Raw genomic sequence first — 72,089 nt, 5'->3', positions numbered from 1 at the left:
CACACCATGAAGACAAACGATCCGAGACATATACAACTCTGCCAATACTGCACTGCTGTAGTTGGTCTTGACAGGTATGAAGTGGGCTGACTTGGTCAAGCGGTCCACTACTACCCAAATGGAATCGTAGCCGGCTCGAGTGCGAGGCAATCCGACTATGAAATCCATACCGATTTCATCCCATTTCTACTGAGGAATTTACAACGGTTGCAACATTCCAGCTGGTCTCTGATGCTCTGCCTTGATCCGCCAACAACTATCACACATAGCCACATGTTCTGCGATTTCCCTCTTCATTCCGTACCACCAGAATTTCTTCTTCAGATCTTGATACATCTTCTCACTGCCAGGGTGAATCGAATAAGTTGTCTCATGAGCTTCCTTAAGGATCAACTCCCGAATAGACTGGACATTAGGAACGCACAAGCGGTCTTTGAACCATATCACACCTTCTGCATCTTCCCGAAAATCTTTGCCTCTACCATCTAGAATCAGTCGCCGGATCTCACTGATCTTCTCATCGTTCTTCTGCGCTTCTTTGATTTCTCGCTCCAAGGTAGGTTCCAACTCAACTGTGACTCCTCACGAATTGTTCAGAAATCCGAGGCTCAACCTGTCAAACTCCTTGGCCAACTCATAAGGCATCGGACGAGCGACCATCAGATTGATCTGACTCTTCCTGCTCAAAGCATCTACCACTATGTTCGCTTTGCCTGGATGGTAGTGAATCTCCAACTCATAGTCTTTGATCAACTCTAACCATCTTCGCTGCCTCATATTCAACTCTGACTGAGTGAATATGTACTTCAGACTCTTGTGGTCTGTGTAAACATCACATTTCTGTCCATACAGATAATGCCTCCATGTCTTCAGTGCGTGAACCACTGCTGCCAACTCTAGATCATGGATTGGGTAATTCTTCTCATGAACCTTCAACTGTCGGGACGCGTAAGCCACAACTCTTCCCTCTTGCATCAACACACATCCCAAACCTGTGTAGCAAGCATCACAATACACCGAGAAGGGCTTGTGCACATCAGGCAAGACTAGGACATGCGCTGTTGTCAACTTCTCTTTCAGCGCTTCAAAGGCCTCTTGACATTTCTGGGTCCACTTGAACTCAACCTTGTTGCCTAGCAACGCTGTCATTGGTTTTGCAATCCTCGAAAACCCTTCAATGAATCGTCGATAATATCCGGCCATTCCAATGAAGCTCTTGATTCCTCGAGCATCTGTTGGCGCTTTCTAGTTCAGAATGTCCGCCACTTTCTTCGGATCCACAGCCAATCCTTCTTTGTTGATTATGTGACCCAAGAACAGGACTTCACTGATACAAAATTCACACTTGCTCAATTTGGCATACAACTGGTGCTCTCGCAATCTCTGCAATACCATCCTCAAATGATCTGCATGCTCTTCTTCGCTTTGAGAATAAACTAGAATGTCATCGATGAATACCACCACAAACTTATCGAGATAGTCCATGAATACACTGTTCATCAGATTCATGAAGAAGGCTGGCGCATTGGTCAAACCGAAAGACATCACAGTGAACTCATACAAACCATACTTGGTAAAGAATGCCGTCTTCGGAATGTCCGAAGGTCGGATCCTGAGCTGATGATAACCTGACCTCAGATCTATCTTGGAGAACACACTGGCTCCTCTCAACTGATCGAACAGATCTTCTATTCTGGGCAAAGGGTACTCGTTCTTGATCGTGACTTCATTCAGAGCTCGATAATCGATGCACATCCTTTTGGTGCCATCTTTCTTCTCCACAAATAGGACAGGGGCGGCCCAAGGCGAGGTGCTTGGCCGAATGTAACCTTTCTCTGACAGCTCATCAATCTGCTCCTTAAGTTCAACCAACTCTGGTCCAAATATTCTGTAAGCTCTCTTAAAGATGAGAGCGGTTCCAGGAAGAAGCTCTATGGCAAACTCAACTTTCCGCTCTGGTGGCATACCTGGTAAGTCCTTTGGAAACACATCTGGGAATTCAGACACAACCTTGATACTCTCAATTGGGTCTGCTTCACTGCTATCAACGGCCATCTGATAACAACTTCCTTTCTTTAGCTCAGGCGGGACTAACTCGGTCACCACTTCCTCTCCTAGTGGGGACACCAACTTAATTGTCCTCTTATCACAACTGATAACTACCTGATACTTATCTAGCCAATTCATCCCCAGGATGACATCTATTCCCTGAGTACCCATTACTATGAGGTTGGCAGGAAACGCTATCCCCCTTATTTCCACACATACATTCAAACAAATGATATCGGCTTGAATTCTACCACCGGCTGAATCAATTTGAATGGGGGTTGACATGGTAGTAATTGGAAGATTATGTGCTTCTACCCATGATGCAGTAATGAAAGAATGTGTTGCTCCAGTATCAAATAACACTTCTGCAATATGGGAGTCGACTGGGAACATACCTACTATCATGCTAGGGGTCTCCTGAACTGCTTCAGCCTCCAAGTGATTCAGCCTTCCATGATTGTAACGCGGCTGAGAGCGGTTGCCTGCTCCAGGCTGAGACACGTTCTGCTTTGCTGGGGCATTGGGGCCTGACTGCTGCTGGGCTGCCTTCTTTGGACATTGCATCACCCAGTGGCCTTGCTCTCCACAGTGGAAACATGCTCTATTTCCAACCTGAGCTGGTGCTGCCTGATTGCTCTGCTAGTTTGCTGGGGCAGGAACACGAGGTGCTTGCTGATTCTGCCTCTGGAACTGACCTCCTGACTGATTGCTCTGACGATTCTGATACTGGTGCTTAGGATACTGCCTTTGGAACTGCTGATGTTGCTGAGGTGGACGCTGGTTCTGCCTGAACTGCTGAGGTTGATTGCCTAAGAAACGAGGACGGTTGCTGCTTCAAGGCTGGGGTCCACTGATCTTGCGCTTACGATCCTCCATCTCCTTACGATTCCTCTCTGTCATGATTGCTTTGTCAATCAAGTGCTAGAACGTCGGGAAGGCATGATTCATCAGTTGGTACTGAAGAGGGTCAACCAAGCCTCTCAGGAAACGGTACTGCCGCTTGGCGTTGGTGTTGACATCTTCAGGAGCATAGCAAGACAATTGCAGAAACCTGTCTCGATACTCACTCACTTACATCGACCCTTGCTTAAGGGCTAGGAACTCCTCCTTCTTCACTGTCATCAGACCTGCAGGCACATGGTACTGACGAAAGCTTCCTCTGAACTCTTCCCAAGTGATGGCGTCGGGGTTGGCATGGGTGGCGAGGTAAGACTCCCACCATGACTGAGCTGCTCCTCTCAACAGACGGGGACCATACAGGACTTTCTCCCTGTCATCGCATTGAGCGGTATGCAACTCCTGCTCCACAGTGCACAGCCAGTCTTCAGCATCCATGGGGTCAGAAGAATGAGCAAACATTGGTGGATGACCTCTCATGAATTCAGCACGCTTGTCCCTGGGCATCTGAGGCATCTGAGGCTGAGGGGGTGCTTGCTGCTGCTGCTGCTGAACGGCGGCTAGAGTCTGACCGATGGCTTGGACTGCCTGAGTCTGCATCAGGAACATCTGCTCGATGGACATCAGGGGCGGGGGTGGCAGCTGTTGTTGCTGGGGTACCTCTTCCTGTTGAGCGGCTTGCTCCTGCTGAGCACGCCTTCCTCCTCTGCGCCTGTTCTCTGACATCTGCAGAATGCAATCACACATCATAACTGATCTTGCAAATCTTGCAGCATAAGAAAAGAGTATAGAATTCTTCAGCAACACTGAGCAGACGAGCATCTTCACTGATCTCCAATACAGACCACACAACTTCTTAGATAAAGAGGAAAGTGGAATAAAAGGCTTCCCAACTAGATAACTAACTCCATTAACATAACCGGTAAACCAAAATGCAGGGAATACCCGCACTCTGGTGATAGTCATTACAAAGATCCAAACCAACCATAGTTCATCATGACAAACATAAATGCACAGGATATAGCAAACTACCCTGTCTAACTAAGACTAACTAAGAGCGAGACTGACGCTAAGACTGTAGTTTCTACGCATATATTTTGTATTAATTACAAGATCCGATTCTAACGATCTATGGTTCTAGATTTATCTTGGTCTTGCAGTCGGGATTGCCATAAGACTGGCGTCCACGCCGAGGTGAGCGGTATGGGTGCTGAGTCCCGACGGGAGCGAGGGAACCATCATCCAGGTGACGACGTTCCGCGCGCTCAGCCCGCAGCAGGGCGATCTCAGCATGAGCCCTACTCAGCTTGTCTAGCGTATGGTCCAGCTCTGTGTTTAGCACGGCGGCTAGGTTGACTGTGCTGCTCAACCTAGGATTGTCCTCACCGACAGGTGAAACAATCACGCCTCCTATGCTGCCAGATGGACGGCGAGGGTAATACTTCAGGTTGAGACCGTCAGCTACCCCACCGAGAATCGAGCAGTAGTGTGAAAGCGAACGCCGTGCAGCATCTTGCATGGCTGCCACAGCCGAGTCCCGCTCAGAGATAGAATAGTGCTCTGAGCAGGCCTCCGCACCTTGGAGACTATTCTCCGGACGGTGCACCAAGCAGGTCGCCTCCTAGCGGTCCGGGTAGACACCACGACTATGCTGGTAGACCACACAACGATACTCGATGGACCAGGTACGCCGGTTAAGTGCCCGACGTAGCAGGGTATCGAGCGCATCGTGGAAGTGGCACTCGCGAGCAGCGTCGCAAGTGATCGGTCGAGCAACCCATCCTTCCGGCTCCTGGTCAGCAGAGAAGTCGGTGTCGTGGCTCGAGCTGTCGTCGCCACCTCCGTCGTCTGGGTCTCCTCCAGCAGCTACCCCAGAAGCTGGGGCGCCCAGTGGTGGTGCAGGGGGCGCCTCCAGGGGAAGCGCAGGGGAGCAGCTCCTCACGGACTCTATCTCCTACTGGAGCGAGAAAGAAGAGCCCTGCTACTCCTGTCGTCGACGTTCCTGCTCCTCATACAGGCGGTGGTGCAGTCTCTCCAAGTGGCTGGACTGTCCGGCCACGGGACGGCGAAGCGGACGCTCAGCAAGGCGGGAGGGTAAGAAGGGGATGACGGACTTTCGTGCAGTGTGTCTAAGACGAGCCATCTACAAAAGACACCGCAAGCAAAAGAGTGAGAACAGAATTAATATGACCAGCAAGTAATGAACCATAAATAAATGAAGGATTAGAAATAAACATAATTTTCAGCAAGGTATAACATATAGTAGAACATAGGTTTGGTCGGTATGACCAACTTTTGAAGGGATATCAAAGTCAAGGCAGGGACAGAGGTCTATAGTCCTTAGAACGACCATTCTACTCTAGGTTAGCGGTCCTACAGTCAGCACGGCTTTGATACCACTTATGTCACACCCGGTTTTAGAAGGCAAACCGAATGTGAACCATGTACGTGCCAGGATCAGCAATTCACGTACACAACAGTTACATAACATGGACATCATCACACAGTGCTCAAATAGTATTAAAAAAGGAAATAATAGTCGATTACATCATATGTCTGAGACATCCACATAGTCTTTACAATAAATCAAAGTGCGGAAAAGAAACGTAGATAAACGCGGCCTTCACAGGCAGCCGACTAGGGGTTGCCGCTAACCCACGCCTAGAACTCGTCGTAGTCTTGGAACTCCTGGAAGTCTCCTTCCACAGCTTCATCTTCGCCTGAGCAGTGGTTGCAATGCTGACAACCTGGGGATGGGGGGGTTTGTTGTGTAGAGCAAGGGTGAGTACACATCAACATACTCAGCAAGTATCCTGTTTGGCTGTAGTGGACTAGCTTTATGTGGGGATAAGTCAAGCAGTTGCTTTTAGTTGGTCAGATTATTATTTACTAATAGAAAGCCAGGTTTTAGCATTAACCCAAGTTATTAGCCCGATGTACCCTTTCCAAACGGAAAGAATACCACTTACCAGCACCATAGCCATAACCAGAACCATCAATCTCATTGCCACCTGTAAACCAAAATGTCTCTAATCAAGTACCACTAATCACTGGAGCTCCCTTGGCCGCTCATAACCGCAAGCACGGCTGATATATCAGTTTTCAAACACTCTGCAGAGGTTGTGCACTTTACCCATAAGCCGTGATTCCCTTTCTGCCCGGAGAGAGCTACTCCCCATTGACCACTACCTAGGTGGCCTAGCAAGGCATCACTACGTAGCCTTTACAAAGATTCCCCGGGGCTGTAGCCGCCCGTTAGGTTTCCTAAATGCACCGCACTCCTTCCCAAGGGGCGAACCCAAACTTGGCAGAGCGAGCCGCATACACCGAGCCCCATTGACGGCACGACGGCTAAGTGAACTACACCCCAGATCCTCTAATTATTCAGCTAAGGGCACCCCATTCCACCCTCATGGTTGCACTGTTTTCCCGGGCGGTCATCCAAAGAATAGGTCCTTACGGAGAGGCACTCGAGAAACCGCTCGAGCCCCCTTAAAGGCCACAAGTATAACATCATAATAAGAAGAGGGAAAACATCGTATCATAGATAATCTCATCATGTTCATTTATAGTTGAGCAATAGCATAAAGCTAAACAATAATAATCCAACCCAAATAGGTAAACAAGGACATGGATAACAAAAGTTAGTCAATCCTTAGGTATACATGTGTAAAGCGGGAGGTGAATTAAAGAATGAATAGGACAGAGATAGGTCAAGGGACACTTGCCTCCACCAACCGACTACTGCTCAGGGGCTTCTCCTGCGAGTTCTTTGGGCTCCTCGACCGAATCGTTATCTATGCGATTGCAAGCATACATACATCCATCCATTCAAATTAGGAAACAAACAGTACACCATACAAAAGAACAAATAAAGTAAATATTCATAGAATATCACATACGATAATGAATTTACCATGGTTAGAAAGAGGTGGGGAAAGGTCTCGCGAGGGTTAAAGCTTATGCTCGAGGCGCGTTACGGGTAGGCGAATAACTAGACGTTACGTGCTCTAGTTCCAATTGGTTCCAACAAAAGCAATAGCTACATGCACTAATGTAAACGTGACCACTTTTAGTAGATTAACATTGAATGAGATAGACGATGAGCTATACAAATTAACTAACGTAACCAATTTCCAAATCGAGACTCCTATCCTATTAATATAAACAACGTGATTAGCGCGCATAGGATACGGGGGGCAGGGGGGTAGACGAAGGCACGATGGCCCTGCCAAGGCACTGCGCATTACGCGGGCACGCGCGCGAGGCCGCACGCACGCGCCGCGAACTAGCTGTGCGCACGTCGGGGTTGCGCGCTAGCCGAGCTCAAGGCCGCGCCCCATAGGCACGCTGGGCCGAGCTCGAGGCCGCACCGGGGCCGTCACGACGCGAGCAAGGCATGGCGGGGCGAGCGGGCAAGCACGCCGGGGCAAGCGAGCACGGGCGAGCGAGGACGCCGCGGACCACGGCGGGCGAGGCACGGGCAGGGCGAGGGCACGACCGGCCACCACGCCGGGGCGGGGGCGGCCGAGCCGGGGCGGGGCTCGCCGGGGACGGGCGTGGCGGGGGAGGCCGAGCCGGGCACGGGGGCGGGCGGGTCGCCGGGGGGCGGCCGAGCCGGGCACAGGATGGGGAGGGGCGGCTCGCTGGAGGGGCGGCCGAGCCGGGCATGGGACGGGGCGGGGAAGGGGCGGGGTGGCTCGCCGGAGGGGCGGCCGAGCACGGGGGCGGCCGGGGCGGGGCGGCTCGCGGAGGGCGGCCGAGCACGGGGCGGCCGGGGCGGGGCGGCTCGCCGGAGGGGCGGTCGAGCCGAGCACGGGGGCGGGCTCGCCGGAGGGCGGCCGAGGTCGGGGACGGGGGCGGGCTCGCCAGGGGCGGCCGAGCCGGGTCGCCGCAGCGGGGCCGAGCGCGGGGAGGGGCGGGGCGGCCGAGCCGGGGCGCGGCGAGGCGGGGCCGGCCGAGGTCGGGGCGCGGCAGGGCGGGGCCGGCGCGGGACGGCCGAACCGGGGTCGGGCGCGGGGAGGGGCGGGGCGGCCGAGCCGGGGCACGGCGAGGCGGGGCCGACCGAGGACGGCGCGGGGGCGGCCGGGGCGAGGCCGGACGCGGGACACCGGGGCGGCCGAGCCGGGCGGCTCGCTGAGCGGCCGGGCGGGCGAGGAAGGAGGAGGGAGAAGGGGGAAGGAGAGGGGAGGAGAGGGGGGTCTCACCGCGGTGGGGGAGGGCGGCGCGGCGGCGGCGCTGGGGAGGGAGCGGCGGCGGCGCTAGGGCAGGGAGAGGGCGGCGGCGGCGCTAGGGTTAGGGAGAGGGAGAGAGAGAGGGAGAATGACGGGCGGGGCCCGCGGGGAGGGAAATTTTGGGGGAAAAAAGGGGAAGGGGGTGGCTGGGCCGCCCAGCTGGGCCGGCGCGAAGGGGGAGGGGGCGGCTGGGCCAAAAGGAAAGAAGGGGGGAGAGAGAAAAAGAAAAGGTTTTGCTTTTTTTATATCTATTTTTCTATATGAATGCTTTCACCCTTTCAAACAACCAAAAAATGCATGGTTCGGCATGATGCAGCAAATCAAAGAAATTAACTCTAGGGTTTACTATTATCACAAAACTTAAAGTTTTGAAGACGGGTGAGGTTTTAGCGAAAAGAAATGGGAAAGAGAGGTAACAGCCAAATTTGGAGAGTGAAGAAAAGAAAAAATTCAACTCCGAAAATTCGGGGTGTTACAGGGCCTCTCAAGCTTACATAGTAACACGGGTGCCAATCTTTCCAAGTCTGCAACCACGGTCCGAGATAACTCTTTTGCACAAAGCTGACGGAAGAAATAGCTCAACTCTGAAAGCGCTAGCCAGACATGCTCAGGGACATAGCCTCAAACCATCACAGGAAGAATCCGTTCAATCCATATGTGGAAGTCATGACTCTTCATCCCTAAGACTCGCATAGTAGATAAGTTCACCCCCCTACTCAGGTTAGCTGCATACCCATCAGGGAACATCAACATCTTGATCCACTGAAGTACTTCCTTCCTCTAGGCCCTACTTAGGACGAAATCGGCCTTAGGCCTTCTCCACGTCTTTCCGCCACTTGGCGGCTTCATCTCTAGGTTTGGTCTATCACATAACGCTGCCAGATCCACTCTTGCCTTCACGTTATCCTTTGACTTATCAAGAATGTCCATAATTGTTGCCCACGGTGCCTCGGCAACATTCTTTTCAGTGTGCATCACGTCAATGTTGTGTGGAAGGAGCAGGTCGTCAAAATAGGGGAGCCGAGTCAAGCCAGACTTATGTGTCCACATATGCTGCTCACCATATCCCACAAAACCACCTTCTGTATTGGCCACGAGCCCATCTATCTGTTGAAGAATTTCGGCACCAGTCATCGTTGCAGGTGGGCGGTCTGTCACTACGACACCTTTCGTAAAGTTCTTGATGTCTAGGCGGAATGAATGGTCAGTAGGGAGAAATTGTCGATGTTTATCCAAGGACGAATATTTTCCACCCTTTTTCAACCAAATGAACCTGAGAGCTTCCTTGCAAACTGGGCATGGGAACTTACCATGAACACACCATGCGCAGAATAGCCCATACACCGGTAAGTCATGCATGGAGTACTGGTACCAAACATGCATTCTGAAGTTTGTCTTCGTAGCTCGATCATATGTCCATACCCCTTCCTCCCAGCCACGTACCAATTCATCGATCAAAGGCTCCATGTACACGCCCATTTTATTCCCCGAATGTCCGGGAATTATCAACGATACGAATATATTCTTTCTTTGAAAGCACACACCAGGGGGAGATTGATTGGGATAACAAACACGGGCCAACATGTGTACGGGGCAGCGCTCATTCCATAGGGATTGAACCCATCTGTGGCCAACGCAACACGTACATTACGAGCCTCTTCAGCTTTCTCACGGTGAATGGCATCAAAGTGTTTCCATGCTTCACCATCGGATGCATGCACCATCTTGTCAGGATTGTATCGTTTTCCATTTTTGTGCCATGTCATCTGTTTCGTGGATTCCTCTGTCATGTACAGACACTAGATCCTCGGTATGAATGGAAGGTGCCGTAGAATTGTCAAGGGGATGTCGAGCTGCCTCTTCTGTCCATCACCAGAGTCTACCTCCATGAATCTAGACGATTTACACTTGGGACAGTACTTTGCCTCCGCGTATTCTTTCCTAAATAGCATGCAGCCCTTCGGACAAGCATGAATCTGCTCATATGTCATCTTGAGTGCACGAAGGAGTTTCTGTGCCTCATACATGCCCTTTGGCAGAACGTGATCATCCGGAAGCAGGCTCCCAATAACCGTCAACAAGCCATCTAATGCGTCTCTACTCATGCTGTACTGCGACTTGAACGCCATTACACGCCCAATGGCATCCAGTTGAGAAACCTTTGTCTGGCCGTGAAGGGGCTTCTGTGCCGCGTCGAACATGCCGTAGAACGCCTTTGCAGTCAGCTCTGGCTCGTCATCCATACATCCTCTCATGTACTGTGCCTCCTGATAGTCGTTCAACATATCCGCTACCCCCGCATCGGCATCATAATCCTTGACACGTTGTCTCAGCACCTCCTCTCTCGTACGATGCGCTTCACCATGAAATATCCACCGAGTATAGCCCGGCGTAAATCCATTCTTCCAAATATGTTCTACCATGGCTTTCTTTGGTTTTCTTTTCTGGTTGGCACATTTGCTGCACGGGCATAGCACTAGACTCGCTCCTTTAGCAGCTTCGCCAAATGCCCGTTCCATGAAATCATCGGTCTTTCTAATCCATTCAGTGGTGACATCGTTCCTTCTTCTATGGCCCGTGTACATCCACTCATGGTCCTCCATCCTCTAACAGAAGCCTAGCAACAGGAAATTTCGGCAGCACCTCCCCTGCACGGGGAGGTTTCGAAATCCTGCAAATAAAAGTATCAGCACGATGGCTGACATCCACGTATAATTCAACGGCACGATGGCCGACAATCACATATAATCATAGCGACATGCAAACTACATTTAATTCCTATAAACCAATCATATACATATATTAGAAATGTAATTTCCAATCCCATGCAAACTATGTTTAATCACATATAATCAATCGCATTATATTTCCTATATACCAACCATATGTATATATTACAAATGTATACCTTAGCCGGGGAGGATGGCGGAGATGGCGCGACGGGGAGGATCGCCGGTGAATTGCCGCGCGTAGGGGTGGCGGCTTGCGCAAGCGGCGGCGGCGGCGCGCGCGGGCGGCGGGGTGCCGGGTTAATTTGCCGGTGGCGTGCGGGGGGGGGGGGGGGGATGGGGCACGTAGGGGTGGCGGCACGTGGGTTACGGCGGCAGCGCTCCGGGGTGGCAGGGCACGGGCGGCGGTGCGCGCGGCGAGCGCGGGCGCGGGGACGGGGGAGCGCGCGGGGGCCGGCGGCGAGGGCAAGCGCGGGGTCAGCGGCGAGCGCGGTGCGGCGGCGTCGGCGTGTGAATTAGTGAGCGTGAGTGAGAGAGAAGAAGGAGAAGCCGATGGTTGGTTAAGTTCCACTTCTTTGCCGAGTGCCCGCGATGTGGCACTCGGCAAAGATTTTTTAAAAATTAAAATATTTACTTTGCCGAGTGCCCCATATCTGGCACTTGGCAAAGACTTCTTTGCCGAGTGCTAGCAGACAGGCACTCGGCAAAGTCTTTATTTAGGGTTTTTTAGAAAACCTATACCGAGTGCCACACGGCTAGCACTCGGCAAAAACTTCTTTACCGAGTGTCTTATGTTGACACTCGACAAAGCAAATTTTAATTGTTTTTATTTTTCCAACCAAACTTTTTGTGACATGTTCCTACACTATGTAGACCTACGTACCATTTTGGGACAATTATAACAGTGTTTTCAATAGCTATTAGATTTAGTTCGTTTATTTGAATTTCTTCGAAAAATTCAGATTTGAACTGCAGGTCACTCGAAACTTGAAAAACCGTGCATGCAAAAATGATATCCATGCTACTTAGCACAAGTTACGGCCGATTTCAGGAGCGGACCGGAAACTTCGAGCAACATGCTCACTAAACATGGCCGTGAACTTGCCATCCACATGTTTAAAAATTGTATAAAATACAAACGAAGTCAGAAAATCATGAAACTTGTCCACGTGTCATTATATCATATATAGATGTTGTGATAAAAATTTGAGAAAGTTTCGAGAAAAGTGAGATGTACTATGTGTAGAAACCTAAGAGAACTACACATGAAATCATAAAGTTTTAATGTGGATCTCTTAGGTTTCTACACATAGTGCGTCACATTTTTATCGAAACTTTTTCAAATTTTTATCACAGCCTCTACATATGATATCATGACACGTGGACAAGTTTCATATTTTTCTGACTTTGTTTGTGTTTTATACAATTTTTAAACATGTGGATGACAAGTTCACGGCCATGTTTAGTGAGCATGTTGCTCAAAGTTTCCGGCCAGCTCCTGAAATCAGCCGTAACTTATGCTAAGTAGCATGGATATCATTTTTGCATGCACGGTTTTTCAAGTTTCGAGTGACCTGCAGTTCAAATCTGAATTTTCCGAAGAAATTCAAATAAACAAACTAAATCTACTAACATTGAAAACTCTGTTATAATTGTCCACAAATGATACATGTAGGTCTACATAGTTTAGGAATATACCACAAAACGTTTGGTGGACAAAATGTAAAAAATAAAAATATGGTTTGCCGAGTGTCTAGAGAAGACACTCGGTAAAGAGTTCTTTGCCGAGTGCCAAATACGTGGCACTCGGCAAAGAAGCCTCTTTGCCGAGTGCCAATCCTCGGCTCTCGACAAAGGCTAACAGCCGTCAGCTTTAGGACGGCCGCTGACGGCCTTTTGCCGAGAGCCACCTTTGCCGAGTGTTTGATACTCGGCAAACATGTCTTTGCCGAGTGTGTTCTTGTGCCGAGTGTCCTGCACTCGGTAAACCAGCTCATTACCGAGAGCCGGACTTTGCCGAGTGTGGCTCTCGACAAAGCCTTCTTTGCCGAGTGCCCGACAAAAGGCACTCGGCAAAGGCTCAGATTCCGGTAGTGACTGCTTTGTTGGTTTCTGCAGTATGTGTAGCTGTGATCGATTAAAGATAGCTTAGAGCCTTAGACCATGCTGGGCAGACCCAAGGGGGGTCAGGGTGGGCCCTAGCACACCCTAAGCCAGGCCCACCGGAGACCCCACCCGGCCATCCGGCGTCAGCCGTTCCAACTTCTCCCGATGATCCGATCGTTCGGCTTTCTGGCAGCTGGTCACATGCCTCTGTTTATGAATGCTTCTGTTTGTTCGTCTCCCTACCCGCCTCCTAGAGATTTCTATTTCGTCGTGAAGTCAAAACAAAGCGAGCTTGTCGGCGTTTCGAGACCGGGGGTCCCTAAGCCGACGAGTGAGTGTGCCGCGTGCCCTAGCCCTGCTTCCGTAAGAGAGCTGAGAGCTGCCGTCGTCACGGGGCTAGCGGGGCGCCATCATTGCCTATCTGGCGGAGCTAGCCAGATGGGACACCGGTCTTGTTCTCTGCGGCCCGAGTCGGCTCGGGGTAGGGTGATGATGGCGCTTCCTGTCGACGTGGCTGGCCTGTGCCCTAGGTTGGGCGACGTGGAGGCTCCTTCGAAGCCGGGGTCGAGTCTGTCTTCCATGGCCGAGGCCGAGTCCGAGCCCTTGGGTCGGGCGAGGCGGAGGTCGTCAGCAGAGGCCGAGTCCGAGCCCCTGGGTCGGGCGAGGCGGAGGTCGTCAGCAGAGGCCGAGTCCGAGCCCCTGGGTCGGGCGAGGCGGAGGTCGTCCGCAGAGGCCGAGTCCGAGCCCCTGGGGTCGGGCGAAGCGGAGTTCGTCGTCTTCCGGGGCCTTAGCCCGAGTCCGAGCCCTGAGTCGGGCGAAGCGCAGTTTGTCGTCTTTCGGGGCTTAGCTCGAGTCCGAGCCCTGGGTCGGGCGGAGCGGAGTTCGTCGTCTTCCGGGGCCTTAGCCCGAGTCCGAGCCCTAGGTCGGGCGAAGCGGAGTTCGTCGTCTTCCGGGGCTTAGCCCGAGTCCGAGCCCTGGGTCAAGCGGAGCGGAGTTCGCCGTCTTCCGAGGCTTAGCCCGAGTCCGAGCCCTGGGTCGGGCGGAGCGGAATTCGCCGTCTTCCGGGGCTTAGCCCGAGTCCGAGCCCTAGGTCGGGCGGAGCGGAGTTCGCCGTCTTCCGAGGCTTAGCCCGAGTCCGAGCCCTGGGTCGGGCGGAGCGGAGTTCGCCGTCTTCCGGGGCTTAGCCCGAGTCCGAGCCCTGGGTCGGGCGGAGCTTCCTATGGTACCTTTGGCAGGGCCTGGCTTCCTTTGCGTTAAATGCTCCTGCGACTTGGCCGGTCGGTGCGGCGATTCAGTCAGGGTTGCTTCTTAGCGAAGGCAAGGCCTCGGGCAAGCCGGAGATGTGTCCGCCGTTGAAGGGGGGCCTCAGGCGAGACGGAAACCCCTTCGGGGTCGGCTACCCTTGCCCGAGGCTAGGCTCGGGCGAGGCGTGATCGAGTCGCTCGTATGGACTGATCCCTGACTTAATCGCACCCATCAGGCCTCTGCAGCTTTATGCTGATGGGGGTTACCAGCTGAGAATTAGGCGTCTTGAGGGTACCCCTAATTATGGTCCCCGACAGTAGCCCCCGAGCCTCGAAGGGAGTGTTAGCACTCGCTTGGAGGCTTTCGTCGCACTTTTTTGCAAGGGGACCAGCCTTTCTCGGTTGCATTTGGTTCCGGTGGGTGCGCGCGAGCGCACCCGCCGGGTGTAGCCCCCGAGGCCTCGGAGGAGTGGTTTCACTCCTTCGAGGTCTTAATGCCTTGCGTAATGCTTCGGCTGGTCTGGTTGTTCCCTCATGCGAGCTGGCCGTAGCCCGGGTGTACGGTCGGGGCCCAAGTTCTCGGGCTGGTATGTTGACGCTGTCAACGGTTCGGCCGGAGCCGGGTTTGCGAGAGCAGCCCCCGAGCCTCTGCACAGGGCGAGAGGGCGATCAGGGACAGACTCGGCTTTTTTACATACGCCCCTACGTCGCCTTTCCGCAAGGAGGAGGGGGGAGAGCGCCATGTTACCCTCGATGGGCACCGAACATGGTGTCTCCGGTGAGCTGCAAGCGGGTAATCCGAGTGGACGTCCGTGCCCCGTTCGTTAGGGGTCGGCTAGGGGCCCAAAGGCACGCCCAAAAGTACCTGCGGGTGATCTGTCGGACCCGGTCCCCTGGCGACGGGGTCCGAGGGCTCGATACCTCCCTCCGATGGGATTTCGTTACAAGATCGCTCCCGCTGGTCTCGGAAATGTCCTAGGGTACCTCGGGAGCGCAGCCCGAGCCTCGGTTATGTATCGAACGTACCCCTGGTCATCCCTCGCTCGGCGTCTGAGGCGACTGTGAACCCTTCGGGGGCCAGCCTTCGAACCCCTGATCAGTAATGGGTACGGAGCCCGAGTAGCCTGAGGCGGCCGTGGGACCCTTCGGGGGGGCAGCCTTCGAACCTCTGACCAGTAGTGGGTGTAGGGCCCACGCGATCTGAAGCGGCTGTTGAACCCTTCGGGGGGCTAGCCTTCGAACCCCTGATCAGTAAGGAGGCTCGGAGCCTGGTTCCTTCACGGGGAAGGATCCCTTTCGGGGTATCCCCCTTTCCCGGTCCCTGTTGCAAGAGATAGAGAAAGAGGAAAAAAGGGAAAAAGGATACGAAACCGAACGACGCGGCGTACCTTTTTTGGTGCGGTTGTTTCGGCGAAGGCGAAGCGTCGCCCGTTGCTCCTGCCAGGAGCGCCACCTGTCCAGCCGCAGAGTTAATGCGACGGGGCGAGTAGTTGGCGGGGCAGCCGTTGGGCGTGCGCGAGCCGTTCGAGGAACGGATCACGGGCGCGTTGTCTTCACACCGTGAGAGGGGGCTCTCTCGCTGCCCCCGGATGGGACGTGAGCTTGGCTGTCGACGTGCCCGCTGCTCCCGCGCGTCTGCCACCGTCATTACTGCCGGCCCTCCTTTGGCCGCGTTGGCCGCCGTGTCAGGCTGGCGCCGCTGGGTCGCGCGCTGGGTCGCCTCGAGTCGCGGTATTGGTTCCGCAATCGACGAGGCACGGTGGTGGCGCAGGCGATGCAGTTGCTTGCATGCAGCATCCGGCGCGCCGGTTGCGCGACGCGTGGGCCTGGGCTTCCATGCGGGCGTGTCGGGAGTCGGAGAAGTGCGTCCACTTGGCGCGGTTGCATGCCGCCTGCATGGCTGCCCGCCTCTCTCGCCCGTTGGTCTGGGCAAAGGTGGAGGATCACTTGTAACCGCTGGGCGGTTGCGTGCACCACGCGCGGCAGTTTGGCTTCTTCTGCTCGGAGCCGGTCTGCATGACATGCGAGACCCAGCCCCCGCGCCGCAGGGGAGGGCTTTGAAGCGTGTTGGAGAAGACTCAGCCCGTGACGGTTGGGAGCGCAAGCAGGGAGAGTTGCCTTTAAAAGGAGGGCGACCCCTTTCGTAAGGCGACCATGTCTTCTTCCTCCCTCATGCGCCGCATCTTTCCACCTTCCAAGCCCCCGGATGGGGGATGCCCGCCGTCTTTTCGCCTCATCGTTGGTGGAACGCAACTCCGTGGGAGTTGGTACCTTTCAGCCATCGTCTGGCTTCAAGGATTTTCATCAGCCAGCCCGGCTGCACCCCCCCCCCCGCCGGCGGTCACCCGAGATGGTGACCACCAGTTCCTGGGTGGGGAGGAGCAAGCCGGGCTGCGATCTTGGTCCCACCCTCAGCTTCAAGGATGTTCATCATCCTCGCTGGGGTGGGGGCCGGGCTGAGCCGGCGCTCTGCCTCCCGCGCGGGTCCGTGGGCCATCCTGTCCCGCGGCATTCGAGGGAGAGGGCGCTCACTGGCCCTGCGGGCGGCCCGGACTTCGACAACGCGGGGCTGGTCGACGGCAGGCGTCGTCACCTCCAGCGTGTCGGGTTCGTTGGCTTGGCTCCCGACGGCCCCTTCTGTCGGAGGGCGGCTGCCGCGCCGTGTACACGGGAGGACCACCCTAGATGCCGCGCGCTGCTAGAGCGGCGTTCGTGTTCTGGGGTGGTCCTGCCATTGCACTAGGATGGCGCCTTCACGTGGAGGCCGGTGCCCCACTCGCCCGGGAGGACTTGAGTGGGGATCTGCCGGAGGGCTGGTGGGCCCTGCCGTCGGCGCCGAGGCAGAGGCGGCTCGAGAAGTCCCCATTGCCGATGGGATCACCGCCACCATTCGCGCTTCGGGCCTCCGGTTCTTTGTACTTGTCCTCGCCCCTCGAGCGTCGGCGTGGGCGAGGGCAAGATTGCAGCAGCGCCTACCCTGAGGCCTGCACTGCCGCAGTTCGGCCACCCGGAGTGGGGGCCGTTGTCGTCGTAGTCAGAGCGGGTGGCGGCGAGCCGCTCGTCAGTCTTCTGTTGCTCCGTAGGCCTACCCCCATGGAGTGGGGTTGTTCGTACCTGCGGAGGAGGGAACCAGAGTTCCGTTTTGTAATGGCACTTCGAATGCCAGTATTTTCGTTCATTGTGGCTTTCGGGGCCTGAACATGTATGTAATTTCGGCACGGAGCCGTGTTTTTTCTTCATCTTTAAGCGCTAAGACTCGTCTGTTGATTATCTGAGCCGCTTCACCAAGCATGAGTCGCCCCGTGTCAAGGTGACGAGTAAGGTATCCGTATCCCGGAGGCGTAGGAGTTCCTCGGCTCGATCGGCCTTGCTGTCCGAGGCTCCTCTAGCTCAGTTAAAGGGACCCCTCGGCCGCTCTTCGATGAGCCGAGGCCAGGGGTAGCGATATCAGTATGAACAGAGGCGGAGTCGGCTCAAGAATGAAACCTGGTTGGCCGGAGACTAGTCGGGTTGTCCGTTAGCGGGACCGATGTCGGAGTTGATCGGCCGAGGCCTCGGACCGGGCTGGCGCCCTTGGGAGATGGATTGGCCGAGGCCCCGGGGGTAACCGGCCGAGCCGCCTGCTCGGGCCAGATTCCCGAAGAAGTCCCGGGCAGCGATTGCCCGAGCGTGGTGATGACGTCGTCCTTCGGAGCGGAGAACCTCGGACTGCGTCGCCGTCCGAGGCTAAGTTGGGCCTTGCCGGAGGTGTCGTCGATGTCGAGGGTGTTGCTGCCTCCTTCCAGCGTCAAGACCCGAGCCTGCAGGGTCAAAGTGTCTTGTAGCGTGTGCCTTGTGCGGCCGCCGAGGCCGGAACACACACCCTCGCTGCGTCGTAAAGCTGCGTCTCTTTTCCTCTTGTTTCAAGTATCTGGACTTTTTGTCGGTAACAGGGATGTTTGTGCGAGCGAAAGTTGCTTCTCGCGGAAGGTGATGAGTGAGGTATCCGTATCCCGGAGGCGTGGGAGTCCCTCGGCTCGGTCGGCCTTGCCGCTTATGCGTACTTTCACCCGTCCGTGAGGCCCTGTCACCAACTCGGTCGAGAAGGCTCGAAGGATCGCTTCGGCAGAAGGGCTTCCGAACGTAAAGACTTGTCCGATCCGCGGAGCCACTTTATCCGAACGCGAGTTACTTATCGCAGAAGGTGATGAGTGAGGTATCCGTATCCCGGAGGTGTAGGAGTCCCTCGGCTCGGTCAGCCTTGGCTGCTTACGTGTACTCCGTCGTTTCTAGGACCCACTTTTCGAAGTAGTCAAAAAGCACGGAAGATATTCTGGTGAAAGAGATCTTTTTTCGAGGAAAATTTCGACGCAGAGGGGGTTTCCCCCCTTTTAGCCCCCGAGGGAGGGTCGGGCTTTGCCGAGGCGAGGCCGACCCTTCCTTGTTGACTAAACTTTGCATGGGTGCGAGGTATATGCACAACTTGAAAACATCTTAAGGGTAAAAGCGACGTAGCTGTTGGATGTTCCAAGCGTTGCCGTAGACCTCGCCTTGGCTGTTGGCCAGCTTGTACGTTTCGGGCTTCAGAACTTTGGCGATGGCGAATGGCCCCTCCCAGGGGGGCGTGAGCTTGTGTCTCCCTCGGGCGTCTTGCCGCAGCCGAAGCACCAGGTCGCCCACCTGGAGGTCCCGGGGTCGGACCCCTCGGGCGTGGTAGCGTCGCAGGGATTGCTGATACCGCGCCGAGTGTAGTAAGGCCCTGTCCCGAGCCTCTTCCAGCTGGTCCAGCGAGTCTTCTCGCCTAGCTTGGTTGTTTTGATCGTCGTAGGCCCTCGTCCTCGGGGAGCCGTATTCCAGGTCAGTGGGCAAGACGGCCTCGGCCCCGTAGACCAGGAAGAACGGCGTGAAACCCGTGGCCCGGCTCGGCGTTGTCCTCAGGCTCCAGACCACCGAGGGGAGTTCCTTCATCCATCGCTTGCCGAACTTGTTGAGGTCGTTGTAAATCCGAGGCTTGAGCCCCTGTAGAATCATGCCGTTGGCACGCTCTACTTGCCCATTCGACATGGGATGAGCTACGGCAGCCCAGTCCACCCGGATGTGGTGATCCTCGCAAAAATCCAAGAATTTTTTGCCGGTGAACTGGGTGCCGTTGTCGGTGATGATGGAGTTCGGGACCCCGAAGCGATGGATGATGTTGGTGAAGAACGCCACCGCCTGCTCGGACCTGATGCTGTTCAGGGGTCGGACCTCGATCCACTTGGAGAATTTGTCGACGGCGACCAGCAGGTGCGTGTAGCCCCCGGGCGCCTTCTGCAAGGGACCGACGAGGTCCAGTCCCCACACAGCAAAGGGCCAGGTGATGGGTATCGTCTGCAGAGCCTGAGCGGGCAGGTGGGTCTGCTTCGCATAGAATTGACATCCTCCGCAGGTGCGGACAATTCTAGTGGCGTTGGCCACCGCCGTTGGCCAGTAGAAGCCTTGCCGGAAAGCGTTCCCGACGAGGGCTCGAGGCGCTGCATGATGGCCGCAAGCCCCCGAGTGTATCTCTTGCAGGAGTTCCTGACCTTCGGCGATGGAGATGCATCGCTGGAGGATGCCCGAGGGGCTGCGGTGGTAGAGCTCCTTCTCATCGCCCAGCAAGACGAACGACTTGGCGCGTCACGCTACCCGCCGAGCCTCGGCTCGGTCGAGGGGTAGCTCTCCTTGGCGGAGATATTGCAGGTACGGGGTTTGCCAGCCTCGGTCAGGCGTGGCCTCGCTCCGCTCCTCCTCGATGCGCAGCGCCTCGCCCTCGGGGGCCGAGGGTACCTCGGGCTGAACCGAGGACGCCTCGGGCTGGACCGAGGGTACCTCGGGCTGGACCGAGGGTGCCTCGGGCTCGGGCGTGTCGTTGATCTTGACGGAGGGTTGGTGCAGATCCCGGGAGAAGACGTCCGGGGGAACCGTCGTTCGCCCCGAGGCTATTTTTGCCAGCTCGTCCGCAGTCTCGTTGTAGCGCCGAGCGATGTGGTTAAGTTCGAGCCCGTAGAACTTGTCTTCCAGGCGCCGAACCTCATCGCAGTAGGCCTCCATCTTCGGGTCGCGGCAGTGGGAGTTCTTCATGACTTGGTCGATGACGAGCTGCGAGTCGCCGCGAGCGTCGAGGCGTCGGACCCCTAGCTCGATGGCGATTCGCAATCCGTTGATCAGAGCTTCGTACTCAGCCACATTGTTAGACGCCGGGAAATGGAGGCGTAGCACGTAGCGTAGGTGTTTCCCGAGGGGTGAGATGAAGAGCAGGCCCGCGCCGGCTCCCGTCTTCATCAGCGACCCGTCGAAAAACATGGTCCAGAGCTCCGGTTGGATCGGAGCCGTCGGTAGATGGGTGTCGACCCATTCGGCTACGAAGTCCGCCAAGACCTGGGACTTGATGGCCTTCCTAGGCGCGAACGAGATGGTCTCGCCCATGATTTCCACCGCCCACTTCGCAATCCTGCCCGAGGCCTCTTGGCACTGGATGATCTCCCCCAGGGGGAAGGATGACACCACAGTTACCGGGTGAGACTCGAAGTAGTGTCGCAACTTCCGCCTCGTCAGGACCACTGCATACAATAGCTTCTGAACTTGTGGGTAGCGGATCTTGGTTTCGGACAGTACCTCGCTGACGAAGTAAACTGGCCTCTGAACGGGCAATGCATGCCCCTCTTCTTGCCTCTCGACCACAATCGCGGCGCTAACCACCTGAGTGGTCGCGGCGACGTAGACCAAGAGGGCTTCTCCATCAGCTGGCGGTACCAAGATAGGCGCCTTTGTAAGAAGCGCCTTCAGGTTCCCGAGAGCTTCCTCAGCCTCGGGTGTCCAAGTGAAGCACTCGGCCTTCCTTAAGAGGCGGTACAGAGGCAGGCCTCTTTCGCTGAGGCGTGAGATGAACCGGCTCAGGGCCGCGAGACATCCCATGACCCTCTGTACGCCTTTTAAGTCCTTGATGGGCCCCATGTTAGTGATGGCTGCGATCTTCTCCTGGTTGGCTTCGATGCCCCGCTCAGAGACGATGAACCCCAAGAGCATGCCTCGGGGCACCCGGAAGACACACTTCTCGGGATTGAGCTTGACGCCTTTTGCCTTGAGACATCGGAATGTCACTTCAAGGTCGGAGAGGAGGTTGGAAGCCTTCCTCGTCTTGACTATGATGTCATCGACGTAGGCCTCGACTGTGCGACCGATGTGTTCGCCGAACACATGGTTCATGCACCGCTGGTACGTCGCGCCCGCATTCCTCAAACCGAACGGCATGGTGACATAGCAGTACATGCCGAAGGGTGTGATGAAAGAAGTCGCGAGCTGGTCGGACTCTTTCATCCGAATTTGGTGATACCCTGAGTAGGCGTCGAGGAAGGACAGGGTTTCGCACCCAGCAGTGGAATCCACGATTTGATCGATGCGAGGCAGAGGGTAGGGAACCTTCGGACATGCTTTGTTGAGACCAGTGTAGTCTACACACATCCGCCATTTCCCCCCTTTCTTTCTCACAAGCACAGGGTTGGCAAGCCATTCAGGATGGAATACCTCTTTGATAAACCCTGCTGCCATTAGCTTGTGAATCTCCTCGCCTATCACTCTGCGCTTCTCCTCGTCGAATCGGCGCAGAGGCTGCCTGACGGGTCGGGCCCCGGCCCGAATATCCAGCGAGTGCTCGGCGACTTCCCTCGGTATGCCGGGCATGTCCGAGGGACTCCACGCAAAAACGTCGGCGTTCGCGCGGAGAAAGTCGACGAGCACTGCTTCCTATTTGGGGTCGAGCCCGGAACCGATCCGGGTCTGCTTGGAGGTGTCGCCACTGGGGTCGAGAGGGACGGCCTTAACCGTCTCCGCTGGCTCGAAGTTGCCAGCATGTCGCTTCACGTCTGGCACCTCTTTGGAGAGGTTCTCCATGTCGGCGATGAGGGCCTCGGACTCGGCGAGGGCCTCGGCGTACTCCACGCACTCCATGTCACATTCGAACGCGTGTTTGTACGTGGGGCCGACGGTGATGACCCCGTTGGGGCCCGGCATCTTGAGCTTCAGGTAGGTGTAGTTGGGGACGGCCATGAACTTCGCGTAGCATGGCCTCCCCAATATCGCGTGGTAGGTTCCTCGGAACCCGACCACCTCGAACGTCAGAGTCTCTCTTCGGAAATTGGAGGGCGTTCCGAAGCAGACGGGAAGGTCGAGCCGTCCGAGGGGCTGGACGCGCTTCCCAGGAATGATCCCATGGAAAGGCGCAGCGCCTGCTCGGACGGAGGACAGATCGACGCGCAGGAGCCTGAGGGTCTCGGCGTAGATGATGTTGAGGCAGCTGCCCCCATCCATCAGGACCTTGGTGAGCCTGACGTCGCCGATGATGGGGTCGACGACGAGCGGGTATTTCCCCGGGCTCGGCACGTGGTCGGGGTGGTCAGCTTGGTCGAAGGTGATGGGCTTGTCGGACCAGTCTAGCTAGACTGGCGCCGCCACCTTCACCGAGCAGACCTCCCGGCGCTCTTGCTTGCGATGCCGAGCCGAGGCATTCGCCGCATGCCCACCGTAGATCATGAAGCAGTCGCGGACCTCGGGGAACTCTCCTGCTTGGTGATCTTCCTTTTTGTCGTCGTCGCGGGCCCTGCCACCCTCTGCGGGTGGCCCGGCCTTGTGGAAGTGGCACCGAAGCATGACGCACTCCTCGAGGGTGTGCTTGACGGGCCCCTGATGATAGGGGCACGACTCCTTGAGCATCTTGTCGAAGAGGTTGGCACCTCCGGGGGGCTTCCGAGGGTTCTTGTACTCGGCGGCGGCGACAAGGTCCGCGTCGGCGGTGTCGCGTTTCGCTTGCGACTTCTTCTTGCCTTTCTTCTTGGCGCCGCGCGGAGTAGATGCCTCGGGAGCTTCTTCCGACGGGCGGCCCTGGGGCTACTTGTCCTTTCGGAAGATGGCCTCGACCGCCTCCTGGCCAGAGGCGAACTTGGTGGCGATGTCCATCAGCTCGCTCGCCCTGGTGGGAGTCTTGCGACCCAACTTGCTCACCAGGTCGCGGCAGGTGGTGCCGGCAAGGAACGCGCCGATGACATCTGAGTCGGTGGTGTTGGGCAGCTCGGTGCGCTGCTTCGAGAATCGCCGGATGTAGTCTCGAAGAGACTCTCCCGGCTGTTGCCGGCAGCTTCGGAGGTCCCAGGAATTCCCGGGGCGCACGTACGTGCCCTGGAAATTGCCGGCGAAGGCTTGGACCAAATCGTCCCAGTTGGAGATCTGCCCCGGAGGCAGGTGCTCCAACCAGGCGCGAGCAGTGTCGGAGAGGAACAGGGGGAGGTTGCGGATGATGAGGTTGTCGTCGTCCGTTCCACCCAGTTGGCAGGCCAGGCGGTAGTCCGCAAGCCACAGTTCCGGCCTCGTTTCCCCCGAGTACTTTGTGATAGTAGTCGGGGGTCGGAAACGGGTCAGGAACGGTGCCCGCCGGATGGCCCGGCTGAAGGCCTGCGGACCGGGTGGCTCAGGCGAGGGACTCCGATCCTCCCCGCTGTCATAGCGTCCCCCGCGCCTGGGGTGGTAGCCTCGGCGCACCCTTTCGTCGAGGTGGGCTCGACGGTCGCGACGACGGTGCTCGTTGCCGAGGTAGCCCGGGGCCGCAGGCGCGGTGTTGCGCGTGCGCCCGGTGTAGACCGAGGCTTCCCGTATGAATCGAGAAGTCGCAGCATGAGGCTCCGAGGGGTATCCCTGCCTTCGGGAGGCAGAGCTCTCGGCCCGTCGGGCCGCAGCGCCTTCCAGGAGATTCTTGAGCTCTCCTTGGATTCGCCGACCCTCGGTGGTTGATGGCTCCGGCATCGCGCGGATGAGCATCGCTGCGGCTGCCAGGTTCTGACCGACCCCGCTGGATGCGGGAGGTGGCCTGACCCTGACGTCGTTGGCGACGCGGTGCTGGAAACCCTGGGGCAGGTGACGTATTTCTCCGGCTGGGGGCTGGCCCGCCCATACCTTCCCGACGTCCCGGCGGATCGACTCAAGCGCTCCTGCTCCCTCGTCGAGCCTGGCCTGCGCCCCGCGGACTTGCTCGAGCTGTGGGTCGTGAACCCCCGCCGGAACGGGGACCACAGCTAGCTCCCGCGGGATGTCGGCGCGAGGCACCGGCCCAGGGAGATCACCGTCCTCCGGCATGCCGAGACGGTTGCTTTCGGAGGGATCCCCTAGCTCGACGTGGAAACATTCGCGGCTTGGGCCGCAGTCCTTGTCGTCAAGGCTGCGGCTACCGTCGGAACAGTCGGAGAGGCAGTAGTCACATGCGGTCATAAAGTCCCGCGTGGCACTGGGGTTGCCAAATCCAGAGAAATCCCAACAGATGCTGGGATCGTCATCTTCCTCAGACCCAGAGGGCCCGTAGGTCGAGACGTCCGTCAACCGGTCCCAAGGCGACCGCATACGAAACCCCAGAGGGGTTGCACTCGCCTCAACGAGAGCGCCCGCCAAAGCGAGGTCGCTAGGCGGGTTGAGGCCGAGTCGAAATAATGTAGGATGGGAATTAGTCAGTACCTTTTGGTCGACGAGGAGCGACGTAGTCACGTCGGGGGCTGATCGCGCCGTCGTCCTAGGTACGAGGGCGATGTCCTGCAGGCCTTCCGCGAGCTCACTGGCGTCGTCCACTTGCTCGGGATTGGCGTGTCGCGGGGGACGGCGCTCGCCTTCGTCTCGAACGCGAGGTCGACGCCCGACGCGCCCTCCGTTGGGGCGCTGGGGACGTCGATTCGCTCGACAGCCGACGAAGCGCGGCCTCCCGCTCGGCCTTGGTTGCCCCGCCTCCTCCTCCGTTGGCGGGGGAGAGGACGGGGCGAGCTCGAATGTCGTTCTTCCATCACGCGGGGAAGATGTCGTCGATTCCGCCGCCGACGGGCGGGTTGTCGGCCGCCATTGTCGTTGTCGCGCGACGGTGGAAGGAGTATCATGTCGTAGCTGCCGTCGATGGACATGAACTCAAGACTCCCGAAACGGAGCACCGTCCCGGGTTGGAGAGGTTGTTGGAGACTGCCCATCTGGAGCTTGACGGGAAGCTGCTCGTCAACACGCAGCAGGCCCCTACCGGGCGCGCCAACTGTCGGCGTTTCGAGACCGGGGGGTCCCTAAGCCGACGAGTGAGTGTGCCGCGTGCCCCAGCCCAGATGGGTCGAGCGCGTGGGCGAGCGCGAAGGGGGGAAAGGAGCGAGGAGGCCGGAGTCCGGCGAGAGAGAGGTGGGAATCCCGCGGCCTTCGTGTTCGTCCCGCGCCCAGGTCGGGTGCGCTTGCAGTAGGGGGTTACAAGCGTCCACGCGGGTGAGGGAAGCGAGCGGCCCCAAGAGAGCGCCTGTCCCCGTCCTCGTCCCCGCGCGGCCAACCTTCCCTAAGAAGGCCCTGGTCCTTCCTTTTATAGGCGTAAGGAGAGGATCCAGGTGTACAATGGGGGTGTAGCAGAGTGCTACGTGTCTAGCGGGGGGAGAGCTAGTGCCCTAAGTACATGCCAATGTGGCAGCCGGAGAGATCTTGGCACCCTGCTGGCGTGATGTCGTGGCTGTCGGAGGAGCGACGGAGCCTGGCGGAGGGACAGCTGTTGGAACGGTTGTGTCCTTGCTGACGTCGCACTGCTTCTGTAAGAGAGCTGAGAGCCGCCGTCGTCACGGGGCTAGCGGGGCGCCATCATTGCCTATCTGGCGGAGCTAGCCAGATGGGACACCGGTCTTGTTCTCTGCGGCCCGAGTCGGCTCGGGGTAGGGTGATGATGGCGCTTCCTGTCGACGTGGCTGGCCTGTGCCCTAGGTTGGGCGATGTGGAGGCTCCTCCGAAGCCGGGGTCGAGTCTGTCTTCCATGGCCGAGGCCGAGTCCGAGCCCCTGGGTCGGGCGAGGCGGAGGTCGTCAGCAGAGGCCGAGTCCGAGCCCCTAGGTCGGGCGAGGCGGAGGTCGTCAGCAGAGGCCGAGTCCGAGCCCCTGGGTCGGGCGAGGCGGAGGTCGTCCGCAGAGGCCGAGTCCGAGCCCCTGGGGTCGGGCGAAGCGGAGTTCATCGTCTTCCAGGGCCTTAGCCCGAGTCCGAGCCCTGGGTCGGGCGAAGCGGAGTTCGTCGTCTTCCGGGGCTTAGCCCGAGTCCGAGCCCTGGGTCGGGCGGAGCGGAGTTCGTCGTCTTCCGGTGCCTTAGCCCGAGTCCGAGCCCTGGGTCGGGCGAAGCGGAGTTCGTCGTCTTCCGGGGCTTAGCCCGAGTCCGAGCCCTGGGTCGGGCGGAGCGGAGTTCGCCGTCTTCCGGGGCTTAGCCCGAGTCCGAGCCCTGGGTCGGGCGGAGCGGAATTCGCCGTCTTCCGGGGCTTAGCCCGAGTCCGAGCCCTGGGTCGGGCGGAGCGGAGTTCGCCGTCTTCCGGGGCTTAGCCCGAGTCCGAGCCCTGGGTCGGGCGGAGCGGAGTTCGCCGTCTTCCGGGGCTTAGCCCGAGTCCGAGCCCTGGGTCGGGCAGAGCTTCCTATGGTACCTTTGGCAGGGCCTGGCTTCCTTTGCATTAAATGCTCCTGCGACTTGGCCGGTCGGTGCGGCGATTCAGTCAGGGTTGCTTCTTAGCGAAGGCAAGGCCTCGGGCAAGCCGGAGATGTGTCCGCCGTTGAAGGGGGGCCTCGGGCGAGACGGAAACCCCTTCGGGGTCGGCTGCCCTTGCCCGAGGCTAGGCTCGGGCGAGGCGTGATCGAGTCGCTCGTATGGACTGATCCCTGACTTAATCGCACCCATCAGGCCTCTGCAGCTTTATGCTGATGGGGGTTACCAGCTGAGAATTAGGCGTCTTGAGGGTACCCCTAATTATGGTTCCCGACAGAGCTTTTGGTGGTAATCTCTAGGAGCGGTCGTTGACCGGAAGGTGTCCTGTGAGCGGCCGACGAGTTGTAGTGTAGGCCCGTGAAGGCTCTCCAGCGCCCGTTGGTTTCTAGTGCGCTCGATCGATCTCCCGAGTCTATTGCATTGCTGCTTCTACGTAGTGCCGCGAGCTATTTATGAAGTAACTAAGGTAATCTCGGAGCATTGCGGTGGCGAGCCGGATTTGGCAATAGGTGCGCAGGAACATCGCGTCCTGCTATTGATTTTTGTCTTATTGATTGTTGATTCACTAACATTATTTTTGTAGTGACTAAAATATGAAGAATCAGCGGGATATTGCCTCTCTTTTTCGCAATCATGCTGCAAAGAAACAGAAGTTTATTGCTTCTTCATTATTTTTCTGCAATGAGTTCAGTAAAGACTAAATTGTGAAACAAGATGTGTGATAGTCTTTTAAATGATTTTCTTGTTACATACATGAAGAGTGATATTTTCTCCAAAGTGAATGAAGAAGATATAATTGACACTTTTATGGCATTGAGGAAGCGCAGGCCAGATAAGTAGTATTATTGCAATCTTTATGTTTAATGTATGCAATTTTCATGCTTATTTGTTGAGTGTCAAACTTTATATCTATATATCAAATTGTTTACCAAATTTTACTATGAAATTTTATGTAAATTAGATAGAATTCTATATGAAAATTTTGTTGCGGCACATCCTATGTAAAAATCCTAGGTCCGCCACTGTGTCCATGCATCTTGTTCAACGTTTCAGTATGATTCTGTGATCACAATTTTCCTTCCCTCATCTCTTGACATCATGGTTAGTCTATACATGCGAGGCAAGGCGGTCGACTTCCTACAATACAGGAGGCTTGGGCTTCTGCTTCGTTTACCGACAGGCATTGGAAGAGAACATGTGAATGCGACGACATGAGTAGAACAATTAACGCCCTTGTTGTCGTCTCTGGTAATAACACCCACGTCTGCAGCTGATCCATCCACATTCACCTTTGCCTAGCTTGTTCGTTCTGCATCAAGGCAGGCCATTGGGCATAAGCTTATATCCAACGGCTCAACCCTGACAGCCATCGAAAGTGCCTAGATATATGGAGCGACGTGCACACACCGTTCCATTCTATTTTCTCGCTCAGACTCACGCCCCCGAGACACATACACTCGTGTTTGCTCTGCCAACCCAGACCCGCCCGTCACCTCGACATCGGCTACCCCGGCATCGCCCGACGCTGGTGTTGGTGCCTTTTTGGGGCGCCAATCACTGCGTGAGAACCGGCGGCGGTGCTCGCTGCACAGGCGCGGACGGTCCGCGACCTGGGAAAGGGCTAAGGCTTTCCTGCTTGACGGTCGGACGGTCCACGCCTACAGGCAGGACGGTCCATGCGTGCGCAGGGGCGGCGGAAGTCGCCGGAGGCGCCTGGATCTTGCTCCCGGGAGGGACCCCATCGGGGAGGAGAGATCCTAGGTGTTGTCTAGGCTCGGCAGGTTGACCTAGACTCCTTTTATCGACGTAGAGTCGAAGAGAAGCGGAGAATTTGGGGATTGAGAGGCTAAACTAGAACTAGGCTATAACTACTCCTAAATGTACAAGAAATAAATGCGAGATAAGTTGATTATTGATTCGATTGATGATTCTTAATGGGCCGTAATCCTCTGTATGTACAGAGGAGGGGGGCTAGACCCTTTACAAACTAATCTCCTGAGCTAATTCCATGAATTTAGCTAACAACCGTAGCATAAAACTCAGAACCCTAATCTGCTCTGCGCACGTGCGGATCGTCCGCACCACTAGTGCGGACTGTCCGGGCCGCGGACCGTCTGGTCCTCAATTTGGTACTCAACATATGCCCCCTACCTTTTGGTGGAGCTGAGCGAACCAAAAGCAACTAACTCGATGTGATCACATCGGTTTTCTTAGGCATCTTGCCACTTACTAAGATGGTACGCAATGTAGGATTACGGGGAGGCTACACTAGCGCAAAACAAAATTTTCAACCCCATAATACCAAGAACTACTGCGGTTATAGGTCATGGAATTACCACTAGACGCGCAGAGCAGCGGAAGACGTCTCGATGTAGACGAACGCGTCGAGCAGTGCCGTGCAGTCGCCGGCGTCCTTCACGTCCTCGCACGGTCCGTCCAAGTGCTCCAGATGCAGCACCTCCGAGGTATCCACACGTACAGGGAGGAAGCGCCGCGTACCGAACTGCTAGGTTCGCGACGGCGGCTTGGCGAGGGCGAGAGGTGGGCGGCGGCTGTTAGTTCGCTGGTGGCGAATTAGGTTATCCTTAACCGCGCCCCCGCCCCTCATTATATAGGCGTTATGGTGGGCTTCTGACGCCGAGGCCCATCATTAACCCTAAAGCCCAGTCTAATTTCGGATCTAATCCGAATTAGGCTTCCTTCCCCTTAAGTGTGTGACCCTATAGGTTCACGTACAAATAGACATAGCCCGAGTACTCTTACTTGGCCCAATAATTGACAGCGGCCTCTAGCAAGACATGTCAACTCCTATGTGTACGTAAAGATCATATCAGACGAACCATTGCGACATTAAGTACATGCTGTTCCCTTTGTCTCACGATATTTGGTCTGGCTCTAAGCTGACCTCTCTTTCTCGATACTGTGAATTGGAATCCTTTCAATGGTTAACTCTTAACCCTAGCACGGCCATGCATTTCTTGATCCAATCACTCGAGGGGCCCAGAGATATCTCTCTCACAAAGAGAGGGACAAATTCCATCTTGACTGACCATGCCTCATAGCATGCTTCCTGACAAACCCAAAACTACCTTTATAACTACCCAGTTACGGGATAGCGTTTGATAGTCCCTAAGTAAGTCAATTCACATCTTGAGAACATGCGACAATCTCAGGTCTAAGGATACAATATTCATGTTGCAAGAAGAGAACTATATTACAATATCTCACGTTGGGTCGGTCTAGCCTCATGTCATACATGCGCCCACATTATTAATTTAACATCTCCATGTTCATGACTTGTGAAATGTAGTCATCAACTAATACATGTGCTAGTCATCGACTCTGACTAGGGACATTATTTAGAATAACCATATAAGTAAAGAATCTCACAAACAATTCACATAATTGCTAATCAATACAAGGTGCCTTCCATGGATATTCAATTAAGCAATATATATATCATGGATACAAAGAAATATGCTCATCTCTATGATTATCTCTAGGGCATATTTCTAACAGTCTCCCACTTGCACTAGAGTTAATCTAGAAGATATCTAATACCCATAGATCTCACGTGTGCCTCATGCTTAGGTTGTGGAAGAGGTTTTGTCAAAGGATCAGCAACATTCAAATCCGTATGTATTTTGCATATCTTTATCTCACCCCGCCTAATGAATTCCCGTATGAGGTGAAACTTCCGCAGTACGTGTTTGTTTTTCTGGTGGTTCCTTGGCTCCTTAGCTTGCGCAATAGCCCCATTGTTGTCACAGTAGAGGTTCAATGGGCCAGATGCATTAGGAAACACACCAAGCTCGATGAGGAACTTTCTTATCCAAACACCTTCCTTCGCAGATTCAGAAGCTGCAATGTACTCGGCTTCTGTTGTAGAATCAGTCACAGTCTCCTGTTTGGAACTCTTCCAACTAACAGCACCACCATTTATTGTGAACACAAAACCTGATTGCGATTTTAACTCGTCTGGGTCAGTTTGGAAGCTAGCATCGGTGTAACCAGTTACAACGAGCTCCTCCTTACCCCCATATACCAGGAACATATCTTTAGTCCTTCTTAAGTACTTAAGAATGCCTTTTACCGCTGTCCAGTGATCCTCACCTGGATCAGCCTGGTATCTACTCGTAGCACTTATAGCGTATGAAACATCTGGGCGTGTACTTATCATGGCATACATGATTGATCCAATCGCTGAGGCGTATGGTACCTTACTCATGCGCTCTCGCTCATTAGCCGTCGCAGGACATTGCATCTGGCTAAGGTGTTTACCATGTGACATAGGTATGAAACCTTTCTTGGACTGTTCCATGTTGAACCGTTTCAAAACCTTGTCAATGTACATATCTTGACTTAATCCTATAAGCCTCTTCGACCTATCTCTATAGATCCTTATGCCCAAAATATATGCTGCTTCCCCTAAGTCCTTCATAGAAAAACTCTTTTTCAGTGAAGCCTTGACGGACTCCAGCATAGGAATGTCATTCCCAATCAATAATATGTCATCCACATACAAGATCAGAAATACAACAGCGCTCCCACTTTCCTTCTTGTAAACACAAGCTTCTTCTTCATTCTGATGAAAACCAAGCCCTTTGATCACTTCATCAAAACGAATGTTCCAACTCCGAGATGCTTGCTTCAACCCATAAATGGATTTCTGAAGTTTGCATATCTTTCCAGCATTGATCGGATCGACAAAACCCTCGGGCTGTATCATATACACGTCCTCATCAAGGTTTCCATTAAGGAAAGCTGTTTTGACATCCATCTGCCAAATCTCATAATCGAAATATGCGGCAATAGCTAGAATGATCCGAATAGATTTAAGCATCGCTACTGGCGAGAATGTCTCGTCATAGTCAACTCCTTGAACTTGTCGAAAACCCTTTGCAACAAGTCGAGCCTTATAGATGTGAACATTTCCATCCATGTCTTTCTTCTTCTTATAGATCCATTTGCATTCTATAGGTCTAACACCATCAGGCGGGTCAACCAAGTTCCAAACTTGATTTTCTCCCATGGAATCTATCTCGGATCTCATGGCGACATGCCATTTCTCGGAATCTGGGTCCATCATCGCTTCTGAATATGTTGCAGGTTCGTCGTTGTCTAACAACAACACTTCCCCATTGCCCAATAATAGCACTTCTCCTCGTGCCTCGCGAAGCCTTGCTGACCTTCGTGGTTGTGGTGGTGTTTCTCTTGCCATAGACGTCTCAACTTGTTCTGCTATATTAGCATCACTTGTTGAATCTTGTCCCACTGGCTCATCCTGAACTTCTTCAAGATACACCTTTTGTTTACTTTTCTCTCTTTTGAGAAACTCTTTCTCTAAGAACACACCGTTCCGGGCGACAAACACTTTGCCCTCTGACCGGTGGTAAAAGTAATATCCCAAAGTTTCCTTTGGATATCCCACGAACATGCACTTGTCCGATTTTGGAGTGAGTTTATCCGACTGTAGTCGCTTGACGTAAACCTCACAACCCCAAATCTTCAGAAAAGACAAGCTGGGAGTCTTCCCAGTCCACATCTCATATGGTGTCTTAACTACGGACTTAGACGGTACCCTATTTAGTGTGAAAGCTGCTGTTTCTAGAGCGTATCCCCAAAACGACAAAGGTAGGTCCGACTGGCTCATCATTGATCGAACCATATCCAATAAAGTCTGATTACGTCGCTCAGACACGCCATTCCTCTGAGGCGTTCCAGGCGGCGTAAGCTGTGGAACAATTCCACAACTCTTTAGATGATTGCTAAACTCATGACTCAAATATTCACCACCACGATCTGATCGCAGTGCTTTAATTTTCTTGCCACGCTGATTTTCTACTTCATTCTGAAACTCTTTGAACTTTTCTAAGGATTCAGACTTGTGTTTCATTAAGTAGACATACCCATATCTACTAAAATCATCAGTGAAGGTTATGAAGTATTGGAATCCTCCCCTAGCTGTCGTACTCATTGGTCCGCACACATCAGTATGTATGAGTTCCAATAAATCTAACGTCCTCTCCGGTAAACCCGTGAAGGGCGCCTTGGTCATCTTACCAAGTAAGCAAGCTTCACATGTCTCGTATGATTCAAAATCAAACGAAGTTAAAAGCCCATCAGAATGAAGCTTCTTCATGCGATTCTCACTTATATGACCCAAACGACAGTGCCACATGTAGGTAGGACTTAAATCATTAGGCCGAGGCCTTTTAGCACTAATATTACAGATAGGTGCATCATCAAGATTTAAAATGAATAACCCATTCATAATGGATGCAAAAGCCACAAACATGCCATTCTTAGAGATCACACAACCATTGTTTTCACTCGCAAATGAATAACCATCCTTCATCAAACATGAAGGAGACATAATGTTTCGACTCATACTAGGAACTAGATAACAATTATTTAACTCCAAAATAAATCCTGATGGGAGGTGGAGTTGCATCGTCCCGACGGTCAACGCAGCAACTCTTGCATTATTGCCTACCCGGAAATCAACTTCTCCTCTTTTCACGCTTCTACTTCTTATCATTCCCTGCATCGAATTGCAAATATGGGCAACCGATCCGGTATCAAATACCCAAGAATTAATATAAGAATCAGCAAGAAAAATTTCTGTAATGTGAATAGCAAGTGTACCTGCTGCGGCTGTACCCTTACCGCCGCGATCCTTAATAGAGGCCAAGTACTGCTTGCAATTCCTTTTCCAGTGACCAAGTTCTTTGCAATAAAAGCACTCTGCATCTGCAGCTGGTCCAGCCTTGGGCTTTTGATTTGGCTTGGATACTGTATCCTTTGCCTTGCCCTTCTTCTTTTGAGATTTACCGTTCTTCTTAAAGTTGGGTTTGTTTTGGACCGCCATCACATGGCCGCTGCTGCCAGCGCTTTTCTTTATGTCCCCCTCTGCTGTTTTCAGCATGCCACATAGTTCATTGAGGCCCCTCTCCGCCCCATGCATATGGTAGTTCGTGATGAAGTTTCCATAGCTGGGCGGAAGAGATGCCAAAATGAAGTCAGTGGCCAACTCTTGGCTTATTGGGAAGCCTAGCTTCTCCAACCTCTGACTGTAACCAACCATTTTGATTACGTGTGGCCCAACTGCTGCGCCTTCTGCTAGCTTGCATTCCAGAAAGGCTTTGGACACATTGAACCTTTCAGTCCTAGCCTGAGTCTGGAACATATCCTTGAGCGCCACGATCATATCGTACACCTCATGGTTTGTCTCAAACTGCATCTGGAGCTCAGGCTCCATGCAAGCAAGCATTAGGCAACTCACTTCAAGATTAGCATCCATTGCTTTCTTGTAAGCGGTTTTAGCAGCAGCAGTTGCATTTTCACCAGGATCCTCTGGTAGTGGGGTGTCTAGAACGTCTTCCTTTTTTTCAGCCCTGAGAACAATTCTCAGGTTACGGATCCAATCCGTATAGTTTGTTCCATTTAACTTATCCTTTTCAAGAATCGATCGCAAAGTAAATGTTGGTGTGCTAGGTGCCATTTATCTACAACAAAATAATGCAAAATACTAAGACAAAAATATCCATGACAGAGTAAATCATATTAAACATTTAATAGTCTACTCCTACTAAAATCAATATCCCTCAATTGATACTTAGTGATTCAGAATCCACAACTAACAAGTCTACTAGTGAGCTTTAGCATCACCGCTAGAAGACAAGGTAGATCGGTAAGCAACTCCTTGCTAATCATATCATATATATGACTCCTGTTGTTGGGTGACATCTTTATGTCTCGGCTCCCAACCTTATGCCTCAAAGTCCTTAACCATTAAGCTGACTTTGTTTAAGTTAACCAACCCTTTCTGCAGTTCGTATCCGATACAAACCTATCTAGTCAAGGAAAACTGGTGGCACCCTAATTTCATAGACCCACCACCAATTGTACAAGACTTATGATAGTGCAAGGTTTGGAGAGGCATTAAAGCTTAAACATTTATGAGGGATCGTCCTACTTTTAACATCGCACGCAAGGACATATATGCAATATAAACAAGTAGAACAATAAGAATGGCATTCACACAACAGTTGTGATTCGGTATGGCTTGCTGTCACATGGTGATCCCCATCTCCAATAATCTGTCCATCACGATGATCTCCATCTCCATGATATAGGTATGCCATCCTCCAGGTGATGAGTCCTTCAAGACCTATCTAACGTATGCTGGTAAACAAATTACATATACGCTTTGGATCATCACATGTTGACACGCAGGTCATTACATTAAATTTGGACAATACATGTGGCTCCAGCCGTATTGCCCTGGTCACGACACACAGGTCATGAATAATTTATTAACATGCATCACATACACATAATAGCCATACCGATCACATGTCCTGCAAAAACAGGTTAGACAAACACGTTTCTATACGTTCGCCACTACAGCAGATAGCCACGGCGGTCCCGCTGGCCGGTCATGACGTTGATCTGTTACATCAATCTGCTAGTTGTGTACGCAGTTAGCCCCGATGGTGATTCCAGCCGGTAGGGGCAAGTCGCGCACATAACAGAGAAGGACGAACTGATCTCTCCAGTCATATCCGATGTAATCGACTTCAACCCTTTATAACCAATTGATCTAATCAAACCGTGCATCAAGTAGATCCATCTCATGAACCTAGATCCAGACCTAAAACTACGCAGAACCTGGCGCCGATACCACTGTAGGATTACGGGGAGGCTACACTAGCGCAAAACAAAATTTTCAACCCCATAATACCAAGAACTACTGCGGTTATAGGTCATGGAATTACCACTAGACGCGCAGAGCAGCGGAAGACGTCTCGATGTAGACGAACGCGTCGAGCAGTGCCGTGCAGTCGTCGGCGTCCTTCACGTCCTCGCACGGTCCGTCCAAGTGCTCCAGATGCAGCACCTCCGAGGTATCCACACGTACAGGGAGGAAGCGCCGCGTACCGAACTGCTAGGATCGCGACGGCGGCTTGGCGAGGGCGAGAGGTGGGCGGCGGCTGTTAGTTCGCTGGTGGCGAATTAGGTTATCCTTAACCGTGCCCCCGCCCCTCATTATATAGGCGTTATGGTGGGCTTCTGACGCCGAGGCCCATCATTAACCCTAAAGCCCAGTCTAATTTCGGATCTAATCCGAATTAGGCTTCCTTCCCCTTAAGTGTGTGACCCTATAGGTTCACGTACAAATAGACATAGCCCGAGTACTCTTACTTGGCCCAATAATTGACAGCGGCCTCTAGCAAGACATGTCAACTCCTATGTGTACGTAAAGATCATATCAGACGAACCATTGCGACATTAAGTACATGCTGTTCCCTTTGTCTCACGATATTTGGTCTGGCTCTAAGCTGACCTCTCTTTCTCGATACTGTGAATTGGAATCCTTTCAATGGTTAACTCTTAACCCTAGCACGGCCATGCATTTCTTGATCCAATCACTCGAGGGGCCCAGAGATATCTCTCTCACAAAGAGAGGGACAAATTCCATCTTGACTGACCATGCCTCATAGCATGCTTCCTGACAAACCCAAAACTACCTTTATAACTACCCAGTTACGGGATAGCGTTTGATAGTCCCTAAGTAAGTCAATTCACATCTTGAGAACATGCGACAATCTCAGGTCTAAGGATACAGTATTCATGTTGCAAGAAGAGAACTATATTACAATATCTCACGTTGGGTCGGTCCAGCCTCATGTCACATGCGCCCACATTATTAATTTAACATCTCCATGTTCATGACTTGTGAAATGTAGTCATCAACTAATACATGTGCTAGTCATCGACTCTGACTAGGGACATTATTTAGAATAACCATATAAGTAAAGAATCTCACAAACAATTCACATAATTGCTAATCAATACAAGGTGCCTTCCATGGATATTCAATTAAGCAATATATATATCATGGATACAAAGAAATATGCTCATCTCTATGATTATCTCTAGGGCATATTTCTAACACGCAATAGTCTTGGTCACGATGATTAACTCAACGGACGTGACCCCTTTAGCTTTGATCGAACTATCAGTCCCAACACCGTCGAACGTCATACTGGTCCTGACCAATTTGTCACCTTGCTTTCCTAATTTTTTAAGTGTTCTTGCGTCGCTCCGTAGTCGACCAGGTCTTCTTCTTGCAGGTCGTCTTCCTCCATGGTTGTCTGAAAGGGAAATAGGGTCAAACCTTTTCCTCAATGATTTTGGTGGTTGAATTGCCCAACACAAATAATTAGACTAACTAGTTTGCTCTAGATTATAAGTTACAGGTGCCAAATGTTCACAACAAACCAATACAAAGATAAAAGAAAGGGTTCAAATCAAAGGAGCAAAGAAAACCAAAGGCTGCCCTGGTCTGGAGCACCGGACTGTCCGATGTGCCATCGGACAGTGTCCGGTGCACCAGGGAGATCAACTCCGAACTTGCCACCTTCGGGTTTATGGAAATAGCCCTCCGCTATAATTCATCGGACTGTCCGGTGTAGCACCGGACTGTCCGGTGTGCCATGCAGAGCAACGGCTAACAGCACCAACAGTCGACTGCAAAAGTGTACAGTGAACAGTGAACAGTGCGGACTGCGCGCGTAGAGTCAGAGCAGGCGCCAGAAGGCGCACTAGACAGTGAACAGGTCCGGTGCACCACCGGACTGTCCGGTGGCCCCACATGTCAGAGCTCCAACGGTCGAACCCCAACGGTTGGGTGACGTGGCTGGCACACCGGACAGTGTCCGGTGCGCCATTCGACAGCAGCCCGTCCCAACGACCACTTTGGTGGTTGGGGCTATAAATACCCCCCAACCACCACACTTCAAGGCATCCAAGTTTTTCAGCCAACACATTCAATACAAGAGCTAGTGCATTCAATCCAAGACACAAATAGTGACTAGAAGAGAGAGTTTTGTCGTGTTCTTTTGAGCTCTTGCGCTTGGATCGCTTTTCTTCTTCCCCATTTCTTGTTCCCAAGTTCTTTGTAATCAAAACAAGAGACACCAATTGTGTGGTGGTCCTTGTGGGGACTAAGTGTCCCAATTGATTGAGAAGATAAGCTCACTCGGTCTAAGTGACCGTTTGAGAGAGGGAAAGGGTTGAAAGAGACCCGGTCTTTGTGACCACCTCAACAGGGAGTAGGTTTGCAAGAACCGAACCTTGGTAAAACAAATCACCGTGTCACTCTTGCTATTTGCTTGTGATTTGTTTTTCGCCCTCTCTTTCGGACTCGATTATATTTCTAACGCTAACCCTGGCTTGTAGTTGTGCTTAAACATTATAAATTTCAGATTTGCCTATTCACCCCCCTCTAGGCGACTTTCAATTGGTATCAGAGCCGGTACTTCATTAAGAGCCTAACCGCTCGAAGTGATGTCGGGAGCTCACGCTAAGAAGGAGATGGTGACCAGCGAGAAGCCCGCCACAAGCCACGGGAAAGCTCCATCGGGAGAGTCCGGCAACAAAAGGGAGGAATCGCCTCCCCGCGTCAAGTCGCACCGGAGTGGCAACAAGAAGAAGAAAATGAAGAAAGTGGTCTACTACGAGACCGATTCATCGTCGCCTTCCACCTCCGGCTTCGACACGCCGTTCGTCACTTCTAAGCGCCATGAGCGCAAGAAGTTTAGTAAGATCCCTTTACGCTATCCTCGCATTTCCAAACGCACTCCTTTACTTTCCGTCCCACTATGCAAACCACCAGTTTTTAACGGTGAAGATTATTGTATGTGGAGTGATAAAATGAGGCACCATCTAACCTCACTCCACGCTAGCATTTGGGACATTGTTGAATTTGGAGCGCAGGAACCATCCGTGGGGGATGAAGGCTATGACTCGGACGAGGTAGCCCAAATCCGGCATTTCAACTCCCAAGCCACTACTATACTCCTTGCCTCTCTAAGTCGAGAGGAGTATAATAAGGTGCAAGGGTTGAAGGGTGCCAAAGAGATTTGGGACGTGCTCAAGACCACGCACGAAGGAGATGAGGTGACAAAGATCACCAAGCGGGAAACGATCGAGGAGGAGCTCGGTCGATTTATGCTCAACCAAGGAGAGGAGCCACAAGCCATGTACAACCGGCTAAAGACCTTGGTGAACCAAGTGCGCAACCTCGGTAGCACCAAATGGGATGACCATGAAATGGTCAAGGTTATTCTTAGATCACTCGTTTTTCTTAACCTTACTCAAGTTCAATTAATTCGTGGTGATCCTAGATATAAACTAATGTCTCCCGAGGAAGTGATAGGAAAGTTTGTGAGCTTTGAGCTAATGATCAAAGGCTCCAAACAAACCATCGAGCGAGGCGCCACCTCCACACCCGAGGTGCAACCTATCGCATTCAAAGCGACGGAGGAGAAGAAAGAAGAGTCTACATCAAGTAGGCTCCCCATCGACGCCTCCAAGCTCGACAATGAGGAGATGGCTTTAATCATCAAAAGCTTTCGCCAAATCCTCAAGCAAAAGAAGGGGAGAGATTACAAGCCCCATTCCAAGAAGGTGTGCTACAAATGTGGTAAGCCCGGTCATTTCATCGCTAAATGTCCATTATCAAGTGATAGTGACAGGGGCGACGACAAGAAGGGAAGAAGGAAGGAGAAGAAGAAGTATTACAAGAAGAAGGGCGGCGATGCCCATGTTTGCAGGGAGTGGGACTCGATGAGAGCTCCACCGACTCCTCCTTCGACGAGGACGCCACAAACATCGCCGTCAACAAGGGTCTCCTCTTCCCCAACGTCGGCCACAAGTGCCTCATGGCAAGGGACGACAAAAAGAAGGTAAAATCTAGAGCCTCCACTAAATACACGACATCTAGTGATGATGAGGATAATTTACTTGCCCTTTTTGCCAACCTCAACATGCAACAAAAAGAAAAACTAAATGAATTGATAGGAGCTATTCATGAGAAGGATGAACTTTTGGATACCCAAGAGGACTTCCTTATTAAGGAAAATAAGAAGCATGTTAAGGTTTAAAATGCTTATGCTCAGGAGTTAGAGAAATGTGAAAAATTGACTAATGAGCTAAGCACTTGCCATGATACTATTTCCAGCCTTAGAAATGAAAATGCTAAATTAATTGCTAAGGTTGAGAATTTAAATGTTTGTGATGATTCTCTTGTCAAACTTAAAAATGACAATGCTAATTTGATTGCTAAGATTGACAAGTTGAATGAATCAATTGCTAGCCTTAAGATAGAAAATGAAAAATTGATTACTAAGGCTAAAAGTTTAAATGTTTCCAATCTTAGAAATAAAAATGTCATGTTACATGCTAAGATTGATGAATTAAATGTTTGCAAACCCTCTACATCTACCATTGAGCATGTTACTATTTGTACTAGATGTAGAGACATTAATGTTGATGTTATTCATGATCGCCTAGCTTTAATTAAACAACAAAATGATCACATAGCTCAACTTAGTGCTAAGATTAATGAGCATGACTTAGAAAATGAAAAAATTAAATTTGCTAGAAGCATGCTCTATAATGGGAGACGCCCTGGGATTAAGGATGGCATTGGCTTCCAACAGGGAGACAATGTCAAGCTTAATGCCCCTAAAAGATTGTTTAATTTTGTTAAGGGTAAGGCTCCCATGGCTCAGGATAACGAGGGTTACATTTTATACCCTGCCGGTTATCCCGAGCACAAACACTACAGGAAACTGGTTAAAGAACGTGGGTGAAAAACCGTCGAACTTAATGTAATAAGCCGTCGAACTTACCATAAGAACGTGGGTTTACCGACGAATATAGCCGACGGCGATTTTTGGACGAACTTAGAGAAGTAAGTTCGACGGCCCCGTCGAACTTAACATTAAGAACGTGGGTACCCACGTTCTTAACCGTAAGAACGTGGGTACCGTCGAACTTAACATTAAGAACGTGTGTTTTTAAGTTCGACGGGGGCCATCGAATTTAGAGAAGTAAGTTCGACGGTACCCACGTTCTTACTGTAAGTTCGACGGGGACGCGTGGCCGTCGAACTTATGTGGCCTGCGTGGGTCTGCATGGGCTGCACATTAAGTTCGACGGTACCCACGTTCTTAACATTAAGAACGTGGGTACCCACGTTCTTATCCCTTTTCCAGAAAAAAATAAAACATACAGAAATGAAAAATTAGACAAACATAAAATCACATGCAACACAGAATATCACATACAATACAGATTTCAAACACATGGATATATGTTCATATCACAAATTCACACAAGTCCAAATACATAAGTTCACAAATTCACATAAGTCCAAATACATAAGTTCACATCCATAGTTCACATTTTTAGTTCACAAGTTCAAACATTAGCTCCATCGCTCTCGATCAGAACATCGGATTGTTGTTCGTAGCTCCACCACTAGAATTGAGTCATTTGTCCGCAAAGTCAGCGTGAGGGGGAGGAGTCACTTGATGAGAGCCGGAATCCTACAAAATAAACCAAAATTCTCATAAATATACAACTGGCATTAAATCACATGTACACAAAGATATAGGAAAGCATGATAAACACAAAATGTGGCTTCCAAGAAGATCACAAAATGCTGGCATTAAATCACATGTACACGAAGATATAGGAAAGCATGATAAACACAAACTGTGGCTTCCAACAAGATCACAAAATGACATGTACACCAAGATATTGGAAAGCATGATAAACATCTGTCCTAGCCTAAAGTGCTGGCATCACAAGAAACAAGCAGCAGTGGAGTAGCCTAAAGTGTTAAGGAGTCATATTTGTGCAATCATCCTTCGCATGGAGATAATTTGGTTTTTAACACCCCATACATTGCTAAAGAACAAAGGAATATAAGCAGTTGTGAATGTAGTGAATACCTTGGCATGAATAAACTTCTCCTTGGCAGAGAATACATCTTTGTGTTTAGGCTTGCTAACAGAGAGGTACTGTGATGTGTCTGATCCATCAGCACTGCAAAAGAAACAATGTTGAGAGTTTGTTACCTGGAGAGCAATAGACATGGAATTACTTCATAAAGAGATTCAAAACAATAATATTACCTTGAATTATCATCTGGCAGCGTCTCTTCCCAAATACTGTTGACAAACATGTTGCCTAATGACTGAAAGAGATTGATTACAGATGGCTCCCAAACTCTGACATCAAGTGTAAGAGATCTAACCTGAAATAAGATGCATGTGTTTAGGCTACTATTCTATCAAAATAAATATATAATTATCCTAAATTAGCAATAGAAAAATGATACTAAGCTATAAAAACGATCATATTTCACTTCCTTAATATAATGATGCGAGTTCTGTGTGTTCGAGAAAAAAACTGTTTCATTTCCTTTATGCAAAACATGTGTTGTAGCTTTAGGTGTAGCTGTCAGTGTGATAGCACCACTGCACCAAAGCCCAAGTCTATTTGATATCATGCACACACTAAAACAACTTCTAGACTTTAAAGTTTCAACCTCTAGACTTCAAAGAATAAATGAATGCAGAAATAAATATTGCATGACCATCAAGGGAAACAAGAGTCTATTTAAAAGAATTAACAGTTAAAGGTTTTGTAGATACCTTTGATATATGCACTCCAAGATTTCTGTGTACCCCAGAACACTCTATGCATAGAAGTGCGCCAAGGTTTAATGATGCCCAATCAGGTTCTGAAGCACCACAGTCAGCACACATATTATTGCCATCAACTTTCCTAAGCAAGTCAATTGGTTTTTCAGGTTTCATGTTGGTTCTGTGATGATGTGTGCCTCTGACATCATGCTGCCCATTTCCAGATTTCTTCTCCAGTACTAAATCTTCACTTACAGAAGGTTGAAATTCTACTGGACTCATGCAAAGATCACCTCTCCCAACTACTGGATTAAAAACAGAAATAAGATATGTAACTATTAGAGCAAAACATTAACACCATAATACAAAGAGAAATAGTTTAAGAGTTACCTGATTAATATATGGTTCCATTTGATGCAATAGTTCATATCCCTGACAAATAGAAATTGATAGGATTAATCACATTCATGCATAACATAGCTACACCACAAGGCAAAATATGCAAGGAAGTACTTGTTTAAAATATCGAAGATGTGAGTCCATCATCGCACTAACAGCCTCCAAAAATTCATATCTCTTCTTTGCCTCGACATGGGAAAGTGAAGTGACCTGAGAAATTAACATGGACATGGCAAACAATGGCATGGTAAGCATATAAGCTCAGAAACTAAGGAGCAAAGTAATGGACAATGCAAATCGTACCAGGTTGAAACGGGCTTGCTCAAATGAAGATCGAGCACTGTGAAGCTCTTGGTTATTACCAAATGCTATTTAGTTCAGGGGGGAGTTAGAGAAGCCTTTATTTGTGTGAACACTGTAAAATGTTGAATAAGAAATGCTTAGTTCAGGGGGGAGTTAGAGAAGCCTTTATTTGTGTGAACACTATAAAATGTTGAATAAGAATGGTTTTTACATCTTCAATTGCCGTTGTTATGTCTGGTCGGGTACCTTTCTTCAATGATAGGTACTTCTCACAAATCTATAACCAAACCAACAAGTCCACGAGTTAACAGCACACTCTGTCTTAGGAATTCAGCAAGCAATAATATTACAGTTTTATGCAGCAAAGCAAGTATGGCAGAAAAATATGAAAGAACAACAAATTGGCAGAAAAATATGAAAGAACAACAAATTGGCAGAAAAAATAGAAACATAGTCAAACATTGAGAGTACTTATAGAGTGCCTGTGCAGCAGTCATTCTTTTTCTGTAATCCTTGTTAAGAAGTCTTTTGACAAAATCTTTAGCTTCAGGCGATACTGATTGCCATGGTGAGTCGTCAAAATTAGGGTCAGCTCTCAGCACTGAGCGAAAAATGCCTGATTCAGTTCGTGCCCAGAATGGCCTGCTACCACACAGCAATATATAAGTGATAACACCAATGCTCCACATGTCTGCTTCTGTGCTATATGACCTATGCAAGACTTCTGGAGCAACATAGTATGCACTTCCAACAATGTCATTAAGCCTTTCATCTGTAAAGGGGGAAAAAGCAACAGGAGCATCAGGCGTTAGAACATTTTTTGGAGGAAGGTCATATCATGTTTCATTTTATGGCAATGGACTTCTAACATATTTGTAAAACAGAACTTTACAATTGGATGGCCCTTGTGTGGAGGTATGTAATACCTGGTCTTATAAAATCTGAGAGACCAAAATCAATTATCTTCATAGGAGAATGCTCTTCCCTAGTGCTGAATAGGAATTTCTGTTAAAAACACCAAGGGTGGATTTATCTTAAGGAATATACTACAGTTTTTTTCGCCACGACAAATCATATTTAAAAGGACATGGAATCCTTACTTTTCACTTGCCAGACCTCAAAACTACATGGGACAAAAGAGAGTTGCCATTGAACAAATACACAACCAATACACCGACTAAAGTGCTGCAAATAGGCCTTTTGTCTCGCAATTTATACCACAACACAACATGCCAATATTAATTAGCTATTGAGTTCACTGTTGGAATAAATTGTCTATTTAGCTCCGGGTTATTCTAACCATTTCTATTTAAGTTCAATTTCAAATACCTGCAAAGGAAAGTTTAATTCCAATTCTCAATTACCATAGAACCACAAATTGTACCCTATATTTTGTGGTTCGACGGTAATTGAAATTAAACTTTCTTTTGCAGCACATAATAACAAAAGGAAAAGAAACATAGGATTAATCCCTTATGATACTACTCCCTCCGTTCACAAAAGTATGCAATTCTAGACTTGAAACTTTGTCCAAGAAAGAATGCAACTATAGGGGTCCAGGCTAGCATAGAGGTGTACTCAGGTTTCTGTAGGACATGAGCATGGAGCGAATGAGAGACTCGGGGTTGGTGATGTAAGGGGTCCATGCGTCTTTTACCTATATGTCTAATTCATCCTTGGAATCCGAGGGTTGCAAAAAAATGGGCTGAGAGTATATGCAAATAGATTTAATGGTGCTACTTTTATTTACAAAGTTATCTAATGGTATTATGTGCAACCAAAACCATAAATATTTTGGATCAGTTGCTGATAAAGTTTACCAAAATAAGACTTCTAAAAATGTGGAGGCCAGTAGTAGTTTATAACAAATATATCTGCCTCTGTAGGATAGTAACGCTAGTATAACAAAATAAATGGGAAACACAATTCAAGGATGTGTATAATATTACTATTTGCTGTTAACACAAAAAAAGTATTAACGTTCCAAAGAGTACCATTAAATTTGCTAAGAAACCAAAGGCGGAGAAATAGACACGATTAACAGCTATTTTACCTTCACTTTTTCTTTCTTAACAATCCTCTCACAAAGGAAACGTAATAGTTCTAGTTCAACCTGCCAAGAATGAGAAAAACAGAAACGTATAAATATAATCCAAGAGTTTCTTCACCATCTTCAAGCTATAGCCTATAGGGCACTGATCAGCAGCAAGAAATACTACAGCATCAAGCCATTTTTAGCAAACATTATCGAAGTCCAAATCAGAGAAACTTAAGCTCTGTGTTTCTTACTACTTCTCAGGTGCGAGCATAAATGTTTTAGAATGCTCCTGATGCTTCTCTGCAAATCTATTGGTGTCTACATACAAATATATTCAACTGAAAATTTTACAGGTTACACAACAGTAGAAGCACAAATATGAAAGATTTGAAGTTTTGTGTTTACATGTGAAATTGTGATGCCTGCCATTTATTAGGACTACAACAGTCATATATTCAATAAATACAACCTGATGGACACTGCTTTTAATACCCATGGCTGATGCTCCACCCGCTAATCATGATACTGATACTTAAATCTAATGAACCAAATGGACTGGAGAGCTGTTTTGACACAATGCACGTGAATCACAAACATAACTTGTGTGGAGGTATGTAATACCTGGTCTTATAAAATCTGAGAGACCAAAATCAATTATCTTCATAGGAGAATGCTCTTCCCTAGTGCTGAATAGGAAATTCTGTTAATTGAATTTGTGAAAAAATGAAGGTACTGCATTGATATCATCACATACCAGAAAACAATACATGTAAGCCATGTAGAGGAAACATAACAAGAAGACATAAGACTTGAAGGGCTCTTCCCACCCAGCCAAAGCGAGCAACCTTTTGTCTATTTCAATCAGAGGAAATAGTAGTTCCTGGAAAGAGTTAACCAGTGTTATTACACTAGTAATCCTTAAACAGGCTCGGATTATGAGCTACCTGGATGACACATGCTAAAAATATGCACTGCTATTTGGTACAGTAATTCAATGGGAAGTTTAGATTCTGCCATGTGCCATAGTTTTAGTTTCAGATTCACCTGAACTATTAAATCCTATGCAAGATAATAATGTACTATTTTCAAGAAAGAAAAAAAGCAATACCTTTAGGAAAACTACATTAGTGTCTATGTCTTCCACTCTGACCTGATCAAGCGTAGCCCTTGCCGCTTCCACTCTACCCGAATACCCAACCGAACGCTCTAGAGCCATCTGAACTGAGCTAGTCCCTCCAATCTGCACGTCACACACAGCGAAATCCCTCTCCTCGGCGTTGTCCTCCTCTTTCAGCTTCAGCAAACCCACCGTCGCCATGGTATACGCAGAGAGCGGGAAGGGGTCAGCAAGCATCAGTTCCTCGGAACTGCTCTGGCCAAGATCCTGGCCTCCTCTGAACCTCGGGCAGTGCAGCTTGAGCTGGCCATACAGTGCCTCCAGAATCTTGTCCCCCTTGGGCAGTTTCTCCGCCAGGTTGAAGGCGAGGATGGTCTTGAAATGCGCCGGCGTTATGTGGAACCCCTCTTTCACGGTGCGGTACCGCAGAATCCGGCCGCGCTGGGTGGCGGCGTGCTGGGCGGTGCGCAAGCCGGCGCGCGGTGGGGCGGCGGGGCGTGCGCGGCGGGGCGCTGGCGGCGGCGGCAGCAGGTAGCGGCGGGCGCGCGTCTGGCAGCTAGCTGCGGCGCGCGCGGTAGACAGAGGGAAAGAAGAGAGACGCGGGGTTAGAGATTTAGGTGCGGCGCGCGCGGTAGACAGAGGGAAAAAAGAGAGACAGGCGGGGTTAGAGATTTAGGTTTTTGAGTTAAGTTCGACGGTGTCCATGTGGCTCACGAATTTAATTTAAGAACGTGGGTACCCACGTTCCTAATTCGATAAATTCGACGGTTTTACCATGGGCGCACGAATTTAATTTAAGAACGTGGGTACCCACGTTCTTAACATAACCCACGAATGTACCTCAATTAAGAACGTGGGTACCCACGTTCTTAAATTAACCCACGAACATTTATTAGTTTCTTGTAGTGAAAATTAGGAGAATTCATTCTAGGAAGTCTCACTCTGGCTCTCATCATGCTTTTAAGTATAAGAGTGAGGCATCTAGTTCTAGGCAATCCACTCATGTTAAATTGCCTAAAAAGAAATCTCCTACTGCATCAAATGAACCTAATGTGTCATTTAAGACTTTTGATGCTTCATATGTTTTAACTAACAAATCAGGCAAAGTAGTTGCCAAATATGTTGGGGGCAAACACAAGGGGTCAAAGACTTGTGTTTGGGTACCCAAGGTGCTTGTTTCTAATGTCAAAGGACCCAAGACCGTTTGGGTACCTAAGAACAAGGCCTAAACTTGTTTTTGTAGGTTTATGCATCTGGGGGCTCAAGTTGGATCATTGATAGCGGGTGCACAAACCACATGACTGGGGAGAAAAGGATGTTCTCCTCCTATGAGAAAAACCATGATCCCGAAAGAGCTATCACATTCGGCGATGGAAATCAAGGTTTGGTCAAAGGACTTGGTAAAATTGCTATATCACCTGACCATTCTATTTCCAATATTTTTCTTGTAGATTCTTTAGATTACAACTTGCTTTCTGTTTCTCAATTATGTAAAATGGGCTACAATTGTCTTTTTACGGATATAGGTGTTACTGTCTTTAGAAGAAGTGATGATTCATTCAGTAGCATTTAAAGGAGTATTAGAGGGTCAGCTATACTTAGTTGATTTTAATAGAGCTGAACTCGATACTTGCTTAATTGCTAATACTAATATGGGTTGGCTCTAGCATCGCCGACTAGACCATGTTGGGATGAAGAATCTTCACAAGCTTTTAAAGGGAGAGCACATTTTGGGACTAACAAATGTTCATTTTGAGAAAGATAGGATTTGTAGCGCATGTCAAGCAGGAAAGCAAGTTGGTGTTCATCATCCACACAAGAACATCATGACGACCGATAGGCCACTTGAGCTACTCCACATGGACCTATTCGGCCCGATAGCCTACATAAGCATCGGCAGGAGTAAGTATTGTCTAGTTATTGTGGATGACTATTCTCTCTTCACTTGGGTGTTCTTTTTGCAAGAAAAATCACAAACCCAAGAGACCTTAAAGGGATTCTTAAGACGAGCTCAAAACGAGTTCGGTTTAAGGATCAAAAAGATTAGAAGCGACAACGGGACGGAGTTCAATAACTCACAAATAGAAGGCTTTCTTGAGGATGAGGGCATCAAGCATGAGTTCTCTTCTCCCTACACACCACAACAAAATGGTGTAGTGGAGTGGAAGAATAGAACTCTACTTGACATGGCGAGGACCATGCTTGATGAGTACAAGACTTTGGACCGATTTTGGGTGGAAGCAGTCAACACCGCCTGCTACTCCATCAACCGGCTCTACCTTCACCGAATCCTCAAGAAGACATCATATGAACTCCTCACTAGTAAAAAGCCCAATGTTTCATATTTTAGAGTCTTTGGTAGCAAATGTTTTATTCTTGTTAAAAGAGGTAGAAAATCTAAATTTGCTCCTAAGGCTGTAGAAGGCTTTTTACATGGTTATGACTCAAACACAAGGGCATGTAGAGTCTTTAACAAGTCCACTGGACTAGTTGAAGTTTCTTGTGACATTGTGTTTGATGAGACTAACGGCTCTCAAGTAGAGCAAATTGATCTTGATGAGCTAGATGTTGAAGAGGCTCTGTGCGTCGCGCTAAGGAACATGTCCATTGGGGATGTGTGTCCTAAGAAATCCAAAGAGCCTCCACATGCACAAGATCAACCATCATCTTCAAATCAAGCATCTCCACCTACCCAAGATGAGGATCAAGCTCAAGATCATGAAAATGAAGATCAAGAAGAGCCACCTCAAGAGGAGGACAATGATCAAGGGGGAGATGCCAACAATCAAGACAAGGAAGATGACGAGGGTCCAAGACCGCCACACCCAAGAGTCCACCAAGCGATGCAAAGAGATCACCCCGTGAACTCCATCCTCGGCGATATTCATAAGGGGGTAACCACTCGATCTTGTGTCGCTCATTTTTGTGAACATTACTCCTTTGTGTCTTCTATTGAGCCATACAGGGTGGAAGACGCATTAAGGGATTCAGATTGGGTGTTGGCAATGCAAGAGGAACTCAACAACTTCACGAGGAATGAGGTATGGCATCTTGTTCCACATCCTAATCAAAATGTTGTAGGAACCAAGTGGGTATTTCGCAACAAGCAAGATGAGCATGGTGTGGTGACAAGGAACAAAGCCCGACTTGTGGCCAAGGGATATTCACAAGTCGAAGGTTTGGATTTCGGTGAAACCTATGCACCCGTAGCTAGGCTTGAGTCAATTTGTATATTACTTGCTTATGCTACTTACCATGGCTTCAAGCTTTATCAAATGGACGTGAAAAGTGCCTTCCTCAATGGACCAATCAAGGAGGAGGTCTATGTTGAGCAACCTCTCGGCTTTGAAGATAGTGAGTACCCTAACCATGTCTATAAACTCTCAAAGGCACTTTATGGGCTCAAGCAAGCCCCAAGAGCATGGTATGAATGCCTAAGAGATTTTCTTATCGCTAATGGCTTCAAAGTCAGAAAAACCGATCCTACTCTCTTTACTAAAACAATTGCAAATGATTTGTTTGTATGCCAAATTTATGTTGATGATATCATATTTGGGTCTACTAACAAATCTACTTGTGAAGAGTTTAGTAGGATCATGATTCAAAAATTCGAGATGTCTATGATGAGGGAGTTGAAGTATTTCTTAGGATTTCAAGTCAAGCAACTCCAAGAGGGCACCTTCATCAGCCAAACTAAGTACATTCAAGACATACTCACCAAGTTTGGGATGAAGGATGCCAAGCCCATCAAGACACCCATGGGAACCAATGGGCATCTCGACCTCGACACGGGAGGTAATTCCGTAGATCAAAAGGTATACCGATCCATGATAGGATCTTTACTCTATTTATGTGCATCTCGACCAGATATTATGCTTTCCGTCTGTATGTGTGCAAGATTCCAAGCTGATCCTAAGGAAGTTCACCTTAGTGCCGTAAAACGAATCTTGAGATATTTAGTTCATACACCTAAGTTTGGTCTTTGGTACCCCAAGGGATCCACATTTGATTTAATTGGTTACTCAGATGCTGATTGGGCAGGGTGTAAAATTGATAGAAAGAGCACATCAGGGACTTGTCAGTTCTTAGGAAGATCCCAGGTGTCTTGGGCTTCAAAGAAACAAAATTCTGTAGCTCTTTCTATCGCCGAAGCCGAGTATATTGCCGCAGGCCATTGTTGCGCGCAATTGCTTTGGATGAGGCAAACCCTTAGGGACTATGGTTACAAATTAACCAAAGTTCCTCTCCTATGTGATAATGAGAGTGCAATCCGCATGGCGGATAATCCCGTTGAGCAAAGCCGCACTAAACACATAGCCATTCGGTATCACTTTCTGAGGGATCACCAACAAAGGGGGATATCGAGATTGCCTATGTTAGCACCAAAGAACAATTAGCCAATATCTTTACCAAGCCATTAGACGAGAAAACTTTTACCAAACTTAGGCATGAGCTAAACATTCTTGATTCTAGGAATTTTGATTGATATTTTGCACACATAGCTCATTTATATACCTTTGATCATATCTCTTTCATGTGCTATGACTAATGTGTTTTCAAGTGTATTGTATGCTAAGTCATAGATTGAAAGGGAAAAGCAGTCTTCGGCAAAGACAAGGCTTCCACTCCACTCCATCATGTTCTTTCAACTTCGCCGTCACTCCGCATCGCTCTCAACTTTGGTATAATCCTTCACTTGTATATTACTTGCCAAAGGGGGAGAGAGTTTGAAAAGGGCTCATATTTCACTCATAAGTATCCGTTTTTGGTGATTCATGCCAAAGGGGGAGAAAGTATTAGCCCAAAGCAAAAGGACCGCACCACCACCAATTTCAAAAATGTTCAATTTGTATTAAATAAGTTTTCAAAAGGGTATCTTATTTTTGATATAATTTCAAATTGGTATGACCCCATTCAAAATTAGTATCTAAAACCCTCTTGAACACTAAGAGGAGAATTTTATTGAGGGTGAGTTTTGTTTAGTCAAAGGAAAAGCATTTGAAACAGGGGGAGAAAATTTCAAATCTTGAAAATGCTTCTCAAAATCATATTCATATACCTTTGACTATTTGCAAAAAGACTTTGAAAAGATTTTCCAAAAATATTTGCAAAAACAAAACAAGTGGTGCAAGCGTGGTCCAAAATGTTAAATTAGAAGAAAGCATCCATGCATATCTTATAAAATGTAAATTGGTTTAATTCCAAGTAACCTTTGCACTTACCCTATGCAAACTAGTTCAATTCTGCACTTATATATTTGCTTTGGTTTGTGATGGCATCAATCACCAAAAAGGGGGAGACTGAAAGGGAAATAGGGTCAAACCTTTTCCTAAATGATTTTGGTGGTTGAATTGCCCAACACAAATAATTAGACTAACTAGTTTGCTCTAGATTATAAGTTCTACAAGTGCCAAAGGTTCACAACAAACCAATACAAAGATAAAAAGAAAGGGTTCAAATCAAAGGAGCAAAGAAAACCGAAGGCTGCCCTGGTCTGGCGCACCGGACTGTCCGGTGTGCCACCGGACAGTGTCCGGTGCACCAGGGAGATCAACTCCGAACTTGCCACCTTCGGGTTTCTGAAAATAGCCCTCCGCTATAATTCACCGGACTGTCCTGTGTAGCACCGGGCTGTCCGGTGTGCCATGCGGAGCAATGGCTAACAGCGCCAACGGTCGACTGCAAAAGTGTATAGTGAACAGTGAACAGCGCGGACTGCGCGCACAGAGTCAGAGCAGGCACCAGAAGGCGCACCGGACAGTGAACAGTGACTATCCGGTGCACCACCGGACTGTCCGGTGGCCCCACATGTTAGAGCTCCAATGGTCGAACCCCAACGGTTGGGTGACATGGCTGGCACACCGGACAGTGTCCGGTGGCGCACCGGACTATCCGGTGCGCCATTCAACAGCAGCCCCTCCCAACGGCCACTTTGGTGGTTGGGGCTATAAATACCCCCCAACCACCACACTTCAAGGCATCCAAGTTTTTTAGCCAACACATTCAATACAAGAGCTAGTGCATTCAATCCAAGACACAAATAGAGTGAATCAAAATCTCTCCAAGTCCCAATTCCACTCAAAGCAATAGTGACTAGAAGAGAGAGTTTTGTCGTGTTCTTTTGAGCTCTTGCGCTTGGATCGCTTTTCTTCTTCCCCATTTCTTGTTCCAAGTTCTTTGTAATCAAAACAAGAGACACCAATTGTGTGGTGGTCCTTGTGGGGACTAAGTGTCCCAATTGATTGAGAAGAGAAGCTCACTCGGTCTAAGTGACCGTTTGAGAGAGGGAAAGGGTTGAAAGAGACCCGGTCTTTGTGACCACCTCAACGGGGAGTAGGTTTGCAAGAACCGAACCTCGGTAAAACAAATCACCGTGTCACTCTTGCTATTTGCTTGTGATTTGTTTTTCGCCCTCTCTTTCAGACTCGATTATATTTCTAACGCTAACCCCGGCTTGTAGTTGTGCTTAAACATTATAAATTTCAGATTTGCCTATTCATCCCCCTCTAGGCGACTTTCAGTGTCGGTACGTTGTTGGAGGTGTCCTGGTGTAGTGCGGACAGTCCGACCTTAGGGGTTGGACGGTCCACGCCCTGTATGGATGATCCGGCCTTTATAGCCGGACTGCCTGCCATACCTGCAAAGAGCTGCATAGTTGTTGTTTTATTTTTTGTCTTTGTGGCCGTTTGCTTTTCTTCAATGACCTTTGGTCTCCATCTCTTTTTGCGGTGGTTGGTACTACGGATGTGTGTCATTGAATATTTTTTCCGCCTCCTTTTCATGATTCTCCTTTGCTCTGAGGCGCTATAATTTTCGCTTTTGCGATCGTGTCAATCCCAATGGGCACCATCGTGGCATGGAGTATTTTGGATCAGCTGTTTTGTTGACAGCCGTATCTTATTTTTTGTTTGTGTTGGCCGATTCACCAAAAATCCTCGACCCTTCGTTATTTTGTTGTACAATGACATCTGTCGTTCCTATTTTAATGATGTCCTCTTTTATCATACTATTGGAGGTTGTAGCTATGCGCCCCCTGCCGGATTAGTCAGCCTTTGGGCCGAGTTGTTCGGCAATCTTGCTGGGCCTGTGCTCGTGGACCAGATTGAGGGGCTCTCCATTGGTCTTGTACTGGAGGCGTCAACCTGTCAAAAACAGATGATTGAGATGCCCCCAGGCGGGGTTTTATGGTATCCCGAATGGATATGGTGGCGTGTCCCACATATAATTCAGGATATATGGTAGTGGTGGTATGTATGTATAATGACATGACATGACATGGGTGTATGTGGAGGTGGAGGTGTCCACACATGTACGTTAGGTCTTAATTGGACATTATGACCTCCCGTCCTTTCCGATTGGTGAGGTGGTCCAATCGGCCTAACCTGCTATCGCTCCTGGGTTTGTAAGCGAGGTTGCTTTGGTGGCCGATCACTGGGGCCGACCTTCTTTTTCACATATTTAGACAATAATTGATCAAAGGTCAGGCCGGATTTGACCAGTCGTCCGACTGCCTTAAATGTATTAGTTTTTCACATACCTATCTTTGGTCATTGCGGTTTGAAGGTACACGGTCTTTATGGCTCCTGAGTGTTGTCGGACCGTCCGCTGGAATGCTTCGGACCGTCTGGTGATGCTACGGATCGTCCGCGCCTGGACACCGGACCGTCCGCTATGTGCAGTATGGGTTCTCGCGCATGTCCCCTTGTCTGTGCTTGCCCCCAATGCCGGAGGTTGTGATGGTCACTTTTAGTGTCTCCCCTCCATGAGGAGTCTTCTATTCCACCACTTTCCTGCAAGAGATTTTGTTGTTTCCATCGACCTCCCGTGCGTTGCCGATGATGACTTCTTTGTCTTTGCCCTTATCGGCTGTGATGGGCCAAATTAGGATCCTTTTGCCCTTGAAGTCGATCATATTCATTGGGAAGGGCTATGTGTCCTCCTGAAATTTTAATCGTCCCTCATTAATGGCCGATTAGATTTGTCGTTGGAACACATTACAATCATTAGTGGCATGGGAAAATGAGTTGTACCACTTGCAATATGCGCGACGCTTTAGTTCATCGGCGGGTGGAATGGTATAATCGATCTTAATGTTACCATTTTTAGTAATTCATCGAATATCTTATCACATTTGCCGACATTAAATGTAAACTTAACATCTTCTTGTCGTTTCTTTTGAACTGACTGCAAGGAGGAGCAAGCCGAAGATTTGGCCTGCTCAAGCCAAACCATTTCGGCAGTGTAAACTTCCTTTGGTTCATTGTCCGAACTACTTTGATTGTGCTCTACTATATGGATATTATGATGAACTATTTTGACTAGTTCTTTGCTTCGGCTTTCACAAGCCAAAGCTCTCTGATGTAATTGTGCTAGCATAAAGAACTGGATGCCTTCTAATTTCTCTTTTAAATAATAGCGCAATCCATCAAAGGCTATTCCCGCCAGTAGTTTATCTGTTAAATGAATTTGAAAACATCGGTTTCTCGTATCCCGATATCTCCAGATGTAATCATTAACCGATTCATCCTTTTCTTGTCGTAGGGCCCCTAAGTCTACTAAATCTAGCTTGTAATCGCCAGAGAAGAAATGTTCATGAAATTTTTGTTCTAAGTCTCCCCATGACAAAATGGAATTAGGAGGGAGCGTGGCATACCATGTGAATGCAGTCCCTGTTAAAGATAATGAAAATAAACGCACACAGAATGCTTTGGTGTCGGCCAATTCTCCAAATTGTGCTAAGAACTGGTCTATGTGCTCACGCGTGCTCTTTCCTTGGTCACCCGAAAACTTTGCAAATTCGGGTATTCTGGTCCCCTATGGGTATGGGAGACGGTCAAATTGGCTATCATAAGGTCTCCGATATGACTGCCCCCCGGGTACTATACTAATTTCGAGCTTATCTCGGAACGCCCCAGCTATTTCCTCTCTTACTATATTGATAGCAGCCGGTGGGAGACCACCGACTCTTTGGTCCAATATGGGTGAGTTGTTTGGATGTTGGTATTTTGTTTCCTCCCCATTGGTTTGGGTTTTGCGGCGCGTTAATACATGCCCTATGAGGCTCATAGGACTCGCCATTCCTTTCTGACCTTCTGGGGGCTGGAAAGTACTCACTCTCATGGGTTTGGTAAGTTATATTATGGTGCTGGTGTGACATATGGTGAGATGGGGAGTTTAGCTGGGACGGATGCGGAGTTGGATATCCATCCTCCTCAAAAAAAACTCTGTGCCGGACTGTCCGGTTAAATACGCGGACCGTCCGGTTACGTGCGTGGACTGTCTGGCCATGTGGCCGGACCGTCTGGCGTTATATTTGGACTGTTTGGCGCCATACGTGGATGGTTCGAATAGGGTTATCTAGGGTTTGTAGGGTGTGGGTGACAGATATCCCCCAGGTCCACCAGAAGGGTAAAAGACCTCGCAAAAGGCCCGTGGGCCCAATAATTCGCAAGGTCGTTCCTTCGTGGGCCTGGGGAGGAACGTCTAATGAAGCAGATTGACGCAAACCCAGACGGATTGACGAGTTTGAATCACGACCGCAACGGAGACCCGACCTTCTCGCGCAGGGGCCTTATACATCAGAACAGAGCGGGGATAGGTCGGCTGGATTATAGGAAGATAGACTCAGTCAGTTCACTATTACTTAGGCACACGTTGTTATCATATCCACATGTAACACCCCCCGGTCGAGGATATAAGGCCTAGGGGGCACCCCCTCAAAAGCATCTCACCACTTAGCCATCCACCCGCTTCTCTACGTTTTCGACACTAGAGAGCCTCCTTGTAACCTACCACACAAAGTACTCACGCCAGGACGTAGGGTGTTACGCATCTCAAAGCGGCCCGAACCTGTACAAAACTGTCCACTGCCTCTCGTGCATTAGCACGAACCATCGAGCTACAATCGGTAACACCGTCCTACTCCAAAAAGCACCTCAAGGGGCAACCTCGGGTGCGCGGTCGGACCCGAAACACCGACAGCTAGCGCGCCAGGTAGGGGGTGTGTCACTGATCCAAGCTAGCTCAATGGCCGTCACCTTCCAGCACAAGATCATCCTCCGCCCCGAGTCCGTGTTCTGCTTCGGAACTATTTCATCCATAGCAGATGAAGAGGGAACTCTGCATCGCATCGAGGATCCACCGGAGAGAAAGTCTTCCTCAAAGATCTCCAAGAAAATCGGAGCGAAGTAGGAAAAGTGCAACCTCCAGCGCTCCGAGAAAAGACCACCTTCAGCAAGCTAGGAGCCGAGGGTCCGTCCACTCGGAGAACTCCGCTGTCCACCTCTCCGACGGAAAAATGGACACGAATCACAAGGAAAAAGGAAGCGAATAAGGCAAAGGATAGTCAAGCTGCTCTTTCCGTGCCTCCGTCCTCAAAGGAGAGTAGAAAGAGGATCGTCGCGACAACTGTTCCATTCTACCCCAACATCCTCTTCATCGGGGGAAGAATAGAATCGAATCCTATCTCCGACGATGAACCGACTGCACCAGGAGAAGAACCTCTTCAGCGGGAGTCTCGCCGGTGGAGGAACCGACGCTAAAATATTCGGCGACATCACGAAGCCGGAGAACGGGATCTGGCGCAGCCCGTATCACGAGACGAGGTCTTAGAGGTGGGAGAAACTCCAGAAGAACGGGTCCTCAGAGAAAGAAGGAACTCTCGACGACGTGACCGTCGGCAGGCTCAAGAGCAGGTTGAGCAGGAAACAAGGCAACATCGAGAGAATCCACTTTTCGGACGCAACCTGAACCCCGACTTCGCCCGAGCCATGAACACACCGAGCGAAGTTGGTGGGGTATTGGCTCGGATAGCTGATGGCCTCCCCCGGACTCCAGACGTCGAGGGCTATCGGTGGCTATTCACTCGGGCAGCCAACCACCTTCTACCACTCGCTCATCCGCCGAGCAATCTATGACACGCCATCAACAGTCGGCGGGACGCACGAAACTCCATCAACTCTTCGCGCGAACGACAACACAAGAACGAGATCCGTCGCCGAGAAGAGTATGATCGGGATCACGGCATCCCGACACGGAGTCAGGCCACCAGAACTGAGTCGGCAATGGCTTTGACTGGTGGCACCACCTGGGGATGGTCGAGGCACCACGACAACCACTCCCCTCCCCAGGACGGACATCATCATCGATGACAAGAAGACACCTGTGGAGTATCAGCGCTTACTCCATGTCTTAGGGCCATTCAGTGGCCCCCTAACTTCAAAGTCTCCAACGTCGACAAATATGAACCTAAGCAGGATCCGGGAGGCTGGCTGGCCGTCTACACCACTGCCGCCTGAGCGGCTGGGGCGACCGAAGATGTGATGACCGCGTACTTGCCTATCGTCCTTGGGCAGGACGCACTGCAATGGCTGCGACACCTACCCCGACACTGCATCGACGACTGGAGCGACTTCAATCGACGCTTCACCGCCAACTTCCAATCTCTCTCCGACAAACTAGCGCACCGCCAAGGGGACGAGACTCTCCGGTCATACCTCAAAAGATTTCAGACCACGAGAAATCGTATCCCCGAGGTTGCAGAAGCAGCAGTGATTGAAGACTTCTACCGGGGATCTAATGACTCCGCTTTCGTCCGAGCCATACTGCAGAAGGCGCCAACCACCTCTGAGCAGCTATTCCGGGAAGCCGACATCTACATCACCACCGATGAACGAGCTCAAGACCTCATCGGAGGAGCAAAGCCTGCACAGGCAGCACCGCGACGCGACACGAACCAACAACCCAACAAACATTGGGAGAAGAGGCCTCGTGAAGAGGTCCACGCCGCCGGACCGCCCGCCTCTCACGCCCGAGGAGGACCTCGCGGAGGCGAACGCACGCTAGACGACATCCTCGACGCCTAGTGCCCGTACCACAAGGACATGCGCCACACCCTCCGGAACTGCAGAGACTTCAAGCATTCTGTGGGGAACGACCGACTCTTCCAACCTCTACCTCCTTCCCCGCCACGAGGAGGACCTGGAGAACCTCGACAACCCCAGCAGCAGGAGGAGGGGGGAGGTGGAGCCTTCCCACGCGTTGACGGAGAAGTCAACGTCATCTTCGGCGGACACGGGTCGCAAGAAATAAAGAGGCATTAAAAGCTCAACGACCGTCAGATACTGGTGGCGACCACTTGTCCTCCCGCCCCATATCGATGGTCCAAACACCCGATCACCTTCACCCGGGCAGATGAGTGGCTGAACTTCGACCTCCCGGGCAAGTACCCGCTCCTCGTCGATCCGGTGATCCGAGAGAGCAGGGTAAAGAAGGTATTAGTGGACGGGGGAAGCAGCATCAACGTCACCTTCCCTCGGACGCTTCAAGGCTTGGGAGTCTCCCTCAAAGAGCTCCACGAGTCGGACACTCCTTTCTTTGGCATCGTGCCGACTGAAGGAGAATATCCGTTGGGACACATCTACTTGCCAGTCACCTTCGGAACTCTGGAAAACTATAGAATAGAGTTCCTGAGGTTCAAGGTGGCAAACTTCGACTGCGGATACAACGCCATCATCGGAAGGCCTGGATTGGTGAAGTTCATGGCCATTCCACATTATACATACATGATATTGAAGATTCCAGGACCACAAGGAATCATAACTGTGCGCGCTGACTTCCAAGGCATCACAGAATGTTTCCGAGTGGCCATTCAGGCGGCCCTCACCACCAAACCATTGGCGACTTCTTCTACGCAGGCGAACTCAAAGCCTGAGGAAGACCTCGCGGTACCCGCTAATGAAGCTCAAGCCGTGACCTCTATACGGCCGACTGAAGAAACCAAGAGAATCAATCTTGGGTTCGTCGATGAGCGTAAAACAGCTATCATCAGTTCCAGCCTGGATGACAAATAGGAAGGCGCGCTCGTCCAGTTCTTGCAAGATAACCGAGACGTATTCGCATGGCAATCTGCGGATATGCCGGCAGTCCCGAGAGAACTGGCCAAACACAAACTGAAGGTCTACCCCCAGGCGAGGCTGATCCGACAAAAATTACGTCGCTTCACGCCCGACAAGAGAGAGGTCATCCGTGCTGAGCTGGCTCTCTTGGTCGCGACCGGATTCATTAGAGAAGTGTTACATCCTGGGTGGTTAGCTAACCCTATTCTTGTACTAAAAAATAATAAAGTGGATTGGCACATGTGCGTCGACTATACGGATCTCAACAAACATTGTCCGAAAGATCCCTTCGGACTTCCTAGAATAGACCAGGTGGTGGACTCGACCGTCGGATGTTCTGTGTTGTCTTTCTTGGATTGCTACTCTAGGTATCATCAGATTAGCTTGGCAAAAGAAGACGAGGAAAAAACAGCATTCATCACCCCGTTCGGAGCCTTCTGCTATACCTCCATGTCGTTTGGCCTCAAAAACGCTAGAGCGACTTACTAGAGGGCTATTCAGACATGCTTAGACGACCACTGGGGCAAGCGTGTGGAAGCTTATGTGGATGATGTGGTAATCAAGACAGAGAACTCAGAAAATTTCATTGAAGATTTACAGCTGGTCTTCAACAGTCTACGATGATATCGATGGAAACTTAATCCTGAAAAATGCGTCTTCGGAGTACCAGCAGGAAAGTTGCTCGGGTTTATTGTCAGCCACCGGGGAATTGAGGCCAATCCAGAAAAGATTGAGGCTATCATGAGAATGGAAGCACCACGATCACAGAAGAAAGTACAAAGACTTACCGGATGCATGGCAGCTCTAAGCAGATTCATATCAAGGCTGGGAGAAAAAGGCTTACTGTTCTATAAGTTGCTCAAGAAGGTAGACAAATTCCAGTGGACTTCAGAAGCTCAGGAAGCTCTAGACGCACTTAAGAAATTCTTGACAACACCGCCAGTGCTAAAACCGCCGCGTCGAGCCACGCCGATTCAACTGGCTGAAGATCTGCTGTTATACATCTCTTGCATGACTCACGTGGTGAGCACCGTGTTGGTAGTCGAGCGAGCAGAAGAAGGACATGCATACCCAGTGCAACATCCTGTCTATTTCATCAGTGAAGTCCTGGGTCCCTCGAAGAAGAAATACCCTCAAGTTTAGAAATTATTATACGCAGTACTTCTAACTGCACGCAAGTTCCGTCACTACTTCGACGACCACAAAGTCATCGTGGTCACTAGATTTCCGATAGGGGATATTCTCCACAATAAAGAATCCATCGGAAGAATAGCCAAATGGGCCTGTGAACTGGGATCTCATGACATTGAGTTTCGACCCCGCACCGCAATCAAGACTCAAGCACTGGTTGACTTCGTATCAGAATGGACCGAGCAACAAATGCCCGGTAACCCGGAAACTGCAGAAGTATGGCGAATGTATTTCGATGGCTCACTGAAGCTGTAGGGGGCAGGCGCAGGGATCCTCTTCATTGCACCTGGAGGAGAACAACTCAAATATGCTCTTCAATTGTTATTCCCAGCATCCAACAATGCAGCAGAATACGAAGCTCTGATTCATGGACTGAACATTGCCATGTCACTGAGCATCAAGAAATTGATGGTATATGGGGATTCTCTGGTGATCATAAGTCAGATAAACAAAGAGTGGGATTGCTCGAATGACTCCATGGGGAAATATTGCCCCGCCGTCCGAAAGCTGGAAGACAAGTTTGAAGGTTTGGAATTTCATCATGTGGAGAGAGACCGCAACACGGCAGCTGATGCATTGTCCAAGCTAGGATCCAGTCGGACTCAGGACCCGCCTAGGGTTTTTGTCCAAGAAGTACTACACCCGAGCATTTCACTAGATCGGGTAGAGGAATGCAATACTCTGGGCCAACCAGAGTCAGATCCTGATGACTGGAGGAAGCCGATCATGAGATACATAAAGAATGAGGAAGAGCCGGATGACAAAAATACAGCAGAACGCATTGCAAGGTAGTCAGCTCATTATACTCTCATTGGGGAAACACTATACAGAAGGGGCGCATCAGGAGTCCTCATGAAATGCATTCTTTCGGCTACAGGGAAGCAACTGCTAGAAGAGGTCCATGCTGGGCAATGCGGGATACACGCAGCATCAAGGACTCTGGTTGGGAAGGTCTTCAGGTCTGGTTTCTACTGGCCAACAGCGAAGAGTGATGCAGCCGAGTTAGTCTAGAGGTGCGAAGCCTGTCAGTACTTATCAAAACAGCAGCATCTACCAGCACAACAACTGCAAACCATACCTGTAACCTGGTCGTTCGCGTGCTGGGGACTGAATATGATTGGACCCTTCAAGAAAGCTCAAGGAGGATACACTCATGTACTGGTTGCTATCGACAAATTCACTAAATGGATAGAGTTCAAACCCATTGCTTCTCTAACTTCAGCTAAGGCAGTGGAATTCATACAAGACATAATATTCAGGTTTGGGATACAGAATAGTATCATAACCGACTTGGGATCTAATTTCACAAGCTCAGAGTTCTTCGATTTCTGCGAACAAAAAAGCATTTAGATCAAATATGTCTCGGTGGCGCACCCAAGAGCCAACGGGCAAGTAGAAAGAGCCAACGGGATGATATTGGAAGCGCTGAGAAAGAAAATCTTCGACAAGAATGAAAAGTTCGCAGGAAAGTGGATCAGAGAGCTGCCGTATGTTGTTTAGAGCCTGAGAACTCAACCTAGTCGAGCTCTGCATGGAAACACTCCTTTCTTTATGGTTTATGGTTTGGAGGCAGTGCTGCCCGCTGATCTCAAATTTGGGGCATCGAGGTTAATCTTTGAAAACATAGCAGAGGCTGAGGCTACTAGACTGGAGGATGTTGATATACTAGAAGAAGAACGATTAAATACGGTGATTCAGTCAGCCCGGTATCAGCAAACTCTGAGGCGCTATCATGACAAGGCCATACAGCATCGATCCTTCGCAGTTGGAGACCTCGTCCTCCGCCGAATTCTAACGGGGGAGGGACGACACAAATTGTCGCCACTCTGGGAAGGGCCATTCATAGTAGCAGAAGTCACTCGGCCTAGATCATATCATCTTACTCAAATGGACGGCTGTCACACCCGGTTTTGAAGGTAAACCGAATGCGAACCATGTACGTGCCAGGATCAGAAATTCACGTACACAGCGATTACATAAATGGCTCATCATAGCACAATGCTTCGAATTTACAATAAAGAGTAGGTAATAATATTAAAGACTAGAGTCATTTACATAATATAAATCAAAGTACACAGAATCGAAACGTAGCCAACGTAAATAAACCCACCACAGGCAGCTGACTGGGGGAGGTCGCTAGCCTAATCCTCGAACTCGTCGACGTCCTGGAACTCCTAGAGAACTGCCTCGATGCCTTCTTCTTTATCTGAGCATAGATTGCACCAAAGGCAACCTGGTGTTTTGTGAAAGCAAGGGTGAGTACACATCAACGTACTCAGCAAATGTCCCATTTGGCTAAAGTGGACTAGCTTTATGTGGGGTTAAGGTCAAAGCAGTTGCTTTTAGTTGGTCAGGTATTTATTATTTGTGGAAGCCAAGTTTTATAATATAACAAACCCGTGAACCATTTCCTCATCGAGGAAAATCATTATCATCATCGAACCAAAATAATAAATAGAACCATTGTATATCAAATCATCTGTATCTCTTATCAAAGAGGATCCCAAGGCTGCTCTTAACCGTGAGCACGGCTGATATATCAGTTTCATTACCCTCTGCAGAGGTCGCACACTTTACCCATGAGCCGTGATTCCCGTTTTGCCCAGGGATCATGACTCCCCATTGATCACTTCCTAGGTGGTCCGGCAGGGTATCACTACGTAGCTGTTACAAAAATTCCCTAGAGGTCATAGCCGCCCGTTAGGTTTCTCCAGTTTGATAAACACAGTACCTCTCCCCGCAGGAGGGTGACTAAAAAAAGCAAAACGAAAGAACCTCGGCACTCAGCCTCGGCAGAGCAAGCACTGTGCCTGGACCCCATTGACGGCATGACGGCGAAGCAACTACACCTCTAGTTCCTCTAATTAATTAGCTAAGGGCATCCCATTTCACCCTCATGGTTGCACTGTTATCCCGGGTGGTCTCTCAACGAACAGGTCCTTACGGAGAGGCACTCGAGAAACAGCCCGAGTCCCCTAAATGCCACAAGTATATCATCATATCCAGAATGAAATCATAGTATCATCATTGTATCTCATCATGTTCATTGATTAAAGTAAAGCGCTAGCATGTAGCTAACCATAGTAACCCAAAAGGTAAATCAAGGACCAGGTAAATAGAAAGCTAGTAAATCCTTAGGTTGTTCATAGTATGCGGGGCAGTGTATTATAAAGTAAATGGGACATAATGGGTCAGAGGACACTTGCCTTCACCAAACAGATGCTCAGAATCTTCAGCCTTGTAGAACTCGAAGAGCTGAGTCATTTGGTCGCCGAAGCTTGACCGTCGATTCCTCGAAGCTCAGAAACGAACCGCGATCTAATCGCAACGCGACGCGAAGACGAACAGGCACAAGCAAACAAACATATACATATACATAAGAACATTACACCATACAAGATAAAATGTTATAAAAACATGCAAGATAAAATAGAGCTCGCTTCTATGGTCACGTGAGGGAAAAATGCTTCGGTCCGAGCTACAGTCGACAAGTTATCGCATCGCGTTTACGCTAAATGAATATGAACTAGGACATTTAATTCGGTTTTATCAAATATAAATTATAACTACTATTTAATTAAAATGAGAGATTCTAAGTGAGGCAAATTTACGATGAACGAAACAACACATCAGCGTGCAATCGACGCACGGACACGCGCGACATAGCACGTGGACCACGCACGAAACAGTGCACGCGACCAGCGTGAACGACGCGCGAATCAGCACACGATCACGAGCACATCACTCGCGAACAGCATAGACAATGAGACGATACGTGATACTCGCTAACATATAACACGATTATACTAAACAAGTATTAATAATAATAAAAACATTTATGTAGATATAATCATATTAACAGATATCCATAAAGCGCAACTAAAACTATAGACTAGTTTAAGTAAATTACTACTTTAATAACTCGGGTAAATAAATAATCAACTAATTAATTAAAATGTGTATCATGACCAAATAATGTTACTAATACGTAGGAAATATCATTATAAAGTTAACACAAAGAGAATAGGCTGAAACCGATTTATAATACGATGATAATGAGTTATTATCGAATTGGTTAATATGGTGCAATATGATTGGTTGGAGGATGGCCACACGTAAGATCGTGGAGATCATAGTCAACAGCCATAGAAAGTCTAATCCCATGTGGGTGTGCAACAATTTTTGACTTTTCTAGGAGACGTGCGACATGCAGGAAAATAGTGGAGCCATGCATGTGGGGGCCATTCAGTTTTCTTGCAACTCATGCAACCTGGAGTTTCGCGTGGGCGTGGGGTGTGGCCGTGTGGGCAACTGGGCATGCACATGCAGCACGAGAGTGTTTTTTCCTCTCTCTACATTCGCGCACGAGCAGAACTTCTCCACGCGGTGAGTCTGAACGCACGACGGCGACCATAGGTCAACACGACGCTGGCTGGAGCTTGCGCAGAGGGCAGGGGACAGAGCTCGCGCGCGGGGGCTGTGCCGGTCGCGCCCTGGGGCCTCTAGAGACCTGCCTACAGCAGTCGGGCCGCTCGGCTAAGGCCACAACGGCTGGCCATGACTGCGCGCTGGCTGAGGCAAGGCACGCCAGGGGCCGCTCGGCCAAGGCCGCAATGGCGGAGTAGGGCGGGCGTTGTGTGGTAGCGGCGGCCATGAAGGCGCATGCGGCTGGCGGGGCACGTGGGACGCGAGGCAAGCGACGAGTGCAAGGCAAAACGGTTTCCTGGCCGCGTGGGACAAGGCCGAGAGGAGAGGACACGAAGGGAGCTACGCGAGGAAGAAGGGGTCCGAGGCGAGGAGGAAGAAGGCTCACCTGTGCACGTAGAGCTCGGCTACGACGGCGACTGGACGGACTGGATGCGCGCGCGGAGGGGGCTCGACCCGCCATGGCCGCAGCAGCAGTTCGGCTGCAACTGCGCCGATCCGGATCGAGATGAGGGGAAGAAAACTGAGGCACGTCGTGGGTGAGATTAGCGCTTGGGCGGTTTGGCAGAAGATAAACAGGGCTAGGTGGGCTGGTGGGTGGGATCCGCGTGCAGCGGCAGCTAGGCGCGCGGGTGCGCAGCGGGGAGCACGCACGGCGCTAGGCCACGCAAGGCTGCGGGGTGCGGGTGGACGCGGCCATGGGCCAAGGGAAGCAAGTGCGCGGGACGCTAAGGCGCGACCGGGCCGCCCAAGCGCGCGCCGCGGATGCGGGCCGGGGACGCAGGAAAAGGCCGGCTAGGAGGGGTTGGGGAAGGCTTTCTATCTCTCCCTTTCTATTCGTATTTAAATATATTTTTTGAATCAAAGATTTAAATATATTTAATGAGTTTGAATGGATGCAGAAACACAACAACTCAACATAAAAAAAATGTCTCAGCATGCTATGCAGTAATCAAGGACTCTTTTAAGGTTTCATTTTACTAGGCTTATAGATATATAAAACCAAATAATTCTTCATTTTTTTAGAAAAAGTTGAAGGAAAGCAGAGAAATGAGAGAGTAACACCTGAATTTGGTAGATATTAGAAAAGAAATTTTATACCCACAATTCAGGGTGTTACAACGGCACGGAAATTGGGAACTCGTGGAATATAGAACATCTCAGGAAGTTTTACCCCTAGCTATATTTCAAAAGCTATTGGGACGGCCTTGTATTCTGTAAACTGGGAAATATATCATCAATAAAAATACTTTGTTCTCAAAGGCGCTCAAATTGTTTACTGTCAACTTGCATGCTTACTTAACTCAGGGTGACCACTATACCCTACTAACAGAGCAATCGACTTAAGTCAGCGACGACTTAAGGCGGTGTGACATGCTCATGCTCACTTAACTCAGGGTGACCACTATACCCTACTAACGGAGCAATCGACTTAAGTCGGCGATGACTTAAGGCGGTGTAACATGCTCACACTTAACTCAAGGTGACCAATATACCCTACTAACGGATCAATCGACTTAAGTCGGCGACGACTTAAGGCGGTGTGACATGCTCATGCTCACTTAACTCAGGGTGACCACTATACCCTACTAACGGAGCAATCGACTTAAGTCGGCGACGACTTAAGGCAGTGTAACATGCTCACGGAGAACTCAGGGTGACCACTATACCCTACTAACGGAGCAATCAACTTAAGTCGGCGACGACTTAAGGCAGTGTGACATGCTCACGCTTACTTAACTCAGGGTGACCACTATACCCTACTAACGGAGCAATCGACTTAAGTCGGCAATGACTTAAGACGATATGACATGCTCATGCGTAACTCAGGGTGACTACTATACCCTACTAACAGAGCGGTCGGTTTCAGTCGGAAGTGACTTAAATCAGCACGGTGCACTCACGCCTACTCGATCCAACAAGATATTTCGAAATAAGAAGAAATTTCAAAATCATCACACTGCATTTACTTCTACAATTGTAGCTACTGTTGGATTCTAACATAAGGAAAACAATAATGGCACTCAGTACTGAAAACGCTTTCTGTCAGAATATTCGAGCACACTAACCACATATACAAGGCATTCAGTGTTTCTACTTGGTAATGTTTTTCTCAGGAGCGACCGATGAAGAAGGGCAACTCGAAGAAGCAGGAGCAGCATTCACATCTGCAACTATGTCGTCAGGAACAATCACACCAGGCCTCCTCATCAAGATTCGCCCCGCGCGAACGGCTTTGTCCATAGCTCTGTCGCGCTGGGCCCTCAAAGTAGCGGAAGTGTCTTCAGCAGCCTTGACAGCCAGCCGAGCAGCCTCTAGCTCCTGGACGATTGATCTCTTAGAAGCGCGCAGATCCATGATGATAGAATCCTGATGAAAGCCTTGGAAGGAGGCAGATTCCAGGCTGAATATGCAACAGGAGCACCGATATTCGACACCTTGCCTCTGAGTATCATCTCAAGCTGGCTTACCAGATCCACAGTAGGAATCCTTTTGTTGGTAACCCAGGTCAAATCAGTGAGGCCACGATACAGATAAGCTGGGTACACTTTGTCTTTTAGTGGCTGAATGTTCTTAAAAACAAAATCGGCGACCACAGCCTCAGCAGTCAGACCCTTCTCCTTCAACAATCCAACCTCGGCAAGCAGAGCCCCGCCCTCAGCCACCTCCAGGTCTGTGAGGGATTTAGTCCAACTTGGAGTGCGAACATCTATCTGTCTCCTTGACCGAGGGGGAGGGAATTCTCGTGATTCTCCACGATAAACCATTCCAGGCGCCATCCATTGATGCTGTCCTTGAGTGGGATGTCGAGGTACTCGATTTTCCTCCCACGGCGCATCTCCAAACTCGCACCCCCACGAGCTGGTGCTGTCCCCCGGCCATCCTAGGCCGACAGTGATACAAGTATTTCCATAAGCCAAAGTGCGGCAGAATACCAAGGAAGGCTTCACACAAATGAACAAAAACGGAAACTTGCAGAATAGAATTGGGATTCAGATGGGTTAGATTCAAATGATAGAGAGCAAGGCCGCGGATGAGAAAAGGAATATAAATAACAGATTCGTGAGTGTCCTCTGTCGGAAAAGTGAACCCACGACAGATCCGCCAAGAACAAAGTTGCTTCGGAGGAAGAACTCTGATGGATACAAGGTGAAGAAGGTCGGATTCAGAAACAACAGACATGTGGTTACCTGCGAAAGGCAACTGACTGTTGGGATCGATGGGAGGAATGGTTGCGACAGATGAACTCTGAGTTTTCCGCTTGGGCGCCATCTCAATCTTGTTGGCGAGCGGAGCAGAAGTGTCGGGGACCATAATTAGGGGTACCCTCAAGGCTCCTAATTATCAGCTGGTAACCCCCATCAGCATAAAGCTGCAAAGGCCTGATGGGTGCGATTAAGTCAGGGATCAGTCCATACGAGGGACTCGATCACGCCTCGCCCGAGCCTGGCCTCGGACAAGGGCAGCAGACCCCGGAGGATCTCCGTCTCGCCCGACGCCCCCCTCCAGCGGCGAACGTGTTCCCGGCTCGCCCGAGGCCCTGTCTTCGCCAAGAAGCAACCCTGACCAAATCGCTGCACCGACCGACCAAGTCGCAGGAGCATTTAATGCAAAGGTGGTCTGACACCTTTATCCTGACGCGCGCCCCCCAGAGCCGAAGTGACCGCCGTCACTTCGCCGCTCCCCTGACCGGCCTGGCAGAAAGACAGCGCCGCCTGCGCCGCTCCGACTACGGTGCCACTTGACAGAGTGAGGCTGACAGGCAGTCAGGCCCGGCCGCAGGCACCATAGGAAACTCCGCTCCGCCCGACCTAGGGCTCGGACTCGAGCTAAGCCCCGGAAGACGGCGAACTCTGCTCCGCCCGACCAAGGGCTCGGACTTGGGCTAAGCCCTGGAAGACGGCGAACTCCGCTCCGCCCGACCCAGGGCTCGGACTCGGGCTAAGCCCCGGAAGACGGCGAACTCCGCTCCGCCCGACCCAGGGCTCGGACTCGGGCTAAGCCCCGGAAGACGGCGAACTCCGCTCCGCCCGACCCAGGGCTCGGACTCGGGCTAAGCCCCGGAAGACGGCGAACTCCGCTCCGCCCGACCAAGGGCTCGGACTCGGGTTAAGCCCCGGAAGACGGCGAACTCCGCTCCGCACGACCTAGGGCTCGGACTCGGGCTAAGCCCCGGAAGACGGCGAACTCCGCTCCGCCCGACCCAGGGCTCGGACTCGGGCTAAGCCCCAGAAGACGACGAACTCCGCTTCGCTCGACCCCAGGGCTCGGACTCCGCCCCGGCATCAGCCGGCGATCTCCGCTCTGCCCGACCCAAGGCTCGGACTCGGGCTCGGCCCCAGAAGACGACGAACTCCGCTTCGCCCGACCCCAGGGCTCGGACTCCGCCCCGGCATCAGCCGGCGATCTCCGCTCCGCCCGACCCAGGGCTCGGACTCGGGCTCGGCCCCAGAAGACGACGAACTCCGCTTCGCCCGACCCCAAGGCTCGGACTTCGCCCCGGCATCAGCCGGCGATCTCCGCCTCGCCCGAACCAGGGGCTCGGACTCGACCTCGGCCACGGAAGACAGACTCGACCTCGGCTTCGGAGGAGCTTCCACGTCGCCCAACCTAGGGCGCAGACCAGCCACGACAACAGGAGGCGCCATCATCACCCTACCCCGAACTGACTCGGGCCACGGGGAACAAGACCGGCGTCCCATCTGGCTCGCTCCGCCACATAGGCAATGATGGCGCCCCTCATACTCTGTGACGACGGCGGCTCTCAGCCCCCTTACGGAAGCAAGAGGACGTCAGCAAGGACTCAACAGCTCCGACAGCTGTCCCTCCGCCAGGCTCCATCGCTCCTCCGACGGCCACGACATCACACCAGCAGGGTGCCAAAATCTCTCCGGCTGCCACGGCGGCATGTACTTAGGGCACTATCTCTCCTCCGCTAGACACGTAGCACTCTGCTACACCCCCCATTGTACACCTGGATCCTCTCCTTACGCCTATAAAAGGAAGGACCAGGGCCCTCTTAGAGAAGGTTGGCGGCGCGGGGACGAGGACGAGACAGGCGCTCACGTGAGGCCGCTCGCTCCCTCTCTAGCGTGGACACTTGTAACCCCCTACTTCAAGCGCACCCGACCTGGGCGCGGGACGAACACGAAGGCCGCGGGATTCCCACCTCTCTCACGCCGGTCTCCGGCCACCTCGCTTCCCCCCTTCGCGCTCGGCCTCGCGCTCGACCCATCTGGGCTGGGGCACGCGGCGACATTCACTCGTCGGCCTAGGGACCCCCCGATCTCGAAACGCCGACAATTGGCGCGCCAGGTAGGGGCCTGCTGCGTGTTGACGAACAGCTTCCCGTCAAGCTCCAGATGGGCAGTCTCCAGCAACCTCTCCAACCCGGGACGGTGCTCCGTTTCGGGAGCCTTGAGTTCATGTCCCTCGACGGCAGCTACGATATGATACTTCTTCCACCGCCGTGCGACAACGACAATGGCGACCGACAGCCCGCTCGCCGGCGGCGGAATCGACGACGTCTTCCCCGCGTGGTGGAAGAACAACATTCGAGCTCACCCCGTCCTCTCCCCCGCCGACAGAGGAGGCGGGGCAACCAAGGCCAAGCAGGAGGCAGCGCCTCGTCGGCTGTCGAGCGAGTCGACGGCACCAGCACCCCAACGGGGGGCGCACCGGGCATCGACCCCGCGCTTGAGACGAAGACGAGCGCCGTCTCCCCGCAACGTGCCAATTCCGGGCAAACGGACGACGCCAGCGCGCTCGCAAAAGGCTTGCTGGACGTCACCCTTGTACCTGAGACGACGGCACAGTCAGTTCCCGACGTGACCTCATCGCCGCCCGTCGACCAAAAGGTACCGACCGATTCCCATCCCACGTCTTTCGGATTCAGCCTCGACCCGCCTAGCAGCTTCGCTTTGGCGGGTGCTCACGTAGAGGCGAGTCCAAACCCTCTGAGGTTTCGTATGCGGTCGCCTTGGGACCGGCTGACGGACGTCTCGACCTACGGGCCCAGCATCTGTTGGGATTTCTCTGGACTTGGCAACCCCAGTGCCATGCGGGACTTCATGACCGCATGCGACTACTGCCTTTCCGACAGTTCCGACGGTAGCCGTAGCCTCGGCGACGAGGACTGCGGCCCAAGTCGCGAATGCTTCCACGTCGATCTGGGGGGTCCCTCCGAAGGCAACCATCTCGGCATGCCGGAGGACGGTGATCTCCCTAGGCCGGTGCCTCGCGTTGACATCCCACGGGAGCTAGCTGTGGTCCCCGTTCAGGCGGGGGGCCATGACCCACAGCTCGAGCAAATCCGCGGGGTACAGGCCAGGCTCGACGAGGGAGCAGGAGCGCTTGAGCCGATCCGTCGAGACGTCGGGCAGGCATGGGCGGGCCAACCTCCGGCCGGAGAAATACGTCATCTGCCCCAGGGCCTCCAGCACCGCATCGCCGACGACGTCAGGTTCAGGCCGCCACCCGCATCTAGTGGGGTCGGCCAGAACCTGGCGGCAGCGGCTATGCTTCTCCTCGCGATGCCGGAGCCATCAACCACCGAGGGGCGGCGAATCCAGGGAGAGCTCAAGAATCTCCTGGAAGGCGCCGCGGTCCGACGGGCCGAGAGCTCCGCCTCCCGAAGGCAGGGGTACCCCTCGGAACCTCATGTCGCGACTTCCCGATTCATGCGGGAAGCCTCGGTCTGCCTCGGGCGCACGCGCAACACAGCGCCTGCGGCCCCGAGTCGCTTCGGCAACTGTGTTCATAACCGCCCGAATTATTCCAGCTTAAGTGCCCAAGTCGCACCCTTAAGGGCAGCAACACACTTAAACAGGAATAACCTGTCAGTCCCTCGGATCTAGTCCGATGAAGCCACTTACCAGGATCGAATACCACTAGCTCACTCGAAGGTGAGGCACAGAGAAATACAATAAAACATAATACCACAAATTTAATAAGTATCATTAGTGATTACATTATCGGAGTTTCAGAAATAATAACCATAAATTTTAATGCAGCGGAAATAACTAACGGAGAAAACCGAGTAACATGGCGAAGCCTGGCCACGCTACTCCTCCTGGTCCTCTCCTGCGGAAGCAATAACCCACTCGACCGTCTATCCCGGTGACAGGGATGGAGGCCAAGTCACACCATCAACCAAATCAAGGAGGTACCTGCAAAAATTATGCCACAAGCAAGGCTGAGTATACTAATACTCAGCTAGACTTACCCGGTGTGAGGAGTCTACTCTACCTCTAGACATGCAGCTGTTTGGCTGAGGGGTTTGGTTTGCCAAAAGCACTAGCTGAGTCTAAAATCAAGTTTTAGCTTTTCAAGTTTTAGTAAGATCCTTTTAAAACTAGATTAGTACCTAGCTAGTCATACATGGTATCAAACATTTTATCAATCAACATCTTTTGCCAGTCACCTCATTTCCACTTATTACTCAATGTAGCA

The 72,089-nt window shown here is 50.7% G+C and overlaps 1 long non-coding RNA gene across 3 annotated transcripts; it reads right to left on the bottom strand.

Annotated features, from left to right (window-relative positions):
• Window positions 1-40,876: 40,876 nt before the first annotated feature.
• On the bottom strand, window positions 40,877-45,869 carry LOC103650061 (uncharacterized). 3 transcript variants are annotated; one of them, XR_002267985.3, is made up of 12 exons: window positions 45,763-45,868; window positions 45,630-45,694; window positions 45,024-45,083; window positions 43,897-43,975; window positions 43,182-43,742; window positions 42,971-43,082; window positions 42,782-42,877; window positions 42,659-42,700; window positions 42,278-42,573; window positions 41,756-41,877; window positions 41,573-41,666; window positions 40,877-41,164 (listed from the first exon to the last, which is right to left on the bottom strand). It is a non-coding gene; the product is annotated as an uncharacterized lncRNA (long non-coding RNA). The 3 variants fall into 3 exon arrangements; XR_002750278.2 differs by having other exon boundaries at window positions 42,278-42,570; XR_002267986.3 differs by lacking the exons at window positions 43,897-43,975; window positions 45,024-45,083 and having other exon boundaries at window positions 45,763-45,869.
• Window positions 45,870-72,089: the final 26,220 nt, after the last annotated feature.

The sequence above is a fragment of the Zea mays genome, chromosome 3, assembly GCF_902167145.1.
Source record: "Zea mays cultivar B73 chromosome 3, Zm-B73-REFERENCE-NAM-5.0, whole genome shotgun sequence".
Taxonomy (NCBI): Eukaryota; Viridiplantae; Streptophyta; class Magnoliopsida; order Poales; family Poaceae; genus Zea; species Zea mays.
This window is presented reverse-complemented; position numbering and strand designations above follow the sequence as displayed.